The sequence below is a fragment of the Musca vetustissima genome, unplaced genomic scaffold (genome assembly GCF_032173495.1).
Source record: "Musca vetustissima isolate MV318-11 ecotype Yass unplaced genomic scaffold, APGP_CSIRO_Mvet_v1 utg17462, whole genome shotgun sequence".
Lineage (NCBI taxonomy): Eukaryota > Metazoa > Arthropoda > Insecta > Diptera > Muscidae > Musca > Musca vetustissima.
In genome coordinates this window covers 61,522-133,610 of record NW_026873098.1, presented here as the reverse complement: position 1 = coordinate 133,610, position 72,089 = coordinate 61,522, and the positions used below count along the sequence as shown (strand labels likewise).

At 33.9% G+C, this 72,089-nt stretch overlaps 2 protein-coding genes across 2 annotated transcripts; one reads left to right on the top strand and one right to left on the bottom strand.

Moving 5' to 3' along the window:
* Nucleotides 1-39,464: 39,464 nt before the first annotated feature.
* Nucleotides 39,465-70,331, top strand: LOC133322726 (MOXD1 homolog 1). The gene is made up of 11 exons (XM_061531691.1): nt 39,465-39,908; nt 65,475-65,630; nt 67,037-67,240; nt 67,310-67,422; nt 68,304-68,497; nt 68,619-68,720; nt 68,817-68,980; nt 69,059-69,274; nt 69,535-69,838; nt 69,906-70,072; nt 70,140-70,331. The coding sequence occupies exons 1-11, from the start codon at nt 39,465-39,467 to the stop codon at nt 70,329-70,331; spliced, it is 2,256 nt and encodes a 751-aa protein (XP_061387675.1).
* LOC133322758 (DNA replication inhibitor plutonium) lies at nt 65,740-66,487 on the bottom strand. Its single transcript, XM_061531723.1, has 4 exons — nt 66,472-66,487; nt 66,191-66,388; nt 65,917-66,120; nt 65,740-65,822 (listed from the first exon to the last, which is right to left on the bottom strand). Exons 1-4 carry the CDS (start codon nt 66,485-66,487, stop codon nt 65,740-65,742), a joined length of 501 nt encoding a protein of 166 aa, XP_061387707.1.
* Nucleotides 70,332-72,089: the final 1,758 nt, after the last annotated feature.

Here is a 72,089-nt window from a genome sequence, read left to right as displayed (position 1 = left end):
ATTACCAAACTCAATACCCATCTACCACTTTGTCATCTGCTACTAACCAATTTCGTTTGCAACGACCAACATGTATAAATCAAAAATGCAAACGAAATGCTCCCAAACACTTGTCCACATAATTTATGAATGTCATTGTTGTTGTTGTTGTCGTCGGTGTTACCCATCCACATCTGGATGCCGTTTAGAATAAGTCCATAATTTAAACAATTGTTAAATTTGTGTTCTTCAAAATGTTGTAAAATGTTCTAAAATTGAATACAAGCGCTTATTGGAATTAATTTAAAATGCATGAAATATTGTGTTATCCTTTAAGGAAGATTTTGTTTCCATGCCAAATAATCCTTTCATTTTGAAACAAAGTTTTGTTTTTTGATTTGTTTTCCTTTGTTTTGGCCACTATCTTATTTAAATCTTATTTTATGTTCATCTTATCTATCGTGCTTTGTTTGGCTCCCTTGGAAAATGTTATACAACTTAAGGTGTCTTCCCTTCCTCACAATTATTTTTTTTTTCGTTTCCTCTGTTCTCTTTTCCTTTTGTTTTCCCCATTGAATTGCAGGTATCTATTTTGTGAAGGTTCTCGCACAAAACTCAAAAAACGTAACGACACCATGTGCATGCACCGGGACACATCACTGACCAGCACAGCATCCAAGAGATACTATCACTCAAGACGTTCGTGTTTCAATCAGAGCACCATTCGTAGGTAAGTACAAACTATGTACCATGGTTGTACAAATGTCCCCCGCCACCCAATCGGATAGAATATTCTGTAATGAGTTTTGTAGTGGGCCCTTGTAGAAACTGACATTTTTTTCTGAAAAAATTCACTTACTTCACAAATTTTTCTGTTTACTTTGAAATGGACATCAAAAACAAAGGAATGCTGAAATGAAAAATTTGGGAAAACGAAATGAAGAACAATTTAAATAAAAAACCGTATTTCAAGGAAATTAATAAAACAAAAAACATGACCTATATATTACCTTAACTGAATTTAATAGGTTAGATTAGAAGGTGGTTTACGCCACCACCTGTTTAATTGTAGGACATACTGGCTTCAGGTCTATTGTGCGTTGTGGTACAGGGTATTATGTCTTTGTGCATATGTTTGTAACAGGCAAAAGGAATCGAGATAGACCCATGGTTCCTTTGAGAATATGCATAGAATCACTTTCTGAGTCGATTTACGCATGTTCGTCGTCCGTCCGTATTTTTGTGAACAAAGTACAGGTCGCATTTATGATCCTACTTGGGTGAAATTTGGCAGAGTTTTGTTATTTGGCCCAAGGACGAAGTTTCGCCCGATTTTATGTAAATGATGCACCAAACTCCGAATATTTGTCCGATTAGGACAAAATTTTGCACAGAGTACTGAATTAAGTCCAGACTGATGTTTGCGAAGTTTTGTTAAAATCGGTTCCGATTTAGATATAGCTCTCATATATAGTTTCCTTCGATTTTTTTGTGAATGATACACCAAACTCCCAATATTTGTACGATTGAGACAAAATTTTGCACAGCGTACTGAATTATGCGCAGATTGATGTATGCGAAGTTTTGTTAAAATGGTAGTATATTAAAATGGTATATTTTCTTTCGATTTTATGCAAATGGAGAACCGAAGGGCTTATGTTTGTTCGATTTACACGAAATTTAGCAGAGGTTATTAAATTGAATTTAGAGTGATAACAAAAAATAAATGATGTATACAACGGTTGCTCAGTTAGGCCCATGTGTTTATATATAGCTCCCATATATAATTTTACTCGATTTCAAACATATGCTAAAGCAAAGAATCAAAGTCTAATCGTTTGACATGCGATTTTTCATTGATTTCAGAAGGGTATGTGTATGGGGTTATTTTCAATTGGTTTAAAAATATATCTAGGTTTAATTTCGCCCGATTCCATCTCAATGGTCCTCCAAAGAATTTATGTCTGTTCTATGTACAGGATATTGTAGATATAAACATCTCTTTTATGCACCCAAAGTGGTGTAGGGTATCATGTAGTCGGCCCGTCCGACTTTTGAACTTTCCTTACTGGTTTTTTAATTGTTATAATGTGTGAAGGACGATTGGTTATGTTACAGGTGATCCTTTCAAATGCTGTAGAAGAGGGAAGCTGAAAAAAAGAAAATAATTATCATAGGAAGAAGTAGTACAGTTAAAGATTGTTAACACAGCCATGTCAATTTTCTAACAAAGTTGTAAATGAATTTAAGGTATATTTTGGAACAAAAAATCAGCGTTTCTATTTCACATCTTCCAAAAAATCGAAGCATGGGGCACTGACAGACTACATTTTCCATAGATTATGTTTCCTCTTCCTCGTATAGCTGGCTATATATCTCCCAGTCTGAAAAAAGAGATCTGATCTTGCAGTGACCTGTTATGATCCCTATTATTGTCTTTATATCCTTCCTGTTTATAGAAATTCATGTTTAAGATATACGCAACAAATTACCGGTCAGGTAGATTTTTAGGTCACCATTCCATCTTCTTGTTACTTTACCATCAGAAATTCTGCGGCTTTTGGAAAATAGAAATATTGGTCTTAGACCCTTTTCAGACAATTTCGAGTCGATTTATGAATGTCCGTCTGTCTGGTCGGCTGTTGCACACGATAGCTCTCGAAGAGAGTAACCCATTTTATCCCAATTTTACACATCTTAATATTGCTCACAAACATAGTTTAAGTTCGAAGATAGAAAATATCGGTCCACTACTTCTGGTGCCTCCCCCATAAAATAGCCAAAATTATGCTAAAAATATTTTTATAATATCATGTGAATGAACTAGCCGATTTGAACCAAAATTTGCAAAACCACTCCCTCTAGTACCTTCCTCACAAAGGGTCAAAATTTTGAAAACTTGCACATCTCATATGAAGGAAACGAAATATCCAATTTCATTCAAAAATTGCACCTCGTAATATGTTTACCTTACCTAGATTATGTCCGAATATAGGACCCGTCGCTTTTTCTGGGACCCGTCACTTTTTCTGAAAACTTGTTAATCCCATATGAAGCGAACGGAATATACTTTTCATCGAAACTTTGCTCAACATAATAGTTTTTAGGGTACTTGGATAATGTCCAAAGATGAAACCTGACAGTCTACTCCTTCTGGAGTAGACTGACGTAGCCTACTCCCACCCAGGGACGTACGCAGCGGGGGAGCCCTGGGGGCCCGGCCCCCCCGAAATTAATTTTTTTTCACAGTAACTTTATGTTTGCAACAGCGAATTTTTTCATTTTGTACTACCGGGCCACCCCCGAAATGAAATCCTGTGTACGTTGCTGCTCCCACCCAAGGTTTTTTTAATTTGTTGTACTCTGAGAGCGATTTTGAAATGTTTCCCTTTTTCACTACTTCCCTAGATTCACTATTAAAAAAGTACTGGAACAGACCAAATAAGGTGAAGATTATAAAAATGTTCTTGTTGCAACTTAAATCTTATGTAACTAAGTGGTAATTTCCACATTGCTTTAGGCACAAAATGGTATGTTGAGAATTTATGTTCTATTTTATACATTTTTAAAGGGGTAGATATGTAAAACTGTAGCATGCCACACAACTAAACATAACATATTTTATTTAATTGTCTAAATGTTAGTGTTCAAATTAATAGTTTATTGTCGCTCCTATGCCCTTTAATGACATTGTGAGAACTCCAGCAGAAACCATGTAGCAAAATATTACCTTATTCGTGTCTTAGCATCGATGGCAAAGTGTTATTTGACGATTGAAATGACAAGTTTATTTGTCAACAGTTCAATAGTAAGTGAAGGTTTGGTTAGCAAAAAAAGCAGCAATAAGGTTCTGATGTCTGCAGACAAACTATGAGAATGAAATTACACGAACAACCTTAATATGACTCCTAGAAAAAGGACACCGTATATTTCCTTAAAAATGCCAAAATAGAATTCTCGCAAACTCAGCAATTGTTTTGTATGGAAAATAATTCAACATGATATTTCATATAATTATGTGGGGAGGGAGTCCAATCTTTCGATGCAATTGAAAGCGTTATTTATTTCATGGACATATGTGTTAAATTTCATGTCTGAATTCCGAAGAAATTATAACAAACAAAAATGTGGCTTAGTTCGCCTCGTCCGAAACTTGTTAAACCTTGCACGACATTGTAAATTTCTTTCAAAATTTAAATTTCAAATTTTAAGCAGGACCTCTATATGTATTTACAAACATTGTCCTATATGGAACATTTTCTGGTGAGAATTATTTTCTTTACCAACAACCTGTAATACCAAATTACAACCTTTTCGGTTATAAAATGCAGATGAAAAACTCAAAATACCGAAAATTTGGCGATAATTCAATATACAAAATTCAATTTTCCCAAATTCAAAATAACAAATTAGGGTCACTTTAGTGTGAAGAATTTGAGAATGTGCCTGAAATCTTATGATACCGAACATTGAGCTGCACCGTTATATGGGAGCTATACCAATACTATCCCGAAAGTGGACAAATTTCATTTTCTGTACGAAGATTTGATTAGGGTATTAATGCTCATTAGGTATAAAATATGTCTGAGTTTTCCCCTACGAGCCCCATTAATTTTAGATAATTTGATATTTTAGTTCTTGCCTTATGTTCGGCAAGAACTAAAATATCAAAATATCTAAAATTACTGTTTGAAAATACGCCCTTTAATACAAACTGCAACCTGGCCGAACTTAACACTGTGGTACATGGTATTATATCTTTGTACATATGTTTGTAATAAGCAAAAGGAAACGACACAGATTCATGGTTACTTTTGAGAATATGCATACAATCACTTTTTGAGTCGATTTTTGCATGTCTGTCTGTCTGCCCGTACATGTTAAATTGTAAGCAAAGTTTAACATTTATGATTCGAATCTGATAAAATTTGGCACAGCTCTCTTATTTGACTTAATAACGAACCGTATTAAAATCGATTCAAATTTAGATAAATGTATTTTCAACCGATTTTAACTAAATGGTGCACCAATGTGCACATTGGTGCACGGTTCAGGTTTAGATATAGCTCTCATATATATATTTTTCGATTCTCAGTAAATGGTGGGCGAGAGAAATGAAGGAATGCCAGAATTGAGGCAAATAAAATTGTAAATGTAAATCAGAACTTTTTTATTTTATATCATTATTATTATTTTATATCACCTATTTACTATATGGTGCAAAGTATAAACATGTCTTAATAGGGAGCAATATGTACACCAAATATCTGTGTAATATGAAGATATTTTAAATAATCCGATTACGAATAAGGAAACCAGCTTAAAATTATTACTACACCATGTAGCAAGCAATTTTGACTAATTCTGCAAGATATGAAACAAACGAACACAACTGAATTCATTAAACATTGTTCTATATAAACAAATATTTAATAGTAACGCGCTCAAATCCTTGTGAATTGAATTTTACAGATGCAGGCTGTAAAATAATACCGGATTTTTGTTTATTAAACTAACAACCCTGACTTATTTAAATTACTAAATAACAATGTTACAACAATGTTGTATGAAACATAAAAAAACTTGTTTTAATAACTACACTCTTTCATGTTTATTCATATATGTAATTATTTCCATTTTTGTTCCTTTTGTGTATTTTACCAGCAGCCGGATACAGGAAACAACAATTACCATGTTAACTAACGGCAATCCCAATGGATGTGGCAATTTCGTTGGCACAAATTCACTGGCCGCAGTCAATTGTATACCAGATGACACCATTGAAGTGGCACTGACCACTGATTACTGTCAACAGCATCAGCACCAACATCAGCTTATGTGAGATTATATTGGCATTCAGAAGCTGAATAAGCAGACCTCTTTAAATTACAATCATCAGGCCAGCCATCAAAAAGGACGACCATTATCATCCTCAACATCAACGACGACCGAGCAACAATGTAACCATCGACAACAACGCGACAATGAGGCTTTTGATACGCTCGAAATTGGGTTGTGTAACTCGGTTAATGGAAGTGACAACAATCGTTCTGCCTTCATAGAAAATCCAACATCAATATTACCATCGCCACCATCATTATCATCGACATCGACTGAAGTAGCCGCACAATGTTCCCAAAAAGGACATTGTCAATGCATCGAAAGAAGGACATTATCCAAAATGAAAGTTCATTTCCAGCAGATGACTCACGATGAAAAAAATATGAAATAATAATAAATAAGCAACGGAAGAGATAATAATTTCAACAAAATTGAATAATTTGCAAAATAATGTCAGTAATTTCATAGGCCATTAGTTTTCCACGAACGGATGGCTATTTTCAAAAATATGTCTTATGTCAAATTTATGAAGGATGTTCCAAAATAGTTTCGTATTCAGTTTTATTTGATGAGGTAAAATGAACGCATGCATACAGCTCGATACGAGAAAGAATACATTTTCTGATCGATTCTAATTCCGTCATATATGTATACTTATAAAAATGTTAAGGGATTTTTAATTCTTATAAATATGAGTTTTATAATTAAATGTGTTCGAAAAAATCGCCTTCAGTATAAGCAAAACATCAAACCAATGAGCGGAGCAGTATAGTCGGGCGGAGCCGACCATATGATACCCTTCACAACTACCACGAACATCTAACTTTCTGCGGTTCTATATTCTCAGCCTGAACAATTATTTGCAATATTTGCACCCTCTTGACCGATTATAGGTCAACAGCTCCAATTTCCAACCCTGACATATTTTCCAAATCTAAACAGCCATTCTAAGTATTTGGTCAGATCCCCTTCACAGTGTAAAATATGTGATGATCTGCATATAATAATGACCTCTAGAGCGACTAGAAAATCTGACTAAAATAAAGTTTTCAGTTCATTGCACTCTCTAAATATCATCTTAACATCACTGAAAATTATAGTCCTCGTCTTTTCATGAAAAATTTCAAAACAATAAGCACAAATTTTCTTCCTGGTGGAAAATTTCTTGGTGTTTTTGGTCCACTTCATACCCTAAATATTAACGGAGAACCCGTCCTACATCCAAAATTTCGAGGAGATTGGTACATAACTGTGGCTTGTATCGTGTTTATAAATTATAAAGGACTGACTCAGTAACTGAAAGGAGGGTCTAGGTGCAATATTTCGCGGCGTTACAAACTCTTGGAGCTGCACAAAGCTATAATACGCTGACAACATAGTTGTGTAGGGTATAAATATTTATTTAAATCTTTTGTCGAAGACTTCCTTAGCATTGACGCATTTAGTGTTTGCTTCAATGGGAAGCTCAATTGCACCAACATCCCCATCAAGGGTCTTTTGCCTCGGATGTATCGATTTACTACCACCGCTACGGAGGCTTCCATCTCAGCCGAATTTGGATAGAGGTGTCACGTGACTCGCCGTTTGTTAACCAGAGTAGTATAGTTAGCGTTTTTACCATCGAGAATAATGGCCTTTGAGGTTTTCAAGAAAAGCCCATTAATACGTTAACAGTGGTCGGTGTTGTCGGGGAGGTTTATTTTTGAAGCTGCACTTGTATAGTTCGAGACTGAGAGTGCAAGGCATCTATATATGGTATTTATAGAGTGGAAGTTCCGAAGATTCCATGGGATTTTTTGTGAAGGTTTGGTGTCGCCCTAGCCTCATACCCTGACTGCAAACCTTGAAAAACTGATGTGTACGAGGTCGCCTCACACACCAGTGTTAGGAAGAAGGTAGCTAAGACCTCATCGATGTTGGGATCATAAAACTCGCTCATTTCATCCATGACTCTCACTCGCTGACTCTCCGTGACTGATTATTTTGATGTTATAGGGATTTCCACTAACTGCAAGCTGTAGACCCGTTTTGATATACTTCCCCATAATCGTTGTTTCGTAACTTTTACTTGTGTTTTTCGTAGTCTTGTAGGGCGAAAACATTATTTGCAGAATATAGGTCCTCGACGATGTAAGGATCTTCGGCACTGGGCCATTTTCTCCGAGACTCTTTCCCAAAAACCAGCTGACTGTCCATGGCTACTTATATACATTCGCAACTACCCAATTAATGTTATTGGGCTTTCCACAATCCGCAAACTTTGGACTCGTCCGGTAGCATTCAGGTCTGCTGAATCTGTGTTTTTCGTAGTATTATAGAGCAATTATTTGCAGAATATAGGTCTAGAATATATGTCCAACTTTTTAATAAATGTTGTCATTCCGTTTGAAAAACCTCGAAATGATCAGAAAAAAATTCTATGCCGATTTACACATGTCTGTCTGTTGAATCCACGATAGAGGTTGCAATATTTACGAAAGAACTGAAACATTGCACCGACATTGCCAGTACTCCTAGGATATTTGGATTTTCAAATGGGATATATTGGTACAAGTTTTAGTGTAGCCCCCATATAGCGGTACTCCCTAATACTCGGTATTTGGGGCAATAGCATTACGGAGTCAAATTGCAATTAATTACATAGCAAAAATGTTCGGGGTAATAGGAATTGAATTAAGGAAGTTCGACTGAATCTCAACCATATTAATCAAACTGCAGTCACATGTGCAAAATGTCGTCTTAATCGAACAAACGGGCTTTTTTAATACATTGAAATCAGAACAAATTCTTTGAAATTTCCTCATAGTTTGTCATTGGACGGACATGCATAAATCTATTAATAATGTGATTCCTTGCTTCCTTCTGCATGTTACAGAAAAATTCACTAGAAGTAAGTTCAGGGTATAAGTGAAGCAAATGTATAAGCTTTGTAAAATTGAGCCTGATTGAAATGAGGCTGGAAGATCCGAATATATAAAATGAGTAAGTGTGGCATTTGTTTGTAGGGATGTGGGTGTTTACTTTTTAGGTAAGCCAGCCTTATCCCTTTCTTGTTGTTTTAAAAATAAAAACAACAAGATTTTTATTTTTAAAGTGGGTTATGGTCACATTGATTACTTTCGGGAAAGGCAGAGACGACTATAGTTTCGGATTTCGCCACAAATCCTCATCAGTTCTCTTAGTTTTTTGCTTGAGATATTGTCCCAGGGAGTCATGTATCACTCCGCTAAACAAAAAACCCTTCTTCCCCAATTTTGTTACATACACAACGCCATGCCTAAGTATTTTGGGGTACGCTCTTTTAGAGAATTCTCCAAAAGTCTCAGAAAATTTTGTGGCGGAACATGTAACCATGTGTCATAATTCCACTGTTATGCGGATTTATTCACAGAGCCCTGGGATAGTTGGTCTGCTTTGTTATGACGTCAAACGTTATTGAGCCCTTTTTCCATGAGAATTAATCTCAACAATGGCATTGTATTGTAAGGACTTCACATTCCCACAAATATTTCGTACGAAAGCACGCGATTGCAATTTAAGAATCAATTAATACTTTAACAACCAAATAATCCTTCCAACAAACGACAGGCTGAATGGTAGGCTTTTATAGAGAATTTTCATTTCGTGGAAAGAATTTACAGCGAATTAACAGAAACAGTTTGTTGCTTGAAATGCCTGTAAATAATAACAACGAAAAATTCATAAAATTAAAGGCAAATTAAAAATCGAAATGAAAAAGAATGAAATGATAATGATGAAATACCGATGATGTCAAAATTTACGACTGAATTAACATAAATGTTGTTTTTTTCATTTTTCACATTTTATTCGTAATAAAACCAACTGGGTTAAAAGATTTTTTAATTATCCATTTAAATAGGTTAATAGCAATACCAATAAAAGAGCATCGAGTGCAGTGATAAAATTACAGATTGCTATGAGATTGTATTTTTATGTCCATCATGAATTTGAGTATTATTTTATGCGAAATACAGTCATAATAATAACAATAACACAATTACAAAAATTATTAATTATTTATATAAGTATATAGGTATTTTTTAATATATATATATATATATATATATAATTAAATTTATGTATTTGTATACATATGTTAATGTAAATAAGAATAATACAAAATATATGAAATACATTATCCATCTACTACTACAACGAGGGAAAAACAAATATCTGAACGATTATGAGACCAATTTCATTCCATGATTTTTCATTTGCCATTTTGTATTACACACAAACACACAATGAAAGTAAGTGAAATGTTAATCTGGATAGAAAATTATTAATGAATTTACTACATATTTTATTAATTGATAACAATAATGTAGTGGCGTTTAATGCACTCGAATAAAACAAGTGGAATTTCCGAATCCGAATTTGGATACCACCATAGGTATACTGACAGTTCCTTGAAGTTTAAGCAATTTTTAATGGGGATTATTCCTAAAATCTTAAAACCCCAAAACGTGGACCGATATTGATAACGCATGGTAGGGTGGAACATACCGCAATTTAGAAGGTAAACTTAAAAAGGGTATTCCTAAAGCGGGACCAATATTAATTACATCGTATAGGAATCAGAGAATATTTGAGGTTAACACTATATGAGGGGCTATGCCTAATTAAGGGCCGATAAAGCTTAATTCCGAACCTAATATTTTAGATTTGTATCACAATACTTTCCTTCGCGCTAAATATAAAAAATACCGAAAATCGGGAAGTATCATTTACATGGGGGCTATGCCTAAATGTATGCCTGGAATGCGGCTATACGGAGACAACCCCAAAACGTGGAAGAAACCAGTTAACTATTTTAATATAAAGCGGGCGAATATAAATATTTTTTGAACGAGAGATTTTTTAAATTTAAAATATTTTTAAATTTAATATTTTTTTATATTTCAAATTTTAAGTAGAGACATTTGGTACCCAATTATCCAAATTTCATCGAATTCGGTTGAAAACGCGCTTAGGAACTCCAAAATGCCGAAAATCGGAGGTACCCTTATATGAGGGCTACCGGAAAAAATTCTTCTATATTTATAATTTTTAGTAGTGATATCTAAAAAGAACACAAAGTACTAAGCTACAGCGAATTTGGTTGGGTACCAAATGTCTCCACTAAAAATTATAAATATTGGTACACTATTTCTGGTAGCCTCAAAATAGCAGTACATCCGATTTTCGGTATTTTGGAGTTCTTAAACGCGTTTTTCAACCGAATTCGATTAAATTTGGAACATTGGGTACCAAATGTCGCCAAAAAAATATAAATATAGTCGAATTTGGTGACAAATCTTCATTTCAAAAATTATTTATATTCATTCGCTTTATATTAAAATAGTTAACTGATTTGTTCCGCATTTGTAATCATGTAATCATTCTACCTGTTGTAATCATTCTACCTTCGGAGGATATCGAGATAAAAGTCGATAATTAGGGTGAAGGAAGGTATTGTGATACAAAACGAAAATGTAAGGTTCGAAATTGAGCTATATCGGTTCCTAATTAGCCATTGCCCCGCATACATTGGCCTGTAAATTGCAGTATATTGAGGATTTTATACACATTCTCCACCCAAAAAATGTGATATCAATATCGGTCCATGTTTTGTAGTGTTGAGTTTTTATAAAAAAATGTGTATTTGGTGTATATTGAGTCGTCGAGCGTCATTCTCATCCTTAAACGTAAACATATTCATTACTTGTTAAATTTATTTGTGGCTGAAAAAATACGATTTCCAAAAATATATATCAAAGTGGTGTAGGGAACCACATAGTTCTTTCCCTTGCTACTTTAATTCATTAAGATTTAAACCAGCATTTTCAATCATAGAGGCTGCAATTTTCCTTTTTAGATACTGTTTAAAAGCCCTCCACTAACTTGACTATAAATCTTCATCGCTAATATTTTCCTAATTTACCTGTAATTTGACACACTCGGTGGTCATTAAAATTCTTGGCAAACATTTTTATTTTTTTTTTAATATAGGTCTATGTATTTTCATAGTCCTTCACATTTTTCAAGTGAAATCGATGTAACATAGTCCCGTTTAACACAGCCTCCACATTCTCATTGGTTGTCAAATCTCTATCGAAAATTATTAATATTGGCCTAAGCCCTCACATTATGATACCCCTCAATATACGGCGTTTTTGTGATTTTGGACAATTTTATCAACCGAAACACACAAAGTCTACACTGTCCAGTAAAAATTTCAATATTTCACTGGCAAGGTAAGAATCGAATTAACCTTGCCAGCAACATATTTATTCTTTGACTTATATACATAAGTTCCCATTCCATGGAATGAAAATTGAACGAATTAAAATCTGTTCAGTACAATTATTAACAGAAACGTTTCATAGATTACAATGACAGCCAAAAAAAAAACAGAATAAAATTCATGGGAAATAAAATTACGGCTGTTACTTAAATATACACATGCATTAAGTTTATTGCTGTGATTTTATTTTTGTATTTTTATTTCAGATATTCCCAATAATAATGGGAATATCTGAAAATGTTAATAGCAGTTCCAATAAAACGACATCGAATGCAGGGAAACGATTACTGAGTTTTTTTTTTCTTTTTTTATAGTCAGTAACAGTTAATAAACAATTACATAAGTAGATAATAACGTAGTTTACATAAGTATTTGTAAATACATTTGTATGTTACATTATGTATATGTATGTAAATGTAAATAAGATAAACATAATAACATTAAATATATATTTTATGTACAACAACGACAAACAAGAAAACAAATAACTTAACGATTTATGAGACATATTTTATTCCAATATTCCTGTTTTATTATTTTGATAACACACACTAACAATTTTGTTAAACAAATTGATTCCTAAACTTTGTAGTCTTTTTCAAATAACACCAATAATGAAATATAGTTTAATACACTCGAAGAAAAACTGTATATATGTATTTTGGTCTGGTTTCAGTAATATTTAAACAGAAAGATGATTGTGATGAGGCTAAGCAAATACAGCATCGAAAAGTCTAAAGTCGGACGGGTCCAGTAACGTACACAGGATTTTATTTCAGGGAGCCCGCTGGTATTATATAAAATTTTCTCTGTCGCAAAATATATATTTTTTTGTTTTACAAGTTAATGGTTATACTAAAAAAAGGTTATATTAAAATATCGTTCAATATTAAAAAGTAATATTGCTTTTAAAATTTCCACAATGTTACTAAATGTTCTTCGATCTAATATATTCCCACAAAATATCGGTATATGGCCCTTTAAAAATAAAAATAAAATTCGACTACAGATTTAAATTTCTTCTCGTTCCTTTGAATATAATTCAATTGTTTGAATATATAACGAGTATTTTTATCTCTGGCGCAGGTAAACTCAGTCGCTGCCAGTTCCCAAGGACACATAAACCTTAATTAATAACCCCAGTGATTTCAATATTTTCTTTCGTCTCTTGAAACTTGTTATACGCAAAGTTCGGGAGTTGTTCGGAAGGTAATATTAAATTTTGCCCTTACATTTGTACTACACCACGTTTTAAAGATTTAGCCACATTTCCAACCGAAAGGACATAAATCACTCAAACTGAGTTTTTGTAAATAAACATTTTGGCCAATCATTGTCAATGGAGGTCATGTCTATGTTTACATAGCCCTGACCCATTTTCGTATTTTTGAAGGGGCTGTAATTTAAAATATTTTTAGAAAAATGTACATAAAGGTAAATGCAATGAAAGTTTTAGCTAAATTTTCCAACTGAAATTTGGCATTTCGAGCTCTTTCAGGGGGAAAACATTTTGGATATAGGTGCATCTTTTTATATTTCAGTGCATTCAAAGTTTTATCCGCATTTTCCCAACGAAGTGACTGTAATTTGGCATTCCTAGTAACTAAAAAGATTATTCTCAGAAAATTCTTTAAAAACTCCCTCACAAAGGTATCAGTTAATTTTTTGTATGGTCCTGGCTCCGTTTTTCATTTGAGTTTCTGTAATTAATTATCCAAGAAGATTCATATAAAATTGATCAAGGCTTTACTTAACATTCATTTAAGGAGCGATTGCTGTATATTACAATTCGTATATTATATTAAAAAAATTCCATAACCAATCAATTTCTTCGAGTGTACTCAAAACCAATAACATTTGAGATTTATCAATATATATATATATATATATATATATGTGTGTGTATGGTTTATCTCATGAGTAAAAAGTGTTGTTTGTCTGTGATAGTATAATTTCAAATTAATTTGCCTAGAATAAATAACAAAGTCTTGAACTGTGTATTTGAAAACATTCTATAAATACAAAAAATTAAATTGAAAATTAAAATTAAGTAATATAAGCAGATTTTAAATATATCTATAAATGTGTAAATATTAATGAATGTGCAAAGAACAAAATTATTTCAGAGATAAATTGCTTATTACAATTCTGAGTAAATGTACGATTTTTAATATATGAATTGTTATAAAATTATTGAATGGATTGTTTCTTTTTTTGTATTTCGTGCGGAAGTTCAAGACGTAAGTATTATAGAAATATACTGGATATAGTAAATTGCAAGGCTACATTAAGGAATTTATTCAAAGTCATAAAGGAAAGGACCACTTTTGCATAGGGTCGTCTGTTGACTGCATGTAGTTCGAATTAAAGCAGTAACGAAAGTTTACTGTTTTCTTAAATTTGGTTTTGAGTCAGCACAGGAACAATGGCGACTATATGAAAAAGGTACCCACTTCATATAAAAATTCTGACGTTGATATAAAAATGTATATGTTTCACCTGCGACATTTTTATTTCGAAAACAAATATTGGACGTATGCCAGTTACATAAAAACAAAAAAAATGAAATTTATTTTCTTTAATAATACAACTAATTTACAGTGAAAGAAAAATCAAATCAATTTTCTACCCAATAAGTTATACACAATTGAAAATTGTTATTGGTGCACCGTGTTGATGCAATAAAAACACGAAACGAAATTGTTTAACGTTAGTTGCACAATTCCAATTCCGACATCAAATTAAACAGAAGGCAACCTTAACAAAGTAAAACAGCAGCGACAGCAGTAGTAACGACGTAAACGCTTTTGGCACACAACAGAAGGAATGATAATGGCTGGCTTCTTGACTTGTTGGCTTGCCCTACGTTACTCCAAGCTATTTCAACAAAACAATAACGAAAAACGAACAATGGCACAATTCTGCGTCTGGTATACACCTATTTCCAAATGAAGACCCCCAGGAATGTTTGACAGGAGTGTGAGAGGAGCAATAGTAAATTATAGAACGCAAAGTAAACAGAAAGAAGTCATGTTGCATTTCGGTGTTCACTTTGCTGCCAGCTTTTATTCCCATTCAAAATACAGTCGAATTCGGTTAAGCGAAAACGCCTAATTTCAGAAAAATGTTTTCTCTTTAGCAGGATTTTTAATTAAAAGAACTTCGGATAAGCGAAACTCGTTGCGCTTAAAAGAAGTTTTCAATCAATATCTGAAAATCGTGAAATTAAAAAATCATATTATAAAATGAATTGAGTATGAACTTCTTTTTTCGTAGACATTTGCTTGGAAGGTTGGAAAATGTGCAACATAATTTTAGGATTGCACATAAAAATTGTAAAGAATTTCGTCGACCTTACAAAAATCATATTTTTCTATTAAACGGTGCTCGTTTCATATATATTTGAGTTTTTGCAACTAAAAAAGTATTTCTCTTATACAGATTTTCAATTAACCGGCGAGGTAAAGTGTTTGAAAATTCATCCGAAATATTAGTTGAAAAATTTGTAGTTTCAATTAACAGATTTTTTCGACAAACCGGCGTTCGCTTATCCGAATTCGACTGTATAATAAAAAGTCAGAATTATCACTGGCAGAACAACGACGATGGTCGTGGTTCTGCTGCTGTTGTTGTCGTTGCAGTGTTCGCCGTATTTTTGACGTCACTGCAGAAAATAAAAATTTAATGGTTTATATTTTTCATATAGAACAGAGTCGCCGAATTCTTGTTTGTTTAAGGTTTTTCAATAAACCTGCTTTTAATGAATTGCTAAAAGCAATATTACTTATATATTATATATAAATATTTTATTAAGAACCAGTAAGGAAAGTAGTAAAGTCGGATGGGCCGACTATATGATACCCTTCACCACTATGGGTATATTTAACAGGACTATAACATAAAATTGGATGAAAAAATGTGATATTTATCTAAATGTGAATCTACCTAGATCTATCCATAAATTACGTAGTTGCGTTTTCTAGAAAATTCTATGCTCAATTTTGTAAGTTGTGCAAAATTTGATGTCAATCTGACTAACATGAGGAGTTTGATGCCCAATTTACTTGAAATCGGGCGAAAATATATATGGAAGCTCTATCCAAATATTGATCGATTTCAAACAAACTTGTCACAGGTTAGGTTATACTAATTTCAGAACGTTTTGTTCCTATTGGTTCCTTAGTACGTCAATTACTTAAAATCAATCTATAATAAAAGGGAGCTATATCTAAATCTGGACCGATTTTCACGAAACTTGGCAGACATCATTCTAGGCTCAATTAAGTACGTTATGCCAAATTTCGTGCAAATCGAAGGATATATAGGGACTTTGGTGCACCATTTACTTGAAATCGAACGAAACTATATATGGGAGCTATATCTAAATCTTGACCTATTTTCATGAAACTTGGCAGACATTATTCTAGACTCAATTCAGTACGTTATGCCAAAATTCGTGCAAATCGAAAGATATTTAGCGACTTTGGTGGACCATTTACATCAAATCGGACGAAACTATATATGGGAGCTATATCTAAATCTGGACCGATTTTCTCCAAACTTGGCATACATCACTCTAGGCTTAATTCAGCACGTTATACCAAATTTCGTGCAAATCAAAAGATATATAGGGACTTTGGGGTACCATTTACATGAAATCGGACGAAACTATATATGGGAGCTATATCTAAATCTGACCGATTTTCACGAAACTTGGCAGACATCATTCTAGACCTAAATGATTAGGCTGTACCAAATTTCGTGCAAATCGAAAGATATATAGGGACCGTTTACATTAAATCGGTTAAATATATATATGGGAGCTATATCTAAATCTGAACCGATTTTTCCCAATTTCAATAGGGTTCGTTCTTGGGCCAAATAAGTGACCTATGCAAATTTTCATCCAATTCGGATCATAAATGCGACCTGCACTTTGTTTACAATTTAACATGGACAGACGTACGGACAGATGGATAGACGAACATGTATAAATCGACTCAAAACGAACCATGGGTCTATCTCGATTCCTTTTGCCTGTTACAAACATATGCACACATAACACCATTGTGGTGAAGGGTATAAAAATGTCAGCTGTATGTCAGATTCATAAAAGAAATTAGAACCAGTAAGGAAAGTAGTAAAGTCGGACGGGGCCGACTATATGATACCCTTCACCACTATGGGTGTATTAAAAAGAGGCATCCTAACAGAAGGATCATTAAAATGAAATAAAAGATGTGACCTTTATCTAAATGTGAATTGACTTAGACAATAAACTAATTTCGACTAATTTGTGCACGTTTTGTTCCTAATGAACATATTTTGGGTCCTACTTAAAATCGGACGAAACTATATGGAAGCTTTATCTAAATTTGGACGGATTTCAACAGAACTTGACACACGCTTGGCTAAACTATTTTAGTACGTTGTGCAACATTTTGTGTCAATCAGCCTAACATTGAGTCTTTGGTGCTCCATTTATTTTTTTTTAATCGGAAGAAAATATATATAGGAGCTATATCTGAATCCGAACTGATTTCAGCAAAACTTAACACATGTTAAGTTACACAAACTTTAGTACGTTGTGCAAAATTGTGCGGCAATCTGCCTAACATTGGGTCTTAAAATAGGACAATTTTCAGGAAACTTTACACACATCATTCTAGTCTCAATTCAGTACGCTATGTCAAATTTCGTGCAAAATTAAAATTAAATCGGGCAAACATATATGGGAGCTATATCTAAATCTGAACCGATTTTCACACATCATTCTAGACTCAATTCAGTACGCTATGCCAAATGTTGTGCAAATCAAAAGATATATAGGGACTTTGGTACACCATTTACATAAAATCGGTCGAACATATATATGGGAGCTATATCTAAATCGGAACCGACTTTCACGAAATTTTTCACACATCATTCCAGATTCAAGTCAGTATGCTATGTCAAATTTCGTGCAAATCGAAATATATATAGGGAATTTGGTACACCATTTACATTAAATCGGTCGAAAATATATATATGATCTAAATAGGAACCGATTTTCACGAAATTTTGCACACATCATTCTAGACTCAAATCAGTACGCTATGCCAAATTTCGTGCAAATCGGAAGATATATAGAGCTTTTGGTACACCATTTAATGAAATCGGACGAAAATATATATGGGAGCTATATCTAAATCTGAACCGATTTTTTCCAATTTCAATAGGGTTTGGGCCAAATAGACTTGCTGTGCCAAATTTCAACCAATTCGGATCATAAATGCGACCTGTACTTTGTTTACAATTTAACATGGACAGACAGACGGATTGACATGTATAAATGGATTTAGAAAGTGATTCTATGCATATTCTCAAAAGTAACCATGTGTCTATCTCGTTTCCTTTTGCCTGTTACAAACATATGCACAAAGACATAATACCCTGTACCACAGTGTGGTGAAGGGTAAAAAAAGGTTCCAATTTCCAAGTGAATATATTTTTGCAACTGTGCCTATGTTTTGCCTTACCTTGGATATTATGAATTAATTTATTTGGTCCCTACGAGTTCGCTATAACCATACTCGACTCGGATAACTATAGCTTTCTATGTACTCTCTTTCTGTGCTCTCTTTGTCCTTTAGTATATATCTCTTTCTCTCTATTGAATTTGATTTGTAATTTGACTTTTTGTTCATTTTCAAAAACAATAATTTATCCCACCTAATGCAAATTTCCAATTCTCTGTTCCGCTTCTGGCAGTTACTTCGAGTGACTATTCACACACTACTCTTGGACACGACAAACATTGTTTGCTTTAAAAGGCATTATCTCAGGTTGAATTAAAACTATTTACGGCATGAAGACGATCGGATGAACGGACGGACGACCGAACGTACGAACATAACAACCAAATCCCTCCCATTGGGACAAACGACATTAAATGGCAGCACACGCTGCCGAACCCAATGTACGGCGTGAGTCTTATTGCCCAGCCAAAGGCTGTGGAACAGATGCTGCCCTCGAGACGACGACTATAGCAACAACAAAAACAACCAGAACAATGTATCGCATAAATATGCCAAAAGAAATGAAACTAAATCAGACCGGACCAACTTGTTGTGGCAAATGTTAGACCAATGGCGAGAGGCATGCTTTTCACAGTGTTTCGAAACACAAAGTATGTGTACATATACATAAAGACACGTTTTTCAGAAAAATATTGAACAAACTTGTTTGTATATCTAACTTCCCAACAAGATATTTTACAACACGTTACTGCTACATAATGATTTAAGAATCATAAATTAATTGTCACAGGACTTGATTAAAAAACAAAACAATATTTAATCAAAATACAATTTAATTAATTTCTCCACTGTGCACAATTTATTGCACCAGCACTGACGCAGACGACAAGGATGGTAAATGATGGGAACTGTTATGGTGATGGCAGTAGTGCTTAAGATTAATATCTCCTTCTTTTTGTCAAGAGTAGGGAAACACTGAATGAAGAGAAGAAGTCCACTAAACCGGTATTTTTACGCTATAAAAATGTAAACACACTCTGAAACAAAACTAATAAAAATTGGCTGCAGGAGCGGACCATACACTACAGAAGACATTCAACGAAGGGTGTGGTTGAAGTTCATGAACTTTTTATTCTAAACCATACCAATTTCAAATAAGTAAAATCGGTCCAGTGGTTTATATAGAGATTACGTCAAACATTACATACATTGCAAAATGTCTGTAAGGTGGAGCTATATCAAAACATTGACCCAAGGAACTAAAAAAAATATATTTCCACACTTTACGAACATGGAATTTTTCTCCAACAAATATTTCGAAAAATGACATATTCAATATACACTTCATATTATAAAGTACTAAAATATACTTAATTTGGTACAATTTAGAATGCGAATCAATTTTGTATACGAAAAGTACTAAACAGTAATAAATTTGGTACAATTTGATTTTCGAGGAACGGATGGAGCTAGAATACTGAAATTTGAAATTACCGTCGGATTGTTGGTTGTTTTGGAAATTTTTACTTATTTGTACGAAAAGTACTAAATCGTACTATAATTTGTACAATTTGGATTTGGGTGAACCGATAGATCTGAGATTCTGAAATTTGGAGTTGGGGTGTAAGATTGTGTTTGTAAAAAGTTTTGGAAATTCATGCCAATGTGTACTAAATTTGATACAATTTAAATTTTGGGATAGAGCTGGAATTTTGGGTGAACCGATAGAGCTGAAATTTAGAACTAATGTATACAAAATGGTACCAAATGTGGATTTGGGTGAACTGATAGGGCTGGAACACTAACATTTAAAAATAAGGTTACACTTGGAGTATAGATTTAGGATATATATGTAGTTTTGGAAATTCATACGTATGGGTACTAAATTTAGTACAATTTAAATTTTGGGTGAATAGATAGAGCTGGGATACCGAAATTTGTAGTTAGCGGAGTGGAGTATGTAGGAAGTTTTAGAAATTTGTACTAAATGGTACCAAATTTGGATTTTGGGTGAACCTATAGAGCTGGAGTTATGATCATTGTTGAGCTATGTAGGAAGTTTTGGAAATTTGTACTTCGTACTAAATTTGGAACAATTTGAATTTTGTGGTGAATGATAGAGTTAGCATCCCGAAAATTGGAATTAGGCTCATGATGGGGTGTAGGATTGGGGTATGTTGAAAGTTTTAGAAATTTATACCAAATTTGGATTTGGGTGAACCGATAGAGCTGGAATCTTGACATTTGGAGTTATGATCACTGTTGGGGGTAAAATTGAGCAATGTAGGAATTTTTGGAAATTGTACTAAATTTTGGGACAATTTAAATTTTGGGTGAAACGATAGAGCTGATATTCAGATATTTGCAGTAAGGGTCACTGTTTGGGGTGCAGGATTGGAATATGTATTAAGTTTTGGAAATTCATACTAATGTGTTCTAAATGGTACTTAATTTTGCAGAAAACTGTGGGTAAAACGTCAAAGTGTTTACATGGAACACGAGTCCACACTGATAATTTCTTGCGAAGTAGTTACTTAGCTACTAAGAACAGGGGCTGCAAAATTACAGCCACTTTATTTCGAAAATGCGAATAGGATTATTAATAAAGTTAAACAATTTTTATGCAAATTCTTTGAAAATAAGTTTACGTGGATTTTTTTTCTCCACGTGGATTCCCAACTTCTTTAATTTATGTTGAACTCCTCCCCCCAAACCCCACGTATTTAATAATGCCAACACTCATGCAGTGTCTAAAACTGGTCTACTACTAAGATATACATTCGCGAATTGAATTTTTTAATTATTTCTACTTTTAGTTCTTTTTTTTGCAACATTTTCTTTATTGTTACATTAATGCACACACGATTAAGGGCAGCTACAAAAATACAGAAAGAGGCCACACTGGCTTACGGACGGACGGAGAGGAATGTTTTGTATTGAAATTTCATTATCTTCCCCTTGGTTTAATGTTTTACCATTCGGATGCCATCAGAAAAGACGCTCTCTGATGGTTTAGGTTAGTCATCGTGTCCGTCCTCTTCATGTCCATGGTTATTTATGGATTAATCGAATATGTTGTTATTATTGTTGTGGCTGTTGCCGCTGCTGCTGCCGTTTCATTTCGTTTCAACCCCATCAAGGAAATTGGAATACAAATGGTGGTACATGTGTTTAAATGCTTGAGGATATCGATGCCGTACACATGGATGGATCGATGGATGACATAAGGTTCTGTGGTAGCACTCAAAACTAATTGCATTTTGCGGTAAGGGGCACACTTTCTTAATCAAACTACATTCGCAAATACAAACACACACACTCTCCTTGTTTTAAATCGACTAAACATCTGCACTCAAGTCATGTATGCAATATGCATCCCCGTTCGTCCCTCCTAAACCTAAACATTTAAATTGCCTGAGATCAGCCACATTCCATTGCATTTTGAAATATTTCGGTCCTTGTTGCAAATCCTTTTTATTTTTGGCTTTATTAATTAGCTACAGAGCCAATTGTCATTTTTGCACCTTTTTATTGTTTAGCTGATAGGGATTTATTATTTTCCCTTTGTTCTAAAATAAACTAGAATTAGCTATTGAAAAGAATGAGTATTGGTTAAGAGAGGGATACGAACAAAGCCAACAACTTTTAGGTGTAAGTTTAACAATAAAAACTGGTATTCATATCGGATTCATTTTTTGTTCAATGCTCTACTACATATTCGTTCCCAGAAGGACAATTTATTCTGAAGGACTAAATTGTTATTTTTCGCACAGTTAGCATGGTTACTCAGTTGGTACATTGGATTATGTGGCATTAAATTGCAAAACACAAAAACATAAATAGGACATTAAAAAACTTAAATAATTCAAAATGGTTAGGGTTCAATAGCATAGAAAACCGCAATACATGGGTTATCCATGTCCACTCGTTATATTTCGGGTTCTGAGAATCCTCAAATAATTGAAGAGGGGCATTACATCCAGAAAAAGTCACTGTATGGTCACTGTATACTTTTTCGAAAACGACAATGGAACGACTGTCACCTTCAATTCGGAGCTTTGTGGTCATATGATAACCGCATGACAGTAGATATAATATGAAAACAATATCTCGTTTGGTATAGCTCCCATTTGGCATTCCAGGTAGTTAGGGTTTAACATACCTCGATTCAGAAAAACATCAATATAGTTTCGTGTTTTGGCATAACCTATTAATATTTTAAAAATTATTAATTTTAGTCCATGTAAAGTTAAAGCCCTAGTTTCTATATTTGGAAAGCTAAAGTCGCATTTCGCCACCAAAGTGGGTGTTAATTGACTTTCCAGGTTTTGGAGGGTGAAAGTTTTGGCAAAGCCCACATCCCATTTTTGTTATTTTGAAATGTTTTTAAGGTCCCGATATATCCTAGCATTTGCCCGCTTCTTCGTTAGCGTGTGAGGGAATTATAATAAAAAATCTAAATATTTTTTTTTAACAAAAAACTACTTATACCAAAAAAGCTAATTAACCGACACACCAATATTGACCATTCTAGTACCATTTATTACCTTTGTTCTCTTATAATACGTATTTCCAAAATTATCTCCATATCTCAACACTACAGATCATTTCTGACCAAAACATAAATCTACCTTTATACACAACAGAAATCTACCTTTATACTAAATTGGGTACCATTTATTAATTTTTGTACTCTTGTAGTACTTAGTGGATGATTCGAGCACTATGGGTTCACCCAGATCCATATTGTATCAAATTTAGTACGATTTTGTACACATTAATATAAATTCCCATATCTGCCTACCCTAACACTTCAATAGAAATCACATTTCAGGATTCCAGACCGATTAGTTCTCCCAAATCAAAATTTAGTTCACATAAGTACGAATTTCCAAAATTTCCTACAAATCCCAATCCTAAACTCTAACAGTAATCTTAATTCCAAAGTATAGTTCAAAATCTCCCTATCTCTATCGGTTTACCCAAAATGCAATCATAAAGCAGGATTTCAGCCCAATAGGTTAACAAAAATCCAAATTGTACTTATTTTGGTAAAATTTTACTACCACACAATCTAACCCAATCCTACACCCCAACAGTGATCCTAACTGCAAACTTCAGGATTCTAGCTCTATTGGTTCACCCAAAATTCAAATTGTTTCAAATTTAGTACCATTTAGTACACAAAAGCTCGGATTTCCAAAACTTACGACCGTTGTAATATTATTTGCAAATTTCATTGTCCCATCTCTATTGGTTCAACCAAATCCCTATTGTACCTATTATACTACGATTTAGTACTTTCCGTACACAAAAGTACAAATTTCCAAAATTACATATTTCAATGATACGCTCAGACGATAATGATAATTTTAGGATTCCTCCATCCGTTCCTCCAAATTCAAATTGTGCCAAAAACAACATCCTTATATCGACCCTACTTCCCAACCTTGATTGGCATTCCAAATTTTAAGCTTGTAGCTTTTAGTACTTTTCGGATAATTAAAGTTCGAATTTCAAAAAAACCTTTGGTACGTCTAGTTAAGAGTTCCAGCTCTACCGATTCGCCATATTTAGTACTTTAGCACTTCGTGTGCCGTTCTAGTATGAATTTCTAAAAACCCAGCCATATCTGACACCTTCAGACTAAGTTTCAGGATTTTTGCTTCAGTCATGTCGCCTGGTTGTTGATGAATCGATGAGTCAGTCAGTCAATCAAGTATCTGTATACACATGAATTTATTCTTTATTCTAACTTTATTGTATCTTTGCACTACGTTCAAAATCTTATTTGGTATCTTAATGCTTACAAAATAGACATAACATTCCGTTTCTGTGGGTTTTTTTCGCGAAAAGAATTGTCATTAACTTCAAATTTCAACTGCCCATGGTACAATTTCAAGGTAAGAAAGCTTCGAAAAATGAAATAAAGACGAACCTAAGAGGCATGTCATACTTATCCAGAACCACAATTTAAGCAATAAAACTCCAGTCTGTCCAAATTGAAACACTTATATCACAATTAAGGCAATCTTTCAAAACATAGTTCAAAGTCGTTTTAGTAATATCGTCCTTATGGTTACCACTAGAAAATGTCAATTTACCACTGTGATGTCAATGGAATTACCATGGTTGAGGATATACACATTTAACAAAATGCTTACCTGCTGTGGCGTTCCTTAATAGCCATTGTTATAATGGTATTGTCAGATTCGTAGCCATAACATCTATTCGGCAATTGTGGTTTGTTACATTAATTCGCCCACACGCACAAGTTTGAAGATGAAAGCATTCGAATTCAGCACACAATCACATATTGCTTTAATGTGACCACAGTTGACAAACTTTTTGTAACTTAAATTTTAACAATTGTTCATGAATTTTGGATAGATTTTGCAAATCCGATAAAGTGTTAACTTGAATAGAAAACGAATGTAATGTATGAATGTAATAGACATTGTTATAAATATGTCACACTATTTTACTCTGGAGTCGAGCTATTTTCATCCAGACACAGACTACAATGGCGACTCGCCATTAAAAATTACATTGGAGTCTGATTACGAAAATAAGTTATTATATACCCTATGTGAAATATTACTTAGCCAACATATTGAAATCTAAATCGCCCAATAATTTGGCAAAAAGTCGAATCTTAATACTATCACTAATAACATCATTAAGCTAGTTTTGGATTCTAAAACCTAAATTCGTAGTGGTAGTATATTTGACCGGAGATCGACTCACAATCCAAAAAAAGCAGACCCCGACTGGTGGACACTGACCGACTCCTGATCGTTGAAGAAATTCCTTCCCTTCCATTCCAGATCTTTTTATCTGTTCACAAAAATTCATATAAAAAATCAAATTTTTAGTCGATTGTGTATTAGTCGGTAAATGTCCGAAATCGATTTTGAACAAAATCCAGAATCGATTTTGAATAAAATCGAAAGATCGAAAAGTCGACTTCTTTGGGTAGAGGCAAAAACCGAAAAGTCTAAAAATCAACATTTTGGGTAGAGACAATATTTAATTAAAATTGTACTATATTCGAAATCAAACGAATGGATATTATAAATAACTAGCTGAACCCGTGGCACTTCGCTGCCCCTACTAAAGTTATCAACATATGATAGTTTATGCAGTAAACTATTTATATACAGTTGCAACGCAGTTTCAAAGAGTCTATCATTTGATGATATTTGATTGCTAAACTTACTGCAAAAATAACCAAAAATTCTAAACAATAGTTTTTCACATTTTGCAGTTTTGTTAGTTTTTTTATGAAAAAGTAAATATTAAAATATCGTTCTACGATCAATATAATCCCTTACTCTCACTACCACCTACCTTTATGCCTGTATTCTCAACTGTATCCACATAATGTGGTTATGATCACTTATATGATTAATATCGCTAAGACATCCGCTGTAATAATATTTGCCAAGTTTAAATTTTGCATTTCTAATTCTAATTGTTTCATTCCAGAAAATTATAATTGTTACATAATTTTGTTCCTTAGCTTCAGCAAAAGTTTAATATTTATGTGTAACATTAACGTAGTTATAATCATAAGGTTGGAAATTTGTGTTCCCCAATGATTTAAAAAATGGAATGCAATTCATTTTGAAGGATGCGTTTTTGAATCCATCAGAGGCTGTGGCTCTCCACAGTCCCCACTGAAGTTATTAATAAAAATAAAATAAAGAACAATTTGAAAGAAAACAATCTGTATGCATTTACAATAAAGGTTAAACTTTAGTTTTAAAATAAAGTCTTATCTTTTAAACCCTCGCTGAATTCAAAAGAAAATAGTCAGTCGTTTGTCCTTTTTCATAAAAGGCGGCTAATTAGCGAAGTACCTGATTTGATCCAAACTCCGCAAACCTTTATACTTTATTATTTTTAATAAATCTATATCAAGTTTGAAAATGGAATTTTAGTTCGTCATTTCCTCTGCACAAACTTAAAAAAACTTTATTTTTCAAGTAATGGACACATTTTGTATTAAGCTCAGCTATGATGATAACCTACCACAGATTACAGATTATTATAACATTACCACAATCCGCATTTCGCTTTTAGATATCTCTCATATATTGCCGATGCATACTGTAATTGAACTTATATTTTTCATTTTTCACACTTTTACTCCAATATATGCATGAGCACGACAATGGAAAGATGGAAAACGGCACACGTTAGCGGCATTACTGAAGTGTGGTTATTGTCGCTACTGATAATGATACGTAGTTGGACAAAAAATTATGAGTCGATTAATCTTGATTTGGACCATTTTTTTAATTCCAGGTCATTTATGGCTGCTTATGTAATTACCTGAGTATCATATACACATTTATAAACGAATTAATTCAAGATATATGCCTTCTTAAAGATATATCCTTCTTAGGATATATTCATAGATAAGAAATATTAGTTCATATCTAAGATAACTAACTAACTACAATTCGGAATTTTGGAAGTATACCTAGCCTATCTTTCTTCCATTGGATGGCCTGACTTACTGCGAAAATGTCAGTAAAATCTATTAAGCGATTTTTGTGTCTACAACCAAAATAGTTTCCATTTTCTATATTTAGTTTAATTAAATACAATTGGGAGTACATTTCCTCCTATTTTTATAGGGATGATGCGTATTTGTAACCAAGCTATTTGGAAAAATTTTGAAGTGTGAATCTGTAGTCCTTCTTAGATTGAAGCATAGAAAATGAATATTAAATCGGGGGTAGTATTACTTTTGATGCCATAACATGACATCCACGCGGAATTTTAGAAATTTATATAGCCTACGTTATTTCCCTCGAATGGCATGACGTGTGCTGAAAATCTCAGTAAAATCTGTTTAACGGCTTTTGAGTGTATAGACGAAACATTGTTTATTTTTAGATGTAGATTATTTAATTGTAACGGTTAGTGCATTTTCCACTGATCACACCACGCTTATTTTTATATGGATGATGTGTATTTATACCTCCGTTATTCAGACAAATTTTTAAGACGGTATCTGTAACCGTTCTTAAGATATTTGCATATTACATGTTCCGAAATTTTGAAGTATGTTTACTATTGATGCTATATCTCGGAATTATATATATCGGAATTTTTATAGCCTATGTTACTTTCAGGGCATGCCTTGACATACTGTGTAAATCTCTTTAACATCTGTTCAGCGGTTTTGGCGTCTATCGGTAACATACAAACAAACAAACAAACAAATTTTTTTCTATTTTATATATATATAGATAGAGATAAGAAAAACATTTTTAAGAAACCCCATGAGTAATAAGAACATATTTTTTTAGTTTTAGTTTCAGTATTGTGCATATGGTTCAACATTTAATCTTCTATTAAAATCATTACATTATACAAATTGATGAGTTTTATTTGCAATATAATACATTCATAGCGTTTTATAATATTTTTTATCATTTCAAATAACATAGGGTAAAGAATAAAAGTAAAAATGTTGCCCACAGACAACAAAATGTTTGAAAGCTTATAAATAAAACTCAGCAAATAAATATATACTTTTTGCATTTAACATATTAAGATTTGATTATGGAGGACACATATCAAATGAAAAATCTAAAAAATTCAATTTTTTGGTGAAGTTATGTGCTTTTCAATATATAGCTGAGTGCAAAACTTTGTACAGTACCAACTTGTGTATACAGTCCAAATTATTTAAATAGCTTCGGAGTCGAAATTTTCGAGTTGTATCCTCTAAATTATTATTGATTCTTGTAAAAAAGAGCCTAATGTATAATTAAAAGAGCTTTTCTTGATATTGGACTTTTATTTTTCAGAAAGAAGGCACTGTATCTCCCGAATGCGACGTCAAATTTTGTTCATATCTTATTAAGGACAGCTGCATTAAACTCTTGCACAGAAATAGTAGCCACGGAAAAATTGGGGCCATAAAGGGTTAATATAGAGCAAAATGAAATGTAATGAATCGGATTGTTTATACCAATCTGTTCAAAAAGCTATAGTTCCCTTCGCTGAAGAAAATATACCGCATATTTGGGTGTTTCAGCATGATAATAACCTCAAACATGCACCGATACATTCTAAAGAATGGTTGCGAAAGCCCAAAATCAGGGTTTTATAATGGGCAGCACAATTAGCCGATTTCAATCCCATAGCAAAACCAAAAAAGATTCAAAAACAATCAAAAATACTGGTTACACTATAGATTACTAGCAAAATTTGCTTTGTAAAGTCGGGATGGACTTACTATATGTTACTTTTCACCACTTTGGGTATATTTTTGAAGGACCATTAACATGAAATTGGATGAACTAAAATATGTGATTTTTATCATCCCATTCTGCAATCTATACAGTGGTTTCTTTGCAATGGGACAAAATTATGCAAATCGATTTAAATCAAATCTCAATCGGACATCCGTTGATTATTCGGAGTCCAATTAACATGAAGTCGGTCGAAAATATATATCGGATATGTCTGCATTTCTACAAAACGCAATTACGTCATTCTATGCTCAATTTTGTACGTTGTGGAAAATTTCGTGTCAATCTGAAGACATGAGGAGTTTGGTGCACCATTTACTTTAAATCGGACGAAAATATATATAAAAGCTATATCCAACCAATCAGAAATTGACATTTCGGCCCAACAAATTAGCTGTGCCAAATTTCATCCAATTCGGATCATAAATGCGATCTGTACATTGTGTACAATTTAACATGGACAGACGGATAGACATGCATAAATCGATTCAGAAAGTGATTCTATGAATATTCAGAAAAGGGTATTAAAAGCTACAGGGCATTTTTCTAATTTTGCAATTTCAGTTGCTTTAGTTTTGGCTACCAGTGTATATATAAATATGAAATCTAATACACTGCATTGTAGGCTTACTTAGCTTAACCAACACTTAGCCAATCTGAATATATATATATATATATATATATTATATCAATTTGGTACATTATGCAAAATGTCGTCTGGGAGTTTGGTATACCATTTACCTCAAATCCTCAGTAAGGAAATTTCAAAAACTTTTGGAATTTTTTAGGTATAGCCTCCATGTAACCTCTAATTTTAGGAATTTTCTGGATGTAATTTAATATTTTGCGTTCTTTGTTTCTGATACCCCCAAAGATAACCGCAGTTTCGTTATATATATATTTTTGGCACAGTGACAAAGTACAGCATTTATGATCCGGATTGGATAAAAATATGGCGCAGGACTTTTATTTGGCCCACGGACGAACCGTATCAAAATTGGAGAAAATCGATTTAGATATAGCTCCTCATACAGGTTTGTCCGATTCCACAAGATTCCACCCATATCACAAGTTTTGTCCTATTGAGACAATATTTTGCACAGCGTACTAAATTGAGTACAGATTGGCGTATGAGAAGTTTTGTTGAAATCGGTTCAGGTTTAGATGTAGCTTCTGTATACATTCGAAATCGCTTAATTTCAAACAGATTAATTGAAAGTTCCGGTTACCTGGAACATAATAATCTTTAAAAATGTTCACACATTTTGCACAGCTTAATTGAAACTGAATTTAAATGAAAAATCGGAAAATTGAAAACGAAATTACTTTCCAAAGGTCATGATTCTTCGAAATATATACGTTGAGTTTTGGCAACGTAAATCAGAGAAACTTTCAGACAACATTTGGACGAAAATAAAATGGGGGAGTATAGAAGAGCGTGTTAATTAATTTATTATAGATTATAATATAAATCCTATAAGCACCTCCGACTAGATTATTAAACGTTTTCATTTCAAATGTTTGTACAATGGAAACTTCGCCCCTGTAGTATTAAGGAGTATTAATTTTGTTTATTGCTTCACGGTTTTATATAGAGATATTTTACGAATCTCTAGAGGTAATTTATCTCTATAATTTTGCTAAAACATTTTCAATGGTTTCCTATAATAAATAAAATTTTTATTTACAAATGCTTACCCAAATTGTATAACTAATATTTTTTAACATTACTTCTTTGGTTAAAAGAATTTTTATTTAATAGAAAATAAAAAGAAGGTCAAAAAAGTTTTACCAATGTCAACAGTTTCATGGGGTATTCTTTTTAAAAAAAATTTGCAATTGAAAGTGTTGGCTGTGGCAACATTTTTCCTTAGTTGGTTTAAGTTGTTTTTTATTTTATTTTAAAGTCAATTCAAAAAATAAAACTTCCTGCTGTTAATAATTCATGCGATGCAATACCAACCACTGCTACGAATCAGTCCTCTTCTAATTCTGCAGCAACTATTCAAAGTTTCCAATCATACCAAACCCAAACACAACGAAATCCCCCATTGAAAATGAAACTTTGAGCGAATACAAAAAAACGTAACTGAAAGAAAAACTTCACAAAATCCGGCAAAAAGTAAACACAATAAACCACGAATAAAACCACACAAAAGGAAACGAATAAAACCTGACAACTAAAAATACCTCCACTCTGGATTTGCCAAAATATCAACGAGCTGCTATTCACAGATGCATTCGTACATTGGTGCATACGTTGGTCTGAACCACCTTCATCGTGTCGTATTTAATTAATTTTAACATTTAAATCTATCCAAATGCATCAATGAGGGAATGGCAAATAATTTTAATACTGTGTTATTTGAGTATGCCTATTTAAAAATTCAATTGAAAGCGTTAATGTATAGAGATATTATTTCTACAGCTCGATATTATTATATACTCGTGCTTATGGCTAATGAGGGTATATACACTTTGACACGGTAAAAATGTGCCTAATCGATATATTGGCTTTAGACACATTCGATTTACAAATGTCCGTCCCTCTGTCTATCTGGCCTGCTGTTGCGCACAATAACTCTCGACGGAAGTAAACGATTTCATCCAAACTTTGCGCATTGTAATATTTCTTCGAAACTAATTTCAAGCTAGAAGATGGGGAATATCTGCCCACTTTTTGTGGTACTTCTCCCAGAAAATGGTGAAAATTGTGCTAAAAATTAATTTGGTAGCCAAAGCAGCTGTGTTGTAAAAGTTTGATGCTTTTTTCAAATTTCAGTTACAGCGAGACCCCTCTCAGTTTCTGCCGTCTATCTCCCGTACGAGGCGCCTGACCCACCCGCACCGGAGGTATGCAACGTGCTGGAGGAAACACCAACCTTTTCCACTGGGGAAGCAGTGACACCAATCGATGTGAGTCCATATACCTAGATATAATCTTAAGATATGCAATACAGTGACTTTTGTTAATCGAGTACGTGACGAAATCATCGAAATCACTATTACAAACATGTACGACTTTGAGTTCAGGAACTGAAGGAAATGTGAAAAATTCTCCTTTTCGCATCATAGAATGATACTATTCCAGATTCTCACCTCTAGAGAAAAGAAGAAAACTTACAGGAACCCTCGGAAGACGATCTGCGATAAGTTTAAAGCTAAAACAGCATCCCCATTCTTCGGTCATAATGATCTCAGAATGTCGAGGATGTTGAAGAAGATGAGAACAAAGTCACATATAACAAAGCTAATAAGACGAAACGTAGTACAGATTGGGACGTTTACAGAGAGGAATTCAATATTTACATCTGTGAAATCAAGAAGTCTAAGCGTAGGTCTTGGGTTTGCTTTAGTGAATCAATCGAATGAGTAAACGAAGCGGCCATATCGAAAGGTAGAAATAAGCTAACTTATGGAACGTGGACAAAATTCGGTAGAGAGACTATTGATCATTTATCATCGACCAACTTCCCTGGTTGTATGGATCAAAATGACGATGTGCGACATACACATCGACAAATGGTTCGGACCCAGAGGGGGAGGAGAAGTTGAAAGAAGATTCGATAAGCTATGCAAAACTGATATGGACAATAAATAGTTTTCAACCCTACAAATCCCCAGGACCCAGTTGATCGTGCAGTGGTTACTCTACATGGGATTTTGTAATTGAATGTAATTTTAAATCTCCAACCATTAAATCCCAGCGGCGAGGTGTGCTCTGAAACTCCGGGAAACGAACAAGTATTTTGAAGAAAATTTCAGATTTTGACTTTTTAGATAGAAATACTTACATCAGTGATAATGTTCTCTCCCACAATGATAGCATTAGAGTAGATTTTCCTACCAGAAAATCATGGGCAAATGGTTCCCTACCTCTGGCCGATATGTCGATATACACAGACACGTCAAATATGGAGGAAGACACTGATGCAGGTGTTTACTGCAAGAAATTAGCTATAAATAAAAAAACGATTTCTGCAGCGTTTTTCAGGCAGAAATCCCAGCAATCACGAAAGCAACAGAAACTGTCAAAACACTTACTATCGGCAAGTAGGCCCGGTGACTATATATTATATTTCGATAGTCAGGAAGCCCTTAAGGCACTTAAGTCGTGTACTATAAATTCAAAAGCGGTTCTTAGCGGTAAAGGTGCTCTACATGGTATACGACAGAATGTTAATTTTTGTTGGGATCCAGGACATAGTAACATATATGGGAATGTTACAGCTGACGAGCTTGCTAGAGGTGGTTCACAGTCCATTCTATCGATTGAGGCACCTGTACAACCTCTTATTGGCTATTTCTTTGCCAAACTAAAAGAGCTACAACAAAAAATCTAGCAACAGATAATCAACGGAAACTGGAGGGAGGATTTTAAAAACTAACTGGCTCTAGTTCTCACTTCGTAGAACAACTTCACAGGTGTCTCATAGTAAGGGAGAGATAAGAATCACTATAGGGATCATAACACGTCACTGAAGGATCAGATAACTCACTTCCAATTGGGACATTAATGAATTGGAAACCAATGAACATATACTCTGTTCATGTCCATCGCTAAATAGCAAAAGAAATCGACTGACCAAAATTGTACACTCTACTAACTTCTATTACCCTTCCTTTCCACTCTTTTCTTTCCCTCTTTTTTCAGTTACCTAGGATGAGCATAATGGACAAATGCCTCCGAAAATAAAAAAACAGGGAAAATAAAAAAATACCGAAAATGTTATTATTATTGATGTCAGACGCTAAAAATCTGCTTATAAGAATAGTATTCCCCCTTTAATGGAAATTCTAGGCTTATACCAAAATTCGGAAATATCGATCAATAATTACGATCTGTAAATTTATTCCAATTTCTAATTTTGATGTTAGGGTAGATTTTTTTACTTATACGTTAAATTTGTTCAACATCGCTTCAATGCAAAAACAAAATACACAATACCATGGCAACACTATTATTGACCGCCTCATTCAGGGATTGGTAACAAACACACACAGACAGAACAGCAAGGGGTATCGATGGAGGTATCAGTCGTTAGTCGGGTATTTAGTCACAAGTTTAGTTCTGTTTAATTTCCACTACATGTCTGCTCGTTGTATTGAACTTGTTTTCTTGAAAACGAGACATTTCAGAATGATTTTGTCCCATGCTCCCGCAAATGCCCAAAGCACCAACAACAGCAACAAAAGTACGAATAAGAACACACAACAAAAAAATGTTGCACGAATGAATGATGATGATGCGCATGCGCGCAAACGCGCCAGCAATTTGAAAAGCAGCAACACTGCCCCAAACAACTGCAACTGCAGATGAACCACCGCCACCAACGGTTGTGTCTTGGCTGACTAGGTTCCCGGTCCCGGTTACAAAAACACAAACAAGCACACTCGCACACTCAATCCAAGAAGACCAAGGGGGGGAGTTCATGCATTGAATTAAAAAAAAATAAAAGCAAAAAGGCGTAGCAAAAATAGCAGCAACAGCGGCTATCCCAACAGACAGACCAGAGGCGGCAGAACGAGGCAAATACAGAAATAAATACCCGTAAATTGTATGTCTGAATGTGTGCTTCACTCCTCGTTCACTTGTACGAGTTTTACATTTACTCCATGTGCGATGGATGAATACTGATGCGATTCGTTTCTCAGGGTGTTCTCATAGCATTACTTTTAAGCTGGAGTTTTTTTCGTTTTCTTTATTTTGTTTTGCTCAGAAACAAAAAAAGAAGATACCAACCTTTGTAGAGAGTAGTAGTTCGATCTGGTGCTCTGAGTCATATATTTACCAAAAGAACTTTGCGGGAGATTTACTATCGAAAAAGATACCCAATTGGAAAAAATGCCATTGAAGTTTATATTTGGCGATATTGATCCTAGATTTCAGATGTGTAGAACTAGGAAATCCTGAAAACTAGCAGGGTTGTTCCTAGTAAAATTATCCAATTTTGAACTCACTGTTATTCTCCTTATGGTCAAAGTATTATAAGAAGATACTCAATTGCAATTCAGATAGGATCACAGGCAAACTGTAGCCTGCATGTTTAGTGTACGGTACACGGTCAAATATGTAGACTCTCTCTCTTTATCAGGTTTTGTGGAATTGCAGAAAGGCACTCCCAAGATGATTGATATTGTAAATGGTATATATCGGTCCAAGTGTAGGAACTATATATAAAACCAGTAAGGAAAGTAGTAAAGTCGGACTGGGCCGACTATATGATACCCTTCACCACTTTGGGGATATTCTACATATGTATCTTTACAGATGTCATCTTTTCGAAGGCACATTGACATGAAATTGAGCGTACTTAAAAATGCGATCATTATCTATAAATAAACCGACTAACATCAATCCTTACACATGACATTCTGCAATCTATTCCATACTTTCTAAATAGATTTTAAGCAAACATTACGCACGCTATTTGGTATGCTTCACTGTTTAAAATGTAATATCAATCAAGCACCCATTGATTATTTGGTTTACAGTCAACATGTATAGGTCGAAATTATATATGGAAGCTATGCCATATCTAAACCTGAACCGATTTCATGGAAACTTGCCCGAGATTAATTTATACTAGTTTCAGTACGTTTTGCCAATCGGCCTAGCTATGGGTCTTTAGTACACCATTTACTTAAAAACGGACGAAAGTATATATAGGAGCTATATGTAAATCTGAACCAATTTCAAGAAAACTTGACACAAACAAGGTTACAGTAACTTCAGTACATTGTACAAAATTGTGTGCGGGTCGGCCAATCTTTGGTTCTTTAGTGCACAATTTACATTAAATCGGACGAAAATATATATTGGAGCTATATCTAAATCTGAACCGATATTTACAAAACTTAGAACACATCATTCTGGACCCAATTCAGTGCCCTATGCCAAATTTCGTGAAAATCGGAAGATATATAGGGACTTTGGAGACCCATTTACCTTAAATCGGACGAATATATATATGGGAGCTATATATAAATCTGACTCGATTTTCTCGAAACTTGGCACACATCATTCTGCACCTAATTCAGTACTCTGTATCAAATTTCATGCAAATCGAAAGATATAGAGAGACTTTTTTCCCCATTTACCTTAAATCGAACGAAACTATATATGGGAGCTATATCGAAATCTGAACCGATTTTCTCGAAACTTGACTCACATCATTCTGGACCTAATTTAGTACTCTGGACCAAATTTCATGCAAATCGAAAGATATAGAGGGACCTTGGTGTCCAATTTACCTTAAATCGGACGAATATATATAGGAGGTATATTTAAATCTGAACCGAGTTTTCCCACTTTCAATAGGGTTCGTCCTTGGGCCAAATAAGTGACTTGTGCCAAATTTCTTACAAATGGGATTATAAATGCGACCTGTTCTTTGTTTACAATTTAACATCTACAGATGGACAGACGGACGGACGGACATGCATAAATCGACTCAGAAAATGATTCTATGCATATTCTCAAAAGGAACCATGTGTCTATCTCGTTTCCTTTTGCCTGTTACAAACATATGCACAAAGACATAATAACCTGTACCACAGTGTGGTTAAGGGTATAAATACCGGTATTCTGAAGATTCGGTATTTTGAAAATTTTTTCCCAGCGAGGTGTCGGTAATTTGGCATCCTGGATTCTTGAATGATAAAAATATACTTTTATATATATTTGTTGATTAAGGTTTCGTCATAGCCCTCATATAAAGGTCCCGCCCTCTTGTCGGTATTTTGATGGTTTTAGCCTATTATTCTCAACAACGTGAATTATTGGAGTAAGAATATAACTCTATATTATAACATAGCTCCCATATTAAGGTCCAATACCATTTTCTGTGTTTTTGAAACTCTGACTCGCATTTTTCCATCACTATTCCCGCCCTCGGTATTTTGATGGTTTTAGCCTATTATTCTCAACAACGTGAATTATTGGAGTAAGAATATAACTCTATATTATAACATAGCTCCCATATTAAGGTCCAATACCATTTTCTGTGTTTTTGAAACTCTGACTCGCATTTTTCCATCAATATTCCATGTTTTTTGAGAGTAAAAAACATGTTAGCAGAAAAATGTTTTTATATTGGTCCATGTTTTAACATAGCGGCATGTTTTATTTGATATTCCGGCTTCTAGAGGGTTGTAAACCCATTAACATATATATTTTCTATATAGGTCGCATTTTCGATATTTTGATGTTGCTGATATTTCACATCCCAGATCCTGTTTAATAAGAAAAATTATCCCCAAAAATGTCTAAAATTGGTTCAGGTTTTTACAAAGTTCCCTTTCAAAGGTCCCATACAATTTTCAGTATGTTTAGGTTCCTAACTCAATTTTCTAAAAGCATAATCAACCTACTACCAGACAATTTACCAATTTTCGCAAATTTTCAAAGCACACCGCATGGTGGAGTGTATAAAAAGTTCGACCCGACATTTTCAATATTTATCAATCCAATATCAACCTATTATCACTGCCAAGCCTAGAGCACTCCTTCTGGTAGCATCACACAAGTCAAATTGTCAATGTATAATATATAATTCAAAGCAATATATAAATTCAAAGGAAGGTCCGATTTGAAACAAATTTTGCACAACCTATTATCATTGCCAGGCCTAAATCAAGCTTTAAGGTGGGACCCGTCGATCCTATCCTTCTTATAAAGTTCCCTCCCTATTTTTCATGATTCTATGCATTTTTTTAACTGTTGTGGCTAAAATAGACATTGTTGGTTTCAGGGGGTAGCATATCTCTTAGCAGAGCAGAACACTGATATTTTCTACATTTAAAAGTCACATCCCATTTATATGCATTTTGAAGGTCCCTACATATTTTTCAGTTTAGGTATTGGGAATTTTGCCATTCCGATAGTGGTTAAACATATTTCCCCAATAAGTGTATTCGCCCAAATGTCATCCAGAATATAAGTTCTTCGGATGCTAATATTCTACGAAAACAATCTTATTTCAATCTAATGATACCACCTATACCCTCCGAATACAAATGTACATACTTCCAAAATTATTACAATAATTACAAATTGAATTCCATGTAATAACTATTTGACATTACCATTTTTATTACCTTCTTGGCTTGACACATGGTATTTTCCGGTAACAGCTTGCCTTAACCATACCCAGGTAATCTGTTTATGGCACAAGCGAACATTTGGCAAGAATTTTTCCAACCAGGTAGCTGCATAGGTACGCATTTCAAGCCAACATTGATGAAGAGAGAGCGTAAATGGAGTTATTTTGTTCCAAATGGAGAGAGCAAGATCGTGGAGAGCACATTGCTCTCTCACAGAGAGTGGGAGAGAGCAATGGTACAATAAACAACCATTCCATTTTCAGGTCAAACGAGTTATGCCATTGCACAGCCGGAGCATTTAGCCAGGGATAAGCGTACGCGAAGGATGTATAGCGCAGGCGATAATCGAAAATAAAGAGAACCACAAACAAAAACAGCAAAAAAGGATAATGCGTTGCTGGAAATAAAATTGAAGTGAATTGCAATAACAACAAAAAGAGAAAACAGTAGAAAATAAAACGAGTTATTTTTTGCGCAAAAATTTAATGTGGATTTAAGAAATGAAGTGTTGAATTGAAAATAAAGCATTTCTAAAAGTAATTTAATAAATTATATTAAAAATATATGCTACAATATCTGTTTGAAGGAAATACCTACTTATGAAAATTCGAAATTTCTGAGTGTGAAGTTATTTTTAAATATTAGAATTGTGAAATTAAAAAAACAACCCCTATTCGTGCCATTATTAGTATTCAAGTCCATGTGTGTGTTTATTTAAAATAAGAACCCCTCACAGAACAGACGGGCAGACATATGCCACAAATTCTCTAGGGCAACCAAAAAATACAGAGAGGAAGGCCAAACGAAACGAAAACAAAAGGTGTGCGCAGGCGCATTTGTTTGATCGGTTCGAAATAAAACAACTGCCGTTTGCCTGATATCGCGGTTGTGCCACCACCACTACCAACAACAAAGCGACGACAACAACACAACGTTGTCTTTATTCTTCGGAAGTTACAAAAACGACGACAGCTGCGTCTCTGATAAACGGTAAAGAGATAACAACAACACCTATACCCAATGAAACACATACCACGACACACGGATAGCTAAAAAGGACAGGCATACTTTACGATACGGGATTACGCGTGCTATTAACGTTCGTATAAGCCGAGTGTCGTGAAGACACGATCAATTTACGATATCATTACTAACGCTACCTTTATGATCAGAAGAACGAACGAAGGGTCGGTCGATCGATAGAATATACCTAAGCGAAAGTGTGCGAGTGTGAATAACATAACAGCCACTGTTAGCTGTACAGCCCGAGGATTAACAGCAACACAGTGTGCCGTTAGCACAAAAAAAGTGATTAAGTCAAGAAAATTAATGATCTCACATATATTACAAAGTAATTAAATTTAATAAAAAACCCTCTAACATACCCAGTGAAATATTTTTAAAATATTTTAAAATCAATTTAAAAAAGAAACAACAAAAATGAAATTCCTTTTAACTTGCCGTTGCCACTTGTTTCTAATGGCATATCTACTAATAGCCATTCGGCCACCCAATGCACTTATTGCTTGGCCACATGATGGTGCCACCAGCAGTCACCAATTACATCATAGTAATCATCATAATGCTCGAAATAGCACTGGCACAGATGGTGGTGGTGCTGGATCAGAGTCTGGCGGCGCCACAGATACAACATCCAAATCAGCAGGAGTCCATCACAGCAATTGGCATCGCATGGAAATGATGGATTCAAATGGGCTATATTGGCTCGAATGGTGGACCAAAGCGAAGGATATTTATTTTCGTGTCACCGTCAATACACAGGGATTCATTGGTTTGGGATTTTCGAGAAAATCTGGACGTATGTCCGGTGCGGATATGGTATTGTTGTGGGTTGATGATCGTACCGGAAAACCGAATGCTTTGGTAAGTTTCAATTTAATGATTTTTTTTTTGTAATTTACAATTTTATTTTTAATATTAAGGAAAATTTAATATATTATGCAACGCTACATAACGCTATAAATTATACAAATTTTAATATTCTCAAATCCAATAAAAACCTCTTTTTTTTTTGCTATGAATTCAATTTTAATAAATATCATACATATTTCCGAAAATATGTTTATGTTATTCTTGATATTTTTTTCTTATCCTTCCATATTTTTCATCAAACATTCTTCAATAGTTGTTCCCATATTTTTGAATTGAACAAAATCAATGGGAGCAAATGAAATGAAAGAAAAAACCCAAACATCCGTTATGTAGACAATATCCTTGTCAAGATTTCTGCCAGTATCGAATGCAAAAAAAAGGTAACAGTTAAACGGCTTCTGATTGAAAACAACAAAACAAAAAACAACAATAATAAACTTGATAAGAAGAACTACAACAAAGATATCTGATTTCTTACCCTTAGAAATAGGATACTTACTATCCGTAATACATATCGTTTTTTAAGGAGAGAGTAAGAGAAGGGCTTCTTTAGGAATTCCAATACACAACAATGGTGTTTTTTAAATCACAATTTACATTTTTTTTATTCACCAATTTTGTGTTCAATAACGGTAATACACTCTAAGAGTATCATTTAAGGAGACAAACAAGAGGCATGGGAAGGAAAAGGAGTTTTATAATTAAAGGGGTGTCATTTATCAGCGGGTTCCTTTTATGTTTCAATACTGTGCATGGTGGCAAGGTATTTCGATAATGGATTAGAATATTTTTCAATATTTTTTCACAACTTTTTTGATAGAATTAAAATATATAAATAAAATAATAAAATATATATATATATATATATATATATTAATTGGTTCAATAACACTTATGAATAACAAAAAATAGTTATCGTTGATCAGAATTGAAACTACCAGGATTACTGGCGACGATAGGGAATAACAAGTCGTCAGGGATGTACGGCAAGTGATCCACCAATTTCATGCCGATCAAAAAGACTCTGTTCAGGGTTCGCACTGTTGTACAATGATGACTCTTCTTAGTTTTTGAATTTCTCCGAAATCTTGAGTAAACAATTAGTGATGTACCACTCAAAATTGACCGTACTACTTTGATCAAGCGGAACTCGATATTTGAGCAGTTTCGTTGGATTTGGCTCGTATTTGAAAAACCACACTGTCGATTAATGTTTAGTTTCCGGATCCTAGACATATACCGAAGATCTTGTACAAGTCTTTTGAAACACCGCTATTGTATTTTTTTTTGCCCCCCGCCCTAAGGGTAATGAGGGTATATACACAAAGTATGGCTCATCGAAATATTGAACCAAACTTTGTACAACCAATTGCCTTTAGCAGGCCTAGATCAGTGGGCATATTCTGTAACTTTTTAACAACATTCGACATTGTTTATTTTCAAACAATTTCATTTGTTTGTTTTGTTGTTTTTACAATATCAAAATTTAAACAATATTGATTGTTTTTTTTTAAGTTACAGAATGGGCCGAAGTTAAGTTACAGAATGGGTTCGAAGATGGGACCTATTGGTCCACTTCTTCTGGTACCTCCTCCACAAAGGGCAAAGTTTGCATTATTTTTAAATCCAATATCAGGCGAATGGAATGTCCGATTTGAACCAAACCTTGCATAACGTTTTATCTTTACAAGCCTAGATGAAGTCCGAAGATGGGACCCGTTTGTCCTCTTCTCTGGTATCTCCCAGAAAAATGGTCAATATTATAATCTTCTAATTTTTTAAAACGAATTGAATAACCGATTTGTTCAATATTAAATCCGAAACCGCTTTGATAAAAACTTGTGTATAATACCAAAGATCTCCACAAACCTTAGGCTGAGGGTGTCGGCAACACCGACTGACACTATTTTACTTGTTTTTATACCCATTTACCACACTGTGGTACAGGGTATTATGTCTTTGTGCATATGTTTGTAACAGGCAAAAATAATCGAGATAGACCCATGGTTCCTTTTGAGAATATGCATAGATAACTTTCTGAGTCGATTTATGCATGTCCGTCTGTCTGTCCGTCCATGTATTTTTGTTAACAAAGTACAGGTCGCATTTATGATCCGATCTGGATGAAATTTTGCACAGGTCACTTAATTGGCCCAAGGACGAACCCTATTGAAATTGGAGAAAATCGGTCCACGTTTAGGCATAGCTCCCATATAATTAACAATTTTCGGTATTTTGGGGTTCTTGAGCGCGTTTTTCAACCGAATTTGGTACATTGGGTTCTTATTGGGTACTAAATGTCCCCACAAAAAATTATAAATATAGGTCCATTTTTTCGGGTAGGCCTTATATAAAGGTACCCCCAGTTTTCGGTATTTTGGGGTTCTTGGGCTCGTTTTATAACTGAATTCTCTGAAATTTTGTACATTCGGTTCTTATTGTGTACCAAATTATTCCACTAAAAATTATAAATATAGTTCCAGTTTTTCTGGTAGTCCCCATATAACGGTACTCCCAAATTGTTGGTATTTTGGGGGTTCTGATCGTATTTTTCGACCGAATTGACTTTAGTTTAGTACATCGAGTTCTTAGTAGGTAGCAAATATCTCCACTAAAAATAATAAATATAGGTCCACTTTTTCGGGTAGCCCCCATATAAGGGTACCCCCCAATTTTCGGTATTTTGGGGTTCATGAACGCGTTTTTCAACCAAATTCATTGTAATTTGGTTTTTTGTAGTCGTATATGGTAACAAACCTCCCTCCTAAAAATTACTAATATTCACCTCCTTTTAGGGGTGGTCCCCTTATAACCACCTTTTTATACCCTTCACCGCACTGTGGTACAGGGTATTGTGTCGTTGTGCATATGTATGTAACAGACAAAAATAATCGAGATAGACCCATGGTTCCTTTTGTGAATATGCATAGAATCACTTTCTGAGTCGATATATGCATGTCCGTCCGTCCGTCCATGTATTTTTGTTAACAAAGTACAGATCGCATTTATGATCCGATTTGTATGAAATTTGGCATAGTTTCCGATTTCATGTAAATAGTGCACCAAACTCCGAATAGTGGTCCGATTAAAGCAATATTTTGCACAGAGTACTGAATTATGAGAAATTTTGTTGGAATCGGTTCAGATTTATATCTAAATATGCTATATATAGTTTCGTCCGATTTTATGTAAATGGAGCAACATACTGCCAATATTTATCCGATTGAGACAAAATTTTGCACCGCGTACTAAATTAGGTCATTCTCGAACACAATGAGCGTCGATCGCGATTGAATTCATTAAATGTACACTGTACCATAATATGGCGTTTCATCGCCCTACAAAGACATGAGTTCATTGATTCACGCCGAAGTTGTTGCATGAAAATATTCAAAAATTAATTCGATTTTGTTTGGCAAATTGGTTTCTCCAATCATCATATGCAACACAACACATGGTCGTACGTTAAACCGCACTGAGTACGTTTTTGCTAAAAATTGTCAAATTTTCCAATGGGAAGTCAGATGACGCCAGGCAAAACAGTTCTCCAATAGAAATACGACGATCGAAATATGGCCTAGTACCAATATTTTGTCATATTTTAAACGTCACACGCTTATTATACCCTCACAACATAAAATTGACATATCCCCATTCCGTAACTGAAATTATCCTTTTTGTGTAATAGACTATAAGCGACTAATTCAAACAATATTGCGGCCTAAAAATATGCAAAAAAATACAAAAAACTTGTCATGGCTTCTTGACACTTTTTGCAACAAAATCCATTTCAATAAGCAGAACATTTTCAATTATTGTCCAAAAGCAAAAATGCCAAGACACTTTTATGGAATCAGCATCAAATAATCACCTTAGTATTAAAAACAAACATCATCCTAAATTATTCCTACCATTTTAAATATTTCAAGGCTGCTGGTCATACATTTTTAAATTATATTCCAAAAAAATACATGTTCTGCCTACTTTTAGGCTTCATTATACCAAAGCCATCTAATTAATTAGCAATGTAATTTATATGGTTGTCAAACTTTATTGTTTTATATTCGTTATGGTAGAAAATTAAGACATAACCGAATTAAATACATATCATAAATATCTAAGTTGATTGGTATTAGTTGCAAAAAAAAAAAACAAAAAAAGTATGAACTTGTTCTATGGTAAGCCTTAAAGTATGCATTACAATCACGTACGCTTTTTAGATAATCTTTGAAGTCGACAAAAAAGAATATGTTTTTATTTATTCTTTTGTTTTACCAATAATAAATGAAAATAAGAGAAAAGGTGGCATAGAATAATAAGGGTTACCATAAATTAAATGCGAAAAATGTCAAGGACATCTGCATCTGAAATACCTTTAACAAAATATTCGAAATGTTTTTTTAAATATTTCTGTTGAATATCTCACATTCTATTATATACGGTTTAATAGAAATTAATGAAGATATTTCTATCTAAAATAAAGAATATTTCTGCAGTCGAAAATTTCTCTTACTGTACATTCTTGTTGCACCTCTTGAAAATATTTGTAAACTTTTTTTTGTTTCTCAGGATTCTTTAAAAATCTTTTTTTACAAAATTTAACAGTTGTTACTTTTGTATACTTTTAGGCGGCAAGAGACAATAGTCCCATTGTCTCTCAATGAATATAATGAATTAAGTATAAAATTTATAAGGTTGTCTAACGTTGTTTGTTGTATTTGTTGTTTATATAATGGCCAATGACATGATCAAGGCCATAAATGTTATTCTTAAGTGAAATTCATGGCACATACTTCTTCTGTTGTGTATTAGTTTGTATGTATGTAGTAAACAATATTGAAAGTATACATTAATTTATATTCATTCATTAAGTCTAAAAGTCGGCAACATAATGTTTGTACATTTGCACAAAATCTTAAAAGTATACAAAGTTAATATTTCACAGCAGTGATATACATGTATATATGTACGAATTTATGTGTGTATGTACGAATATATGTGTTGCAAGTTTTTAGTTTAGGCGAAAATGAAAAGTTTGTTTGAAGTCCAAACACTTGAAGTGTTGTATAACTATTTTCTGAAATCAAACAGGAGTACGTAGTTTGCAAATTTCTAGGTATTTGCATTGGCATGCTAATAAGAAGTACGAGTACACAAAATAGAGTAGTTTATAAAAAAAAAACAAATTTATAAACTAAGGAATAACATTAAAAGGACCAGAAGAAAATTCTTTTGTAATTGCACTAGCTTCCGAATAAGACTTGTATCTCGACTAATTGTAATTGATTGGAGATGAGCTTAATCGGTGCACCAAATATGAGTTTATTTTGAAAATAGTTTATGTCAATTTCTGATACAAATCTTGGTTTTCTAGAAAATACCACTTAACAATATTTTTGAAACAAATCAAAGACCTACCTTTAAATATCTGCATTAAAGGAAAAATTTACTTAAACTACTTTCAAAATAAACGACTCATATATTGATTATTCTGATTTTCGCTATTTTGAATAGTTTTGCCAGATTTTCTAATCGAGTTGCCACTACTTTTTTAACTGTTCCTAGGGAGTAGAAACTATCCGCTCTGTATAGCCCCCAAATTATCGGTATCTTTAGATATTTGGCATTTTAAAGATGTTTGTACCTATTGATATTAGGATACTAAGATATTAAGAGCAGAATTTTATTGGATTTTAATAGGGTGGAAAACTTCCCTACCAAAAGGGTAGAACTCCAAAGGTCTGTGTTTCACATATTTTTGTCATGCTTCTCAACCAAATTGGTTTTAATTTTACATTTCAGATCCAAAAATAATTAATATGGGTGCCGTTTTATGTACTTGCCTAACAGAATAGAAGGTAAAATGGTATTATGAATGAATAGGAAATTTTGCTCCCCAAAAATGATCAATGATCCATACAAGGGCCACTTGGTATACTTCGGGCATAATAATGAAAAAGCGAATATGTTTCATCCAAAATAATTGATGAAGCGTATTTTCCACACCTCCAAAAGTATTTTGAATGCTTCAACAACATCTTATTCTGAAAATCACTTCGTTTTTAATGTGAGGGAATAAAAGGAAGTCATTGCGTGCCAGATCAGGGCTGTACGGCGAATGACCCACAAATTTATCGTAATGGCGTCGTTCAATTTAGGTAATCTTGGATGACCCACACGTCTGATTACTGCTTTGTTTCGGTTTCGTAGGAATTCCATGACAATCTTATATTCTTTCTTCTGATTGGTTCATATATATATTGAACAAGTGCGAAGTTTTTGCGAAGTTTTTATACCCCCCACCATGAGGATGACAATCAAAATATCTAAAACTAATTGGGAGGTTCCTAGGAGACCTTGAACGTACCGAAAAATACGTTACAAAAAGATGATTGAAATTCTCAAAATATCCAATAATGGAGCCACCATTATATGGGGTTATAATAAAACGGAGTTCAATACTGATATTTTTGATAGTGGTATTTGACAGCCAATGAGAATTACAGCCAAATTTGGTTGGAAAACGTGCCAAATTTTTGCAAATTAACCTTTCAAGTTACTGTAAACAACGCAACACATCATTGGCGGATCGATCTTTGCTAAATATTACTACTGTCACTTTATTTTCACTTACTATTTTTGAATTAAATACTCCAGTGGGCTGCCACGATAGTGCATATCGATTATTGTATCCCCAACTGAATCAGAGTCTATGTAACCTTTATATTCTTTTTTACTTAACAAAATAAATTATTATATTTAGAACTTTACAGTTCCATCATTTATGATGGAAATATTAAGATTTGATACCCATTTCGGAATAATTCCATATACTGGACAATCTTGGAAAAATCAAATTGACCGCAAAATTCTGTTTACTAAAACTCAATTAAAAAAAAAAAATCAACAACAAATACTTCATTAAACGAACATTTTTCCGGTTTTCTATCCCAAACATTTTCAAATGATTCATGAAGTATAAAACAAACCACTTTTGGTAAAAAATTGCAAAAATGTGTGCCACTCTTGTATTCTCTGGAGGAAACTATGTACCACAATGTTTCTAGTAACTAGATTTTGTTTACTTTCCTCTAGTTTTTCTACTTTCCATCCTTAACATGAGTGGCCAATAACCCACTCTGAGTACAAAAAAAGTGTCACAAAGCATAACAAATATTTTTGTATTTTTTTTTTTTTTTCAAACATCCTTATGTACAATAATGTATCCTTACTTCAACCGAAATTGTCTTTCCCAAAACGAACCTATCGAAAAACTATTTGTGTATGTCTGTGTTATTATGGAATCTTTGGTATCCCTGTCGTAGTGTTAGTGCTAAACCAAACCCAACAAAACATGTACAAATTTGCGGTAAAACATGCTAAAAGGATATTCTTAACTCATTTCTGGTAATTCAGGTAAAAAGACATTATTTTTTTCTTTTTGTTGAAATATGTACATTCAATATTTTACCAAGGACAGTCAATTACAAGAGCACAAACACACACTCACACGGATAGAGTAACATAAAATATACGAAAACAAAAACTATTTGCAGTAATGAGAAATTGTATGAGGCACAGTGATTCAAAGCTGAATTAGTATAGTGCGGTTGCACTACGCTCATCGATTACTGCATAGCGTGGTTTTATATTTGCCGGGATCGGGATCGGTGTTGAGAGTCTCTCTCTCTCAGTGGTAGGAACAAAAAAGTACGAAAAGGTACCTAAAATTCTACTTCAAATGATAATAAATCATAATTATCGAGAAATATTGGCCAATATGTATACCAGTTGTTTGCATAAATAATATATGTTATAATTTAAGCGTAAATGTATCCACGAATAATAAAAATATAATTTTTGTTTTGGTACGTTTATGTCAATTCGTACCTTTTGTGAACAAAAAGTACGCTTGTTACAAAATTAAAAATAGCGCAACTCTAATTACTCTCTCAAGAGAGAGAAACTCTCAACACCGATCCCGATCCCGACAAATATAAAACCACGCATAGCAGAGCTCGTCCCTGTAGCGCCTTCTGGCAACCTTTGCATAAGACGGCGGCTCCTTACCGATTGTTGCTACTGTCTTCCTCTTACGTGAAGGCTGGGTGTTCCTTTTGGGATTCCCAGTCTTGACGGAAGATTTCGATGTAGCGTCCGTCTTCTCGATATTAGAGCCAGCTTCGCCACTCTCAGTCGATGGATTCTGTAGACAGCCTCCTTTACTAGGGGTGATGCTTAGCCTTTCTTGCTATCGGTCGACGTGAAGCTCCTTTTCTTTTTTGCAGGTTTGACATTGGTATGCTCCTCCGGAGACCTTATCCTCTTCGCCGCTTCCGAGGAAGTGGAGGGAAGGTCAAGCTTATCCTTCAGGGCATCCCGTTCCTGTTTAATTTTGTTTCTAGTTTTCGCCTTTGTGTCCCAGATAGCTGCTTTCTTTTTGTTGTGAGCTTCGCTATGTCTTTGCTCACTTCTTCCACCATCCTATCGGCCTCTTCTCTCTTCCGGCATTCTAGGACGGTTATATCGGCCTTACTTTCTTGGTCAGACCCGGAGTTAGAGTTTGAGTCTCCACCTGCCTCTGAGGGTTGGGTCAGGCTTTCGCCTCCCCGGTGGTGACCGAAGTCTAATTTGTTTGTGCCTGCTGGCTGAGTGCTTGTAGCGATACCCTCGACTACAGATGCCAAGGCACCCACATCTGTAGGAGATTTTTTCTCACGATCGCTGGATGACGACGGGGCGTGACTCGTGGGCAGATCAACGACACCCGCCGGTACTGAGTTATTTAGGCTCTGCACCGTAACTTTTTCTTTTATCTTCTTACTTTCCATCTTTTGTTTTTTGTTTTAGGGGAACACCCCCGTAGTCAGTTTTGGTCCGCGGGGCAAAAAAAGCCCTAAAGTGGGGTGATCAGACTATTCCTTTACCTCCAGGTTAACCTGATAGTAATGAGATAGTCTGATCATCCTACTTCCCCCTATCCGCCACCTGGGGACGCGCCCGGTATGAGACTGACAAACTCTTTGTATTGTGATGAAGCACCATTCATTCAATAGCTCTTTAAAAAATTGGTTTAGTATCTGACGCTCGCTCAAAGGCGTAGGTGGCTAAAAAACGGCAATTGTGCCACATTGTACGTGACATTTCGTGGAATATAGGCTTAATTTCAACATTCCATTCCGTAAAAACCGGGGATTTTGTCGTTAGATCCCGCATTTGACTATCGCTTAAAATACTCGTATCGAGTTTTGCATATATAGATATGTTCGCGGTGCCCATATAGGTTTCTAAGATCGTGACGAATCATGGATCCCGAAAAAAAAACAACAATCGACCGCGGGTCTTCGAAGACAAACTCAATAAAACCGTTTCGTGACAGATGTACTTTAAAGCAAGTGGGCCGCATGTTTCTTGTGGCGACTATTCCGGTAAAGGATGGTTAATTCTGTTTGCGTGAAATCTTCGGCCAAAACGTGGAGCCTGGACTCGATTAGGGATAAGTAAATCGACTTTCGACTAATCGATTAATCGACTTTTTTGTTTAAAAGTCGAAGGCGACTTTCGATCTTTGAGGAAAACCCAAAGTCAACTTTTCAAGATGGACTTTCGATCTTCTTCATAAATACTTGGTAATCTCATAGCCCAGTTTTTACACCCTTCACCACACTGTGGTACAGGGTATTATGTCTTTGTGCATATGTTTGTAACAGGCAAAAGGAAACGAGATAGACACATGGTTCCTTTTGAGAACATGCATAGAATCACCTTCTAAGTCGATTTATGCATGTCCGTCCGTCCGTCTGTCTGTCTGTCCATGTTAAATTGTAAACAAAGTACAGGTCGCATTTATGATCCGAATTGGATGAAATTTGGCATATGTCACTTATTCGGCCCAAGGACGAACCCTATTGAAATTGGGAAAAATCGGTTCAGATTTAGATATAGCTCCCATCTACATAGTTAACCGATATAATGTAAACGGTCCCTATATATCTTTCGATTTGCACGAAATTTAGTACAGCCTAATCATTTAGGTCTAGAATGATGTCTGTTTCGTGAAAATCGGTCCAGATTTAGATATAGCTCCCATATATAGTTTCGTCCGATTTATGGTATATGGTGCACCAAAGTCCCTATATATCTTTCGATTTTCACCAAATTTGGCATATCGTACTGAATTAAGCCTAGAGTGATGTCTGCCAAGTTTCGAGAAAATCGGTCCAGTTTTAAATATAGCCCCCATATATAGTTTCGTCCGATTTAATGTAAATGGTGCCTCAAAGTCCCTATATATCTTTCGATTTGCACGAAATTTGGCATATCGTACTGAATTAAGCCTAGAGTGATGTCTGCCAGGTTTCGAGAAAATCGGTCCAGATTTAGATATAGCCCCCATATATAGTTTCGTCCGATTTAATGTAAATGGTGCCCCAAAGTCCCTATATATCTTTCGATTTGCACGAAATTTAAAACAACGTACTGAATTGAGCCTAGAATGATGTCTGCCAAGTTTCGTGAAAATCGGTCCTGATTTAGATATAGCTCCCATATATAGTTTCGTCCGATTTCATATAAATGGTGCACCAAAGTCCCTATATATCCTTCGATTTGCATGAAATTTGGCATAACGTACTGAATAGAGCCTAGACTGAATTGTCTGCCAAGTTTCGAGAAAATCGGTTCAGATTTCTATATAGCTCCCATATATAGTTTCGTCCGATTTAATGTAAATGGTACACCAAAGTCGCTATATATCTTTCGATTTGCACGAAATTGAGCCTAGAGTGATGTCTGCCTTGTTTCGTGAAAATCGGTCCAGATTTAGATATAGCTCCCTTTTATTATAGATTTATTTTAAGTAATTGATGCACCAAGGAACCAAAATGCTGAAAGGAACAAAACGTTCTGAAATTAGTATAACCTAACCTGTGACAAGTTTGTTTGAAATTGCTTAATATTTGGATAGAGTTTCCATATATATTTTCGCCAGATTTCAAGTAAATTGGACATCAAACTCCTCATGTTAGTCAGATTGACATCAAATTTTGCACAACTTACAAAATTGAGCATAGAATTACGTAGTTGCGTTTTCTAGAAGCACAGAAATAGCCCAACGGATGACCTATTTATATTTGTTTGAAGTCGATTTACATACTTTAAGGATAGATCTAGGTAGATTCACATTTAAATAAATATCACATATTTTATTTCATCCAATTTCATGTTAATAGTCCTGTTTAATATACCCATAGTGGTGAAGGGTATCATATAGTCGGCCCCGTCCGACTTTACTACTTTCCTTACTGGTTTAAATATGTAGGAAGTAGTCATTTGTATTTATACCCTTCACCACACTGTGGTACAGGTATTTTTCTTTGGAAATACTACCATTTGAATTAACTTCGTTTTTAGAAAACCTAAATTTTATCTACAAATGCATCCCACTTCGCATTTTATTCAATTACAAAGTAACTTAATTGTACTTATCAAAGTTTTCCGAAACTTTTCTCTACTTCAACACAAACCACACTGTGCCGGCTTTGCATGCAAAACAGATGACACATTCTTACCATGAATTAAGAAACAGAAATTTAATATTCAGAACAAGCAAACAATAATGATTCTGTGTAAATACAAGTAAACGAAAATAATTAAAAAAAAAATTCATTTGAAATCTTAATCTCCCAGCTAGTAAAATTTGTTTCCCACAATGTGCATAACGATAAGAAAAAACTGTAATCTGACAAAAATGAGAAACTTCTGTTTCTTCTTCTTGGAAAGAAGCATTTCTTTGCAATTATTTAAAATAGTTTAAAGAAATTTAAAACATATTTCAATTTGTTTCCATTCACATATTTACAATTCAATTTTACCAAAAGAACAAAAAATCCCAAAACGTTTATCACACACATATTTACCCAACTCCAACAATTATCCTTCGTTTGTGTGGCATTCTACCATTCCATTTTGTTATCTAGTGTAACATTTCACAAAAACTGACATTGACAAAATAGTCATCAATATCAATGTCCTAATTCAAATTTATCTTTGAGAATATGTCACTGTCTTCGGTTTCGTTTCCTGTTGCTGCTGCTGCAGCTCCAGCTGTTTGTTGTTGACCAGAAAATCGGGCCATGTGTGTTCTTTCGCTCATATTTTTTTTTTTCATCCAATAAATTGCTTTATTAATAATGAAACATTATCGTCAACAACAGTTTGTGGATAACCGTCTAAGGACAAAGGACCGAAATGACAATACACTACACTCAATAAAATGTGTAGGTGGTTGTTAATGCTGTTGTTGTTTTTCATCTCAATAGAAAAGTTTGTTTTCCGATACGACGACAGACGACGTCTTACCATAATAGTTTAGATGAAAATGTATACAATTTGAGTCACCATATATGAGACAAACTGTAATGATACTGCGGCCACTGCTGCTGCCGATGATGAAGATGATGATGATGGAGAGCCAACAAGTTGTGTGGTCACATAAGATTGTAAATTATAGTTTTGTCCAAAAATTTTGGTTAATTTATCAAACACTCGAAGAAAATATATTCAGAGCCTGAGAGTTTAGATGACAATAAATTGGAAGAGAAAATAAGAGACATTTGAAGCTTCCCTCATGGTTATATGAAATGGAACACATCAGAAATGTCATGTGGTCTATTTCAGCAACCTCGTGGATTTTGTTAGAAGGGAATGGGGAGGGGAGTTATGGAATTTGTTTTTGGGAAAAGCTTGAAATACTACTGGGACTACGTATTGGCAAATAATTATTCTTTTGATATGCTGAGATTATAGAAATTCAAATGCCACAGGACATTCTGAATAGATTTGGAAAATATGAGTTTTATACACCAGGGGACGAAGTGTGCGATTTTGACGCACCACTATAGATTTTACATGCTCAGCTAGATTCAAGAAAGCTTTCTAAAAGATGGACATAAATACATCATATCCAGTAACGACATTTGTAAGCCACATGCTATGCTCAAACGGAACAGTCGACAAATGTCTAGTTTTTCCATAGAGCTTTTTCTATGAACAGTATTCGGATTTGGCTTCAAAAAGCTCATTCGTAAACTGTGACGAAACTATTATTTGCATTAATCGACCTTTTCAATCGATTTTCGAATTATGCGGATACAACGAGAACATGTCGATTTTTCGCCAGACGTTCATGCAATGTCGAATATGCTATGGTAGAAGAAATGTATGCCTCGGTAGGTCACATGAAAAATCGTTCATTACACATTACACAAACAACACAACACATATTCGTACGTTAAACCTGAAACTTCATCTTTATAAAATGATGAAAGTTGGGAAAAATGATCGCACTAAAATATTCACAATTTCATTTTTTGTAAATTTATTTTTCACATCATCATCACACAACACATGGTCGTACCTCAAATCGTACTGAGTACGTTTATGCTAAAAACTTTCAGTGTTGCCTTATGCCAGAAATATATATCGTATCCCCTGTACTATATACTCTATAAGGAATATAGTTAATTATGGACATGGCGAGAAACGAAAGTAAAGGACACCAATGATGACCTAATGTCTCTCCCTGTTTTCATATGAAACCCTATTTGATTCTTCATTGCCCAATATCTTCTTCGCATTTAGAATTTCGCGGAGTTCCGGAAAATCTTTAGATTTTGGTTCATTTAATTCTCTCAATTATGGCATTATTGTTAAGAACCATTGTTCTCTTCCTTGTTCGTTACACGAACTACTTCTCTAACCCTACACCCCAGCACAGAAACCATTGAACACACGTTCTTACTTAATTTCCCTTCTCCCATAGATTTTGGGGAAAGGGGAATAGTGTAATATGGAAATATGTGTATTATTCGGCTCTAGGCAAAATTAAACCTATTTTCTACACATCATTTTTATATCCGTTTACAAAAAACGGTCTGCCTCCTTGGGCTATTCTTTGAACATATCGTAAGCCAATTTTAATACTAATCGGATTTGTATTAGGTATGAATTATTTACAAACATATTTTGTTATCCTTTTTACGTATATAAATATCGCCCAAGGAAACCACATTTATTGACCAATACTTATGGAAATTCATACGGCTCTAGGCTTTGTTTCAATTTCCCGGAAATAGAAAAAAGCTTTTTGAGGTATTTTCGCACATTTCACTTAGGCGGGCCACAAAAAATACACAAAACATTGTCAAATGTTACCTTTCCTAAATGCTCATCTTTTTTAGGTTACTTATCTTGTTTTTCTTTAGAAATTATAGAATCTCTGTCTTGTCACCCTAACACCACATATATTTTGCTTGAGTGTACTTAAGCTCAAAGATACTTTTAGATAGAATCAAATTGTCCTTTTTGCCAAGGATGTGATAGACTAGCACATTTGAAAGAAACCGCACAATCACACAACTGTATATACATACATATGTGGGCTAACAACTTATGTTCATGTTCTATATACGTACATATATATACATATATCGTATATCAAATTAGGATGACATACAATATTTCACATAGACACAAACATCTAACTTGTAGTTGTGTTGTAGAAAATATTTACTTACGAAACCATCTTTCAAAGTGAATATGACTGCAAAAGCCTGGAGTCCTCAAAGACACTTTGTTTTCTTCAGAAGAAAATATTAGGTGGACTTCGATGTTGTTGGGAATATATAAATATTTAATAGTTTTTGTTTAAAAATTGTATATCATCATTATTTGTAAATTTAATGTCAAACAAATATTGAAATGTCAAAAGTTTTTTGTAAGAATCTAACCAGTATTTTGTATTAATCATATTATTGTTCAACATTTAAAGACCATAAGGGTGGCAATAATTTATTCTTTTGAAAATTTTATGTTTCAATAGAAAGCTTTTATTTTGGTAAACCATAAAATATTGGTACGTGTTCTGATCAATAGCCTTATTAGTTGGTCTTAAAACACCTACACTCTTTTTTAGTCCACGTTTTTATATGCTTGTTATTTCCTTACAACCAGAATAATCCTGACATTATTGCAGTAGCAGTTATACATTTTACGAGTAAATTTTGAGTTCAGTTCATTCACTGGAATTTGTTATTGATTTTATAGAGCTATTTGTACATCAAACAAAAAAAATAACAGCATTTCCACTTTTTGTACACGTACTTTGTGATAAGCGGATTATTGATAAATCGCCCATCATCACAAATTGAGAATCTTCGTTCCCTCCTTTTTTAATCCAAACGAATATCAAATACGATTGGAATAAACAAAAGTCCATAACAGCCCCATCCTAATATTGGCAATCTAAAGTCGTATTTGTTTGAATTGGTTGGTATACAGTCAACAAAATGCAATTTCTATCATTTCTCTACTAAACGTAGTTTGTCTTTACGAAATACCTAAATTAATTAAGGATGTTGAATTTAATTGGAAAGCGAGAAACAATAATTTAAATTGTATTAAAATTACTTAAAAGTTATTGATTTATCACACATGCATATGTAAATTAACTTAAAATGTGTTAATATCTTTTTAGTTGGTTGAAAATTTGGGCTAGCAACCTCAACCTACTAAGAATGTGGAATACAAAATTATAGACACTTGGGTGAACACAACACATGTTCGTACGTCATACCGTACGAACTGATACTTCATCTCCACACTAAATTTTAAGTACATCAGTGCACTCTTATCGTGCGTCAATTCCCTTTTTTTGACAAATTGAGTTATCAAGTCACTGTAAACAACACAACACATGTTCGTACGTCAAACCGTACGTACTGATACTTCATAATCGCACGAAAATATTCACAAGTTAATTTCCGTGTTTGTAAATACATTTTCAAATCATTGTAAGCAACACAACACCGAATACTGCGTTCAGTGCAGGCCAATAATATTTATAGTATCCCTTGTATATACTCTATAAGGTATATAGTGAATTATGGGGAAGCGACATGACAGGAAACGAGAGGAAAAGACACCAAAGATGGTCTAATGTGGTATGTATTAAAAATTCCTTAAATCGGTCAGAACTATGTCATTGTAAATTCATGTAGGGTGGAAATCGGGGCTAACAACCTCAACATACCGACTATTGTAAGAAGCAGTTGTGGTAGTTCCTTCTGCTGGTGATTCATCCACATTTTCGATGGGAATATCATCAGCTCCAGTCTCTACTTCAACGGTCAACTGCCTAAGAATTCCGGAGACTTCACTGTACGTCATGGAGATGAAGTTGGGATCTTCGTCCTCGCTAGGGATTTCGTCCTTTCTCATCATCGGAGAAGACTAACCTTGATTTGGAGCAGGGTGCGAAGAATGATTAAAATACCCTCTTTCTCACGAATGCTCACGCGCGAGACTTCGAATGTTTTCAATTTATCGCGAATGATAACGTTATTATTAAAAACAACAACAAACAAAAATATGAAAAAAAGTAAACCTACACAACGAATGAATGTGTGTGTAGCAGAAAGTGTGTGGAATAATAAAACACAACATTCTTTAGCGAATGCTCGTTTGGTAAAGTTGTTATCGCCATAAATTCATTCGTAAAATGAGCACAAAACGAAAAGAATGTATTTTAATTCATTCACGAGCGAATGTTTGCGCATCCTGATTTGGAGATCATCGCGTTAATCACCGTAGTGCTAATCACAGTGGCGTCTTCCACGTCTGTCAAGGTTTATTGGAATACTCTTCTGACTAAAGCGGTTTCCTTAAGGCGAAGGTCCGTATGCCTCTCCAGGCTTGCTTTGACATCGTCGATAGTAATCGCATACTGTAACATTTTTAAATTTCGGCTCCATAAGAAGTTTTGTTGAGTGATGACTTGGGAACAAAACCTTAATAACTTGTTGATGCGCCCAGTCATTAACAAGACTTCGTTTAAATACAGTCGGGACTCTAACTGCAAACCGTAAACGCTGATAGGCACGAAGCCGCCTAACACCCCTGCGTTAGGAAGGCGACTTAGGAAGGGAGTGACCTAAGACCTGAGAATTGAATATTTAGCGGCGAAATTCTCGCCTCGTCAGTCCTGGTGTCATAGGTTATTTCCTCCGAGGCTCTCACCCAGGGCCCTTTGATTGTCAGCGACTGTTTACTTATATTCACAGCTACCCAAGGAGTAATATTGGGCTTTCCACTATCCGCAACCTTTGGTCGTTAGATTCAGCTTTGCTCCCGTTAGGCGGAGCAGAATGTGGTCTACCCTAGAACCACTTTCGATAAAAGTTTTATGCAAACGACTTAGGGGAACAACTCCAAAATAATTATACAGGTGGACTGAATTAGCGATAAATATAGCCTTTAATTGGGGGAGGCTAAAGGCCTTCATGTCATGTGCAACTGTGATACCGGACAGAGACTCCTAGACTAAATGAACTCTAGCAAAATTCCCTCTGGTAGCTGTTGTTTACGGGACTGAGAAACTGCATGTAAGAACATACCAGATATCTCAACTGATGATTTTTTGGATTTCATTTGTGGGAGGGCCCGTTTGTTGCAGCGGATCGAACCCGGACAATTTGAGTTACATGCCTGCGATTCGAGCTATAGCTATGTGTCTGATATCGGATTTAATGAATGAAAAAATTCAAATCTCTTCTTCTTCTTTTTTATAACTTTCAAAATGTCAAGCTGCTGGCGTACATTTATGTCTTCCTATAAAAACACAGAACTTATGAGATTTTTACATAGTACCCCCATATAAATTCCTTTTAAACCGTTTACTACATCCTTATAGCGAATGCATGCATGTACATATAATAATATTTAATACAAGTTTAAGTGCATTTCTGCTGCTGGTGTAATGCAAAGATAAGGACGTAAACTGTACATAAAAACGTACATAAATATACATAAACTCGTATAAAGTTGTGTATATTTGTAAGGCAATGCAAACGTAATTCAATGCAAACGATAACTCAATCCATATTTCAGAGTATATTTATGAAGATATCTTTCATAAGGATGTTTTAATTGAAATAATATTTTTATGCAGATCATGTTGGATAACGTTTACTGAACGTATATTAATTAATTAAGTAAAGGAATAGATATTACATACAACGCGATGATTGTGTGATGTTATCGCAGAAATTGTAAAAATCTGCTACCAAAGATGAGCGGTAATTTGTATGCAACTTTGGTGCTTTACAAAATATGAACTTCGAGCAGATTACCTTTCACACCCAAAAGATAACAGGGACTAAAACTCCTAATTTTTAATATGCACATTTTAATAAAGTAGACACACACACGAATATTTTTAACTACTATTTTGAAATTTTAAGTGCCCTTAAAAAATAACGTATATAAACAATGAGGAGAATGAAGGTAAAACAAAAGTAACCTAACATTCAAACTGTCTGCCTAATTAACAAAGAAAGTCACGCTCTGTGAACTGTATGAAAGTCAGCTAGAAAGTTGAATGGCTGCAGCCAACCATGCAACCACATTTTTGTCTCTTCTTCATAAGAATTAGACCAACAAAAAACGCAACATTCCTTGGAATATACTGTGACAGGTTAACAAAATTTCTTTATTTGAATAACAAATTTTTATAATAAATTACAAACATACATTTACACCATACGTGTGGGGATGATGATGTTGGTGGTGCATTGAAGCTATTTTAAAAATTTTATAAAAATCCATTTTTTTTTTCATTAAAACAAAATCACTTTTGTAAAACTGCCTAGTCTGTTGTTGGTATCTCTATTAACCGCTCTCACAGAATTGATTGCAAACAAAAGCTCTGCCAGACCAAACCAAACAATTTGCTGCCACTTCAAAAGTTATTTAAAGATTTTAATCTTTTTGGAATTTATTTTAGTGCATAAATTGGAAAACAGATACTTAGTTCAAATTTTTGTTTTGTTTCAAAATAACCCGTGCCAAAGGAAATCCTTAAAAAAGAACAAAACAAACAACAGAAACCTTCAGTTTGTTTACTGGTCCTTTTTTCGCTGAACACTCGAAATGGAAAATAAATCCCACTTCCTGGCATTAATTTCAACTGGAGAAAGTTCAAGCAATTAACACGCCAATTGGAATTTTGGGTACAAACGATAAAAAAATTGGAAGCACGCAGGAATAAGGCCACCGGCTGGCCAATGATAACCCTTGGGATACTAATTTAATTCATTTGGAAAAACAACAACAAAACACAAAATATTTCAATGCTCTTTGCTTTCTATTTAGGGCTATTATGACCACACAGCATGTGTTTATTTTTTGGCAGGGTGGAGGGAGGCGAAAATCTCCCACAACCCTTTCATTTTTTGACAATGAATAAATTTTGTTAAAAATAACAACAGCCAAATTTACAACAATGGTATCTATGATTACCCTTTCAGGGGATGGGTGTGCGGAAATTTCCTGTTTTTCCGAACACTCAAACATGAAAATCCTTTGGAATTAAAAAAGATTTATTTTGAATTAAATATTTGTAGAAATAAAATGCGTGCTATTTTTATTGTTGAAAAAAAATTAAACAGATAATATTTTTTAATAATAAAAAACTAAGAGCTACAGAGAGGTCAAGACACTATGGTACAGGATATTATGTCTTTGTGCATATGTTTGTAACAGCCAAAAGGAAACGAGATAGATCCATGGTTCCTTTTGAGAATGTTTATAGGACCACCTTCTGAGTTGATTTATGCATGTCCGTCTGTCCATGTATTCATATGAACAAAGTTCAGGTCGTATTTATGATCCGATTTGGATGAAATTTGGCACCAGTCACTTATTTGTCATAAGGACGAACCGTATTGAAATTGGAGAAAATCTGTTAAAATTTAAATATAGCTCCTATATATAGATTCGTCCGATTTTAGATAAATGGATGTCCGTCTGTCCATGTATTCATATGAACAAAGTACAGGTCGTATTTATGATCCGATTTGGATGAAATTTGGCACCAGTCACTTATTTGTCATAAGGACGAACCGTATTGAAATTGGAGAAAATCGGTTCAGATTTAAATATAGCTCCTATATATATTTCGTCCGATTTTAGATAAATGGATCCCAAACTCCCAATATTTGTCCGATTAACAAAAACATTTTTTTTGTCTGTGAACATTTTGCACAGTGTACTGAATTAAGTCCAGTTTGACGTCTGTGATGCTCCCATATCCCATGTATATTTTCGTCCGATTTTAGATAAAAGGTGCACCAAAAATCTAATTCTGCCCGATTGACATACAATTTTTCATAGATTTCAAATATCTGTAGATCACAATTTTAATTTCATCCGATTCCATTTTAATGGTCTTCCAAAGATGCTATGTCTGTTCTACATAAAGGATATTGTACATATTATCATCTCTTGTATGCATCGAAAATGGTGAAGTGTACCATAAAGTCGGCCCCATCCGACTTTTGGTATTTTTGATCAAAGGTTTAGACACATTTTAAGTATTCTGATGGTTCTAGCTTCATTTAAAAACGATATGGCTGTAAGTAAGCTTTTTAAGTTTTCCAAAGATATAAATGCATCGAATAAAATGAAATTGCCCAATATAAGGTCCAACAGCGTTTTAATGGTTGTAGCAGAATATACCAACCTATATAATTTATTATGACATGCTATAACAACGTTTCTATTATTTCTGGAAAAGAGAACCGAAAATACCGCCCTTACTGACTCGTATCAGCCAAAAATATTCCTCACATTAATATCAGTAATATTGCCAAAGACACCATATACATAAAATGCAAGGATTTCGAAAAATTTTAATCCGAATATTTTCAAATGTCTTGGAAACGGGAAATATTGCCACGCCTCTTTAGGTTACCTTCCAAGGTATACTTTTAAAATGCCGATACACGTTTCTTCTATTTTGGTACATGTGGTACATATCCACAATATAATCCCTATAATATTATCGAAGCTTCATCACGCTATGGAGGAGGATATAAATAGTTCGACTCACCTAAACTTCACTCATTCCACACCATAATCCCAAATCATTTTTTGGAAGGCGACATTTTTCAAAACATAACCTAAGTGCCGTGTTACTTTGTCGAGTCCGACTTCGAAACCCTGGCCTTAAACTGAAATATGGAACATCCAATTAGCACTCACACTTCAGTTGAACGAATTCTTACTTTCTCCCCCAGCACCTGCATCGGTACTTATTTTTTACGAAAGGGTATTGAGTTTCTAAAGACTCCGTTTCTCATTAAACCCATTTTTTATTACACTTTATTTTCTTTAACCAAAATATAAAAAACGCTGAACAAGAATTAAAAAGAATAATTTGTAGCACCTATTCATTTATGAACTGACTTTAATTTCACGCCTACAGCATTAGACAGTCGAAATGTTGCATCCCCTCACTCACCAATATTATAACATCTAATCAGATTCATATAATTAATTGGTTTAATTACATTTCCCCCCACCGGCTCCATTTTTTTTTTTTTTTTTTTTTTTTTTTTGTCAAAATTCCTAACAAACTCATTTATTTAACAAAAACGAATTTATTGTCTGCTTTTAGGCATTGATATGGTTTCCAGCAATCAATCAAATTTGTTTCTTTGTTCTTACACACTAATTTGATTTGATTTTTTAAAAAGGTGCAAAATGGCTGACTGGTGTTGTAAAGTCCTATGAATAAAAACTTCTTAGCAAATGCTAAAGTTTCAGCTGCAACCCTCCTTGATTTTGACTTTTTATTTTTTACATTTTTAAGATTTCCCCTACTCCTTGTTGCTTTCAAAAGAAAATTTTTCATGAAAATTTCATTTAACAATAATAATAAAGGGAGTTGAACAACTTTACAACAAGAATTTATTGAAACCTTTTTATTATCTTTTCTTTTTGTTATCCCCCCCAAAAATAAAAGGATAATACCTCTTCACAGAAACTAACTTTTTGTTCAGTGTTCATTTGAAATTGGAAATGAATATAAATCCTTTGATAAGCTAATACAATGATAATAGGGCTAAACAATGGATAATTGGCAACAGTTTTGAAGAAAAAGTGTAATTAGAAAAATATTTATATCATTAATTATAATTCAAGAAGGTGAGGGCGAGACAATAGTGGGGCTTTTGAGTTCAAGAGCTTAACTAAATAAATACTTTGTTATGTACTTTTGTTTAAAATCACTGCTTTTTATTACTCTTCAGATTTACATAAATCTCAACATCATGTTGTTGTTTTTTCGTTTTATTCTCGGCTTTCAGTTTCAGTCTTAACCAAAATGTTGATTGACAGCTGTCTTTTATAGTCAAATGCTTTTAATGATGTAAAATAAACAAGGACCCCCTCCCTGTGTGGGTCTTATGTGATTCTCTACACTTTGTCGTATTCAAAGAAAACATATGTACGTATGTATATATTTACTCCGTTGGTTTGTAACCATATTTTTTCATGTTGTTGTTGATGATGATGATGCTGCTGCTGTTCTCCTTGGGAGTCCTTGTGTCACACAAGATAACACCAAACATGTGATATGTGGCAAATCGAACTACAAAAGAAATGTAACAAAATTTGTCATCATAATTTGTCGTTCGTACGTCACCTTTATACATATGAACACTATTCATTCGTACGCATACAAATATTCATACATAGTACATATCATACTCACATCTTATATGATGTTTTATGAAAGTGTGACAATTGTTTGTCTCATTTATTATTTTATAATATTATACATTTTCAGCCACGTTAACGATGGATCTGATTTAACGATGAACTGCTAGAAAACTTGTCAGAAATGTTAAAAGTTTTGAGGGAGTAAAATTTGCTCCAAGAATTTGAATCTAGATTCGTTATCAGTTTACCACAACATTTTCCAACAGGCATTTGATTATCAGTTATCGGCATTGTTATAATTAAGGGCTATCGAGAGATTAACTTTGTGGCTATGATGGGTCTACAAGTCCCCTTTCTCTTGTCTCGGTGGTGTTAAACTATTTTGGGTGATCGGGAACTTTGTACATTCATTTTCAAATTATAAGCAAATAAAAATGGGTTTCCAACTAGCTCCTTAAAACCTCGAATAAATGATGTGAATTTTTAATGGATCCTTTGAAGTGTATTTCACCTTCTGATGGCTAATGCACTGCCTATGTAAGGAATTTTAGCTCAATCTTTTATTGTTTTAATATTTACCCAATATAGTCCAATAAGACTTTTAATTAATCTCCTTATTTTACATCGATGCGTTAACTACCACCAGCTGAGCATTTGTTAATTATAAATTTTCCAAACTATTTCGACCGAATAAAGGGCAATCTAATAAATTCTGGCGTACGTGTTGTTAAAATGTGGTGGTTTTCAAATTTCAATCAATTCGGCAGGTATCAAAACCTAAACAATAATTGAATTCCTATTTATGGGAAGCTGGTGGTTAAGCATGATTTTGACAGTGGTCCACAAACATTTTAAATAGATTTTAATGAAAATCACACAAATAACTACATAAAAATGCTATTAGTATTCTTAGATTTCCCGTTACAGTGAAATGGTGCATTAAATCCGCCTAAATATGCCACCAATATTTTTTAGCTACTGTAAGGCCTTTTTTAAAGTAGTTATGTGTGAATATATATGTATGTATATTAATATGCCTTCACAATACAATTTGAATCCATTAAATTAATTCTATTCACATGATATGTTGATGATGTTGGACGTCAACGTTGTAAGTGTTTACAACAACAATAACATCAACGAAACATTCTGGTCTCGTAATGTTCTGTAAAATGGGTTGGTTGTTCAGTAAACTGTTCATCATATTACTCACATTCTTTTTTATTCAATTTTTCTTCATTCTTTTTCTGATTTTGAAAAGCCCGTTTAAGTTGATTTCTTGTATAATTCTCTCACTTCTCATACACGTACATATATTTGTAACACTGCCTTTGCTTTGTTGCCATTGTTGTGAGCCCCTTCATTCTTAATCATTGTCTTTGGTGCTTAGACTTTTTTATTACATTTCTTATGTCTCATCAGGTGACAGTTTGAATTATTGTTTTATTGTCCCATGCCAGTGAAACTAAACTCGACACAACAACAAAGAAGAAGGAGTGAGCTGGCGGGTGGAATACAAAAAATGACTATGACAAAAAAACCATGTCACTTCGGCATGTGGGAATTTTTTCCTTTCTTCTTCCATGAGGATATGCCATGTGATAAATATACATTTGTGTTTGAAAATTCAAAAGGAGTTTTTTTAAGAAATTTTTATTAAAAATGAAAAATTTTACACCAATGTCAAAAACACACACTCATAACGATATTCGCTACCACTACTATACCCAAAAGACTTTTGTAGATAAATGATGTTGGCTGGTTTTAAAGACCTAATAAATAAATCTTAGCGGCGATGTGTGTTGGAGGTGTGATATGTTGAGGCATTTTGTCAAAGGATTAACAATTGTTATTAATATTTACACTAACGATTGAAATATATTTTTGAGAATTTCTAAAAAGAAAATATTGAAAAATGGGGGTTGAAGGATTCTAGTATGATAAAGTGCGTCATTTGTCGATGTTACTTGTGAAATGTGTGTTATTTGAGCACGTGTGGAGTTGGTGTCATAATTATTTATGTTCAGGTCACTTTCCCATTCTAGCTAAATTAACATAGTTGGCTTAATTAATAATTACGTTTGCAAAATACCGAATATTGGCTAATCATACGTGGCACAAATGTATGTTAACCCTTTGTGGCCCATGTTGCCCACAGGCAACAAAATGTTTTAGAGCTTATATTTAATATGCAGCTAGTAGATATATATTATTTGGATTCCATATGTCAAGACCTGATTATGGATTTTGTTATGAGCTTTTCAGTATAGAGAAGAGGGTAAATTTGTGTACAGTACTAATTTGTGTGTACAGTCCAAATTATTTAAATCGCTTCGTATTCAAATTGTACGAACTCTGCTATCAGAATTACTATTGATTCTGGTAAAAATGAATATAGAGAATAGATTAAAATGATTTTTCTGCCGATTTTGCATTTGATTTTCTTGATATTGGACATTAATTTGAATGTACTGTATCTCCCGAATGCAAGGATGTAGCGATGTCAAATTTGTGAACAGAAATTTGTTTTAAGATTGCGGAAAAAATTCGGGGCTCAAAGGATTAAAAATGTCAGAACTCTATTTCAAAGATTGGGATCCCTGTGGTAGTTTCAAAAAATTTTGGGTCTCCGAGGAAGGTTTCAATGAGTTGCAATGGAATATAAAATTGCATATATATTTTTAAATATCCGACATGTTTTATGTCTTCAGGTCTTAATGGGTCGAAATATTTGTACAGACACTTTTCAGCAATTCATGTTTATTTACCTATATATTTCAAATATAAGATATTTATTAGTTAGTCGAAAAGTATCAAAATTTGCAAATACTAATAGTACGTTTACATTGTACAGGATTAGGTTAACCCAGTAGGTTTCAATTGTCAATTCCTTTGCATATATGTTAAATAAAGCCTCATAAAGTAGGTTAACCCGGTAAAAAGTTCTAATGTATATGCCGTTTTACCTCATATATTTTTTCTGTTTTTTTTTTTCAGGATTGTCATGGTTCTTTTACTGAAAGTAATGCTGCGCCCATACAAGATGATACCCAAAATTATATAGTTTTGGATGGCTTTCAAAATAGCACTCACACTCAGGTTGAATTCTATAGGCAAATCGAGACATGTGATCCCTACGATATTCCATTAGGGGTAAGTAAACAACCACACCGATTGCATTTAAAAAAGTTAATTTATTTAAACTAAATACGAAAAAAAACATAAAAAAGTTAACGAAAAAAGAACACAATATAAAAAAATATTAAACATGTATGGTCTTAAATTGTTTTGTGGCCACAGGTTTACGCAGACTAAAGAACGACATCAGATCCTCACAATTTAAACCTGTACAAAAAAACAAAAATAAAAGAAAATCCCCATAACAAAAAGCCTTATCAGTTGAAAATTTATTACAATCCTTTTGCCGGGGATTACATACCATGAGCCGTCTGTATATCTTCACTGTTGTGATTATCTAAATCTTTATAGAATTTCACCAAAGTCCAATTTTGTCGCATTGTGGCCACACACAATGCCGGTGTCAGGGTGCTATTATTAAATTCTTTGTACGTACAATAGCGCAACAATTCACGTATTAAATCCATATTACCCGAACATGTGGCCAAGGTCAAAGCATTTTGTCCTGTACGTTAATAGAGAATTCATATTGTTCGTTATTTGCCGCCCACATGCGCTCAATTTCCCCGTCTTACCAAAATGGTTAACAGCTCTGACATTGGCACCAAATTGTAAAAGGGTTATGGCCGCCTCCAATTTACCCAGGTAACATGCTTTTAATAGGGCCGTATTGCCATAACAATCAACTTCTTCCAATTCATGTTTTTTATCACCAGCCATGGTGCAGACAATGCGCAACGAACAGATGTCATTTTGTTGGACGCATGTAAGAGCTATAGCAAAATACAGAAATTCGATTAATTTTTGTAAATAAATGTTTTTTGTACATTTAAATTTATTAAACTATAAATTTTACCATTTATTTTAGACATAATGAGGATGCTGTAAATCAATTTATTTTTGCAAGAATTTGTTTACGATTAACTGTATACAACGGAGTGTGATATTTCCTCACTGGATCTTTGAGAGAGAACGATAATTTAGTGGAGATAAACGTCACTTAGTTTTGATATCGATTACAGGTTTTAAACGATCACTTAAACTTTCGGTCTGTTCCCGTACTGCAAGAATCTACTATTTTTTACTACGATAACACTTTTTTCCATATATCACACTCTATAGGAATATTTGCCATCGGCTAACAAAACTAATAATGTCAATTAAGTAAATTTTATAAGTTGGGTCCTTTAGTAGTTTTCACAAGACCTGAATAAGCATAATACAATTAATTCAAAGGCAGAGTGGCCATAATTAGCCTAAATATATAGAACCCTACAAATCATAACGGGGTACATGCTGCCTAATAGTAACCGTTCAACGTGTTCAAACTTTACTACAAAAATCACTGTCACAACTATTATTTTTTAATAATTAATTATGACTTTTTTAAACAAAATTTTATTATTTTATTTTCCTTGCAGACCGATACAATAAAAGTTCTCTGGGCTTTTGGTGACACCGATCCCATACACGGCAATTTAAAGGGTCATGGTAAAAATCGTGGTTTCAAACCATTACATTTGCTTGGACCCATGTTTCGTAAAAATCATGGCAGCTCATCGTCATCATCAACTACCTCAAGACATCAATTGGATACACAAAAATGGGATGTTACCGTGCAAAACGTAAGTGCCACTTATTAATTTTTTATTTTCTTTTTTAATGTTTTTTCTCAATTTTTGTCTTCATTACAGGTTACCATAGACTCATCCATGGACACATTGTATTGGTGTAAAATCATTAAGGCACCCAGTCTAACCGAAAAACATCATATTATTGGTTACGAAGCATTATTGACACGAGCAAGGTATGTGTTATTTGAAAATGACATGCATGTCGTCCTTTGCATCAATTTGACGTGTTTGGCAAATATTTTGTAGAGAAGAAACACACAAAAAGATTCTATGTCATCTTTATTGACAGTTTGGCGCTTTATTATGGTTGTCTACACCCTTTTTTCTATTATTTAAGCATCTGTCAAAACAATAGACATGATATTCAAAAACATCTATGAACGTAATGCTGAGTAATCTACATACATAAATGTCGTTTGCATGATATTACGTCCGTATTTTATATGGACGATATGGTTGGAGAACAATGATAATTGGTTGTACAATGACAATTTCATCATAAATCATTTGGTCTATGTTTGTTTGGTTAGAATAGGTGACAATAAGATAATAGAAACTACAATTTTACTGCATAATCTTTCATAATTTTATACATTTTCCTAGAAAAGACCTTTCGTGCTATTTTAAAACTTTTATTCAATTAGTATTAAGATGCCTTTGGTACTATTTTAATCCCTTTATTCAATTAAGACTTTGAATCCACTTTATAATTTTTTTGTTTTCTATAAATTAATACATAAATTATGACCTCGTTCTTTTGTTAAATACAATGCAGTCATAATCCTAGAAAATATTCCATTTGTTCATTATAGCAATATTTTTTCATTCTTTATCGTGTACATCATTTTCCACTTACCACATTTGATCTTAGAAAATATACGATTCATCAATCTATTTAACCGCTTCCCCACTAAATCTTCATATCTAGATTGCATTCTATCTCTCACTGAATGAGTTAATTTATTTTCAAAATTTATTTCCATTCACGTCATTCCATAAAATAATAATTTATTAATTTTCATATTTCCAATTTATTTCGTTTACCCTTTTGCAGTGTATCAGCACAACCGTTAGTACACCACATGACATTGTTCGAATGCTCTACTAAATCATATCCTGGCTCTGATCCGGCTTCATGGGATGTGTGGGTAAAGAGCAGCGGTGCGGTTTGCAATAGCAATTTATTGACGCCACGCGATTGGGATGCATGTATTACACCAGTTGCCGTTTGGTCAATTGGCTCCACAGGTTAGTTGTTATGGCATGGCATGGCAGACGAACAAATCAATTTGTTTACAACTATGTTACGATAGTTCCATGCATGGGTGTGCATTCATATATCATCGATTCTTGTTATTTTGTTTTTTAGGTCAATTTTTACCACCCCATGTTGGAATACCAGTTGGCGGTAAAACCGGAGCAAAATACTATATGCTAGAAATACACTATGATAATCCCTTAGCTTTACAAGGTAACACCATAAACCAATAAATTGATTTTTTTCTGATTTCATTATGGCAAAATTTATTTTCGTGTTTTATTTTGTTTGTGCATTTTTTCGTTCCAGCCACTGACCATTCGGGATTCCGCATTCACTACAGCAAACACTTGAGAAAACATGATGGTGGTGTCATGATTTCAGGCGTTTCCGTTTCCGACACCCAATTAATACCACCCGGCCAAAAGTTATATCGTAATGTTGGTATATGTGGTCCCTCCTGTTCGAACGTGGTAAGTGTTTTTATTTAATTTAACCATAACCTTTGTCATTTATTTATTTATTTTTTGTTTTCTTGTTTGCACCAACAGATGTTTCCCGAAGATGGTATTAAAATAATTTCCGGAACTTTGCATTCACATCGTGCTGGCCGTAAAATGACGTTAAGACACGTACGAAATGGCAAGGAATTGCCACGAATCATTGAAGATGATAATTATGATTATAATTATCAGCAGGTCAGACAATTGGAAAATGAAACTGTTGTCCTGCCTGGTGATTATATTATAACCGATTGTGCTTATGAGGTAAGCAGGTGGAAAATACTGAATAATTGTATATTTACATATATTAATTTAAAGAAGATTATCTGAAAAAAATTCAACATTAATATATATCATTCCTGATATAATTGTGAACATTAAAGATTCATATTTTCATAAAAAAGATTCATATTTCGTGAAAAAATTAACAGCTCTCATTAATTGGGTACAAGAGTAGATATACATAACCTCACTTTAATTTTTCCTAAACACTATTAACAACATTTCTATTTTATTTATTGCAGACTACATCACGTAAACGTCCTACCTTTGGTGGCTATTCGACCAAACAAGAAATGTGCCTCTCCTTCATTACATATTATCCTCGCATTGATCTGGCCGGCTGTTATAGTATGACACCCGTACGTGAATTTTTCGAAACATTTGGTGTCTATCAATTCTATTCACTGAATATGACAGACGTTGAGAATTTATTCCTTTACAATGGCAATGTATTGGACTATATACCAAATACCATATATGCAAAAACAAAACCCAATAGGGCTAATATGACGGAAGAAGACATTCTCTACGAAGAGTCCTTACTAAGTAAGTAGTCGTATATACTTTATAATTTAAATTATATTTACTAAATATATGTTTTTTTCCTTTGTAGATAAATTAATTATATCCGATCCCGTGGAATTTCATGATCGTACTTTTCTATCACATCTGAATCAACTGCCATGGTCGGAGCCATTGTTTACGAAACGGGTTGAGCAGAGCATGATCAACGGCAAACATATGACATTCTGTCGGGTTTCCAATGATGCTATATCTATTGTTAGTATTTTGGTTTCATTCTCCCGCTTTCAATATATTAATTTTTGTTTCCATGTGTTTTTTACAGCCCTCGGAAATTATACGTTATCCGAACTTTACCACATTTGTCAAGCCACCCAGTCTGTGTCCCTATCAAATGTTAATGGACAGTGCACCCTTAAGCTCTAAGTCAGCAACCATCACAAGCACATCACTGAAATATTACATTTTAAGTTACTTATTACTTTTAAACTATTCTATATTTATGCGTTACATATAAGGTTACATACAACACATACACATATTTTCTTTCTCACCCTCCTTTGTAAATATTAACAACACACCTAGTATTGTAATAACATTTAATAAAAGTGAGATACTGAATTGAAATTTAAAACTCAAAAGTTTTAAAATTTTACATGATTTGGGTCCGTTAATACTTTAAAAGTTGAAATTATAGTATATATACCTAATCTAACCAATAAATAAATTATAAGTAAACTATAAATATTAGTAATCAAAAAATAACTCATCTGTCCAATAATAATCTATGTTAAACAATTTCCATTTAATTTTAACGGACCCTTATCACAGTATCCAATGTAAGGCTGAATCCCATACACATTACAGGAACTGTCCAATATATCATTAATTTTTTTAGAAGTATTAAAAATGTGGCTGTTCTAGATTTTTCATTTCATTGCAAAAGTCAGCAAAAAAAACAAAATCTAAACAAACATATCCGGATAATACAATGAGTCATAAAATTAAGGATTTTGAAAAGTCATTTAGAATCTCTTCACAATTCTTCTAATGTATATTTGTTTTAGTAATTATATTCTGTAAGCCATTTGTACTTATTACAAGTTTAACATGTTAATCATATAATTTTTGAATCCAAAGATTTAAATCTAAGTTTAGTTTTTAGATGTTTTTGGAATAACAAAAAACAATAAATATATCTTAAAATATTTTTTTGAAAAAACATTAATGGTGTTTTTAGTTAAAAGGAGGTTTTGCGATTAGATCAAAAGATATTTTTATATCCTTGGTATTGCTCATACCAATTCTGTGGAGAAAAGTAAAGGTGGCATTTATTCCCAATGCTGGGAAACCTAGCCACACTTTCCGGAATACTACAGAACTATTAGCCAAATGTCCTAAACACAACAGGAGATTACACACTCTACCACAACAGAAGTTCAATTGCTTATATTTCATTTAATTTTAATGACTTTTGGATAACAATACCAAGCAGCGTGTCCTGATATATATGTCAATATATACATGAGGTATGGGCACCGGTGCGGGCATTTTCTACAAACTAAATAATAATTGTAGCGTTTTTATAGCAGAGATTTTACCAATCCTGAAAGTAGCGGAGTTAGTCAAAAAACTGTGTACTAGTGACTCGTTATCGGCACAATTTCGATAGTCAAGCGGCACTTAACGAAATTAGAACGTGGACTATAAACTCTGTTAGATTAGAACGTCGACTGTAAACCTGCTCTACGGAATATTCATTTTTCAAACAATTTGAAATTGATAGATGAGTTCCAATTAAAAAGGCTTGTCATTATTAACATCTCAAATGAGACAACCTTCTGTAATTATGCCATGCCAAAAACGCATTTATTTATTTAAAACATAAAAACAAAAATTAAGGTGGTGAAAATTACAATCAATTTCGTAGTCATATTAAACCATTTGAAAAAAAAACATCGCAGTCAAAAGCAGTGTGACCAGATCAAAATAAGGTTGCAGCTAAATCTGCATTAAAATAATGCTAGAAAATTCTACAAAATAAATTAAAATGCCAAAAATAATGCTAAATTTTGAAATGTTTTTATACCCTCCACCATAAGGTGGAGGCGTTGGGTAACTGTTAATAACCAATAAACAGTCGTGGAGGCGAGAATGGCGCCCCTCCCATATATCCATCTCAAGGTTTGGGACACTACCTTCTTAAAGTGTCTCCCCTAACGCTGGGGTGTCATGCGACCTCGTGCCTATCAGCGTTCCACGGTTTGCAGTCAGG

Coding starts and splice junctions, on each gene's coding strand:
- LOC133322726 (XM_061531691.1), top strand. CDS start 39,465: ATGAAATTCCTTTTAACTTGCCGTTGCCACTTGTTTCTAATGGCATAT. Junction 68,981..69,058: donor GTCCCTCCTGTTCGAACGTG/GTAAGTGTTTTT, acceptor TTGCACCAACAG/ATGTTTCCCGAAGATGGTAT. Junction 70,073..70,139: donor CCAATGATGCTATATCTATT/GTTAGTATTTTG, acceptor TGTTTTTTACAG/CCCTCGGAAATTATACGTTA.
- LOC133322758 (XM_061531723.1), bottom strand. Junction 66,121..66,190: donor CAGAGCTGTTAACCATTTTG/GTAAGACGGGGA, acceptor ATTAACGTACAG/GACAAAATGCTTTGACCTTG. Junction 65,823..65,916: donor AGATATACAGACGGCTCATG/GTATGTAATCCC, acceptor TTTTTTGTACAG/GTTTAAATTGTGAGGATCTG.